General features: G+C 39.9%; 1 protein-coding gene and 1 pseudogene across 3 annotated transcripts; both read right to left on the reverse strand.

The window, feature by feature from the left end:
• Positions 1-12,490: 12,490 nt before the first annotated feature.
• On the reverse strand, positions 12,491-15,772 carry LOC114685667 (annotated as a pseudogene).
• Positions 15,773-15,905: 133 nt separating this feature from the next.
• LOC114685661 (zinc finger protein 431-like) lies at positions 15,906-58,248 on the reverse strand. Of its 3 annotated transcripts, XM_037209592.1 has the most exons (5): positions 56,926-58,248; positions 17,646-17,764; positions 16,491-16,542; positions 16,175-16,301; positions 15,906-15,970 (listed from the first exon to the last, which is right to left on the reverse strand). In XM_037209592.1, exons 3-5 carry the CDS (start codon positions 16,497-16,499, stop codon positions 15,906-15,908), a joined length of 201 nt encoding a protein of 66 aa, XP_037065487.1. In that variant the 5' UTR covers positions 16,500-16,542; positions 17,646-17,764; positions 56,926-58,248. The 3 variants fall into 3 exon arrangements, with proteins under 3 accessions (XP_037065487.1, XP_037065486.1, XP_037065485.1); XM_037209591.1 differs by lacking the exon at positions 15,906-15,970 and having other exon boundaries at positions 16,174-16,259; positions 16,491-16,527; XM_037209590.1 differs by lacking the exon at positions 15,906-15,970 and having other exon boundaries at positions 16,174-16,259.
• Positions 58,249-71,968: the final 13,720 nt, after the last annotated feature.

Raw genomic sequence — 71,968 nt, forward strand, 5'->3', positions numbered from 1 at the left:
AGGAGGGAGCACTCTTCAAGTCTTCAAAATCATTTCCCTCCTCGCCAGGTGGGATGGGCAGTCATTTGAGCATGTGACAGGTATCCAAACTCTGGGAAGGTCTTTCTCACACAGCCTGTGTGGGGCTCCACTGGAGAAGGGCATTATGTCAATAAAAACAGTAAAACCATGGTGTCCTGGGGCTTTGTTCAGCCTGGTCCCATGGAATACAGCCCTGCCTCGGCTATTTCCTTGTGCCAGGGCAGTCTCCTGGGACTCTGCACAAGCCGCACAGCTTTCTCTCTCAGAGGAGTGACAGATGGCTTCAGAGAATTCCCGCCCCCAGGGGACAGAGGAGAAGGAAGAGAAAATTCTGCTTAAACTGTGAAAGTGGAAGGTGGCTCTTGCTGGGATCAGGATTAAATTGAGATGTTGCTCTGGATGTTATTTTTGGGTGACTATGTGAGCTAGCATTAATTTTTAATAGCAAGAAAAATGTGCATGTTCTAACCATCTCTAAATAGAGCTAGGAAGAATAACCCGAGACACTGGAAAGTAGCATTTTAAAATGTATTTTTGATGGATGTGTATAAGTTTGCAGTGTTCATCTAATATCTTCATATGGGTAGAAGTGAGCAGCACACTCTGGTGATTCACACTAATTAAGTGGGAGCCTTAAGTAAGATGCCTGAATTACTATTTATTTAAAAAGGATGGTTTTTATTATTTTTTAAGAGCTTTGAGTAACAAAGCTAACAAGGCGTTACGTAGGAGACATATTTATGGATTTATTCTTGAGTTAGCAGAAATAGCTCCAATTTAGAATTCTGCTATTGGGAGGGCAAGATCTGCAAATTGAAGGTGTGTTCTTACTGCAGGTGTGGGCATGTTGCAGGGTTTTGATTCACAGAAAAGAGACAGCACTAACTTGTTTGGTGTTAATTGTCCTGAGCTTCTGTGTCGGGCATTCAGTTACCCCTTACACACACACACACACACACACACACACACACACACACAACACACACGAGAGAGAGAGAGAGAGAGAGAGAGAGAGAGAGAGAGAGAGAGAGAGCACGTTAGTCCACAGGATATACTTTTATACCACAGCAATCATGACATGTTGGAGTAGAACACCTCTGCGGCCATCTGGTCAACCGAGGAGAATCTTAAAGGCCAGAGTAGTGAGGTGACTTATGGAGGAGTTCAATGAAGAGTAGAACAAGGGGAACTGGGGTATGACACTCTGGCTCCAAGACTAGTTCTCTTTTCCTGATACCTGTTAGACATTCATAGCCACATTGGGGAAGGGGAAAAGAAACAGTTGAGCAAGACAGAGGGGGTAGAGCGAGATTTGGATTTGGAGCGAGACACCATTGGTCCCCAGCTAACACAGTAGTAACAGCAATTGTCACTTACCCGGTACTGCTCCATGCTGGTTTTTCTAAACACTTGACATGAGTTGACTCATCTGATCTTCAGGATGGTTCCTGAGGTAGGGACTGCGATTCAGCACCATTACTCCATGTGAGGAAACTGAGGCAAGGAGTAAGAGTGACTGTGACCAAACTCAAATCTACGTGTTTGGACTTCAGAGGCACTCCAGGAGGAGAAGGAGGAGGAGAAGGAGGAGGAGGAGGAGGAACCCTAACCCTAACCCAAACCCTAAACCCTAACCCTAACCCTAAACAATAACCCTAACCCTAACCCAACCCTAATGCTAACCCTAACACTAACCCTAACCCCTAACCCTAAAGCTAACCCTAACCCTAACCCTAACGCTCTTACCCTAACCCTAACCCTGAGAACCCTAACCCTAACCCTGAACCCTGAACATTGAACCATAAACCTAACCCTAACCCTAACCTTAACCCTAACCCTAACCCCTGAGGAGGAACCCTAAACCTAACACTAACACTAACACTAACCCCAACCACAACCACAACCCTAACCCCTAACCCTAACCCTGAGGAGGAGGAGCAACCCTAACCCTAACCCTAAACCCTAACCCTAAACCCTAACCCTAACCCCTAACCCTAACCCAAACCCTAACCCTAACAATATCAAGCAAAAAACACATACTAAAATCCAGAGAAGTCTAGAGCGTAGGTAAATGGTATGTTACAAAGATCCAAAGGGTGTCCTATCCTAAAGAACCTGAATCTAATACTTAATATGTTCTAAGATATTATATATATACTAAGTTGTAGCTATAACTGCTAATCTTCAATCCCATCAAAGACCTGAGAAGAAATATAATGGTACCTGAGAAATGGTATATGGATGCAAGCAACTTTCGGGAATCTTGCAAGAGTAGACCGAGAGAGCTGGCAGCCTGGACAGTCACTGGTGGTGGTAGTGCACACTGGTAGGATTTGCTGAAGGAGGTGGAGGCAGGAGGATCACGAGCTCGAGGCTAGCCCGGCTAGCTCAGTCAGTAGAGCATGAGACTCTTAATCTCAGGGTCATGGGTTTGTGCCCACGTTGGGCGCCAGATGTTGTTGAAATTATTAAGGCCACTCCATGTAGTTAAAAGGAGATTTATTTAATGGCGTAACTTACAAATGAAGTAATAGGTAGGTTGAGGGCTCTGGGAAAGACGCAGCAGTACTTCGGCGATGTTCTCTGGAGAACTCTCCTCCGTCCACCTCTAGTGTCCGGGCTCCCAGCAGCAAGAGAGCGCAGCATGTCCCAATCTCAGGTCTTCAGGCCCTCCCTTGGTCCCGCCTTGTGGGTGTGATAGTTACCAAAATCTCAATGGGGGTAGGAACTTCCAGACCAAAGCTGGAATGGCTACCCACTACACTTTTGGGTGAGCATGGCTGAAGTAAAGATGAAATCAGGATGATCCATTCACACCTTACTGCTATAATGACATGTTCATGGGGCTGAATAGATGGTTCAACACTTGAGAACACTGGCTGCTCATTTACAGGGCCTGACTTTGACTCCCAGCACACAAAGAACAGCTTACAACTGCCTGTATCTACAGGCACTGGGGATCACACTCTCTTAGGACCTTCACTGGTAGCTGACATGCACTTGATATACATACTGGCAAAACATATACCTAAATTAAATTTCATTCCTTTTGAAAACCCTTTTTAAAATATGGAATCACACACACACACACACACACACACACACCACACACATATATATACACATATATATATATATTTCACCATTTGTATATCTGATACTCTAGGAGGCCAGAAGAATGCATCATTCCTCCTGGACCTAGAAATACAAGTAGTTCTGAGTCATCTGATGTGGGTACTAGGAACCAAACTTGAGTATCCAAGAGGAGCATGAGTATTCAGTAAACTCTCCAGATCCAAAATATGACATTAAAATGTAGATGAAGATACCAGATTACTCCTTCTGTCTCCTATCACTTGAAGGTGATGAAAGTCCCCTCTAGATGGTTGTAAAAGGATTCAATGGCTTTCTATCCCTCTGTGAATGGACATTACTTTGTTTTTCAAAGTGACCCTTAAACTATTGTTTCTGACCCTCTAGCTACTGATATTTCTTCCAAACAGAGAGGCCCCATGCTCTAGAGCTCTTGTTGAAAATGGAGATGATCTCCTCCTATGGCTCTGCAAACTCATATCTGGTTGTAGTTGGAGGCAAACAGCCCCACTGATGCCCACAAATAAAACAATGTAGATGAATAACTTAACATTTATTTTCTACTACATGGTTTATGGGACAAGATGTAGAATCTGCCCTATCTACCTGCCAAACACCATACACACCTGAAATATCTCAGAAACTTCTTTTCTCCCCTGGAACTAAACTTCCCTGAATCAGGTCAACCTTATATCAGAAATTTAAAAACATTCTAATCACATATTTCTGAAAGATGATCCCATCACTTCCTTTCTACCAGTTTCTAAACTGTTTGTAACATTTATAAGACAAACATGAAGTGGAAAGAAATGTTCAGAACTTCTAGAAATGAGACCTTCAATTTTCCAATCTGTCTTCCCATTGCATACCAAAATAAATGCCTGTGTGTGCACACTGGACACATATATTACAAGCATTATGCTCTTCCATAGCCAGGATGACAAAGTCCCCTCCTCCCTAGGAAATTCACATCTGGGGAGGCTCAGGAGAAAAGGGTCACTGCCCAGGTCACTAAATGGACCAAGAGAACCACAGTATGGCTCATGGTACATCCCAGTCCCAGCAGAAATGACAGCTCAGCAAAAGTGCTCCTTCTGGTCTGGGGTCAGTGGTCCCCACATTCACCATGACATGGCTTTGTGGTCTCCTTCACAGCTCCCTACAGCAGAACCAGAGGAGATTCTAGAAAGAACCTGCAAGCTCCATCTTACTGCTAATCCTCATTGCTAAGCCTTTCCAGAATTCTACATTAGGTAACCTCACCTGGCTGGGCCTCAGAACATTAGCAGCTCCCCTACTGGATGATCAAATGACACAGCAAGCACAGGCCTTCCCAGCTCTGCCCTTCCATGCTAGGGGCAGACAAGGCCCTAATCTGGGTAATTTTTATTTTAGTAGAAATTATTCCAGTCTCCCAGAGCACTTTCTGTTCCTCTTCCAAGGAACAGGGTCTTTGGGTGAACATCCCATTACACACTTAATGTCCAGTGCAGCCAACCTGTTGCCTCACAGCTGGGAAGTCCTGCAGCCAAACATAGGTCACATCAAACAGTAACTGTTGTTAAAGCAAAAAGAGGCCATGGATTAGAAAACAATGAGGGATCAAGAAAGGGCTTGCAGGCAGGAAAGAGACTGTGGATACTACATAGCTATAATCTCAAAGAATTATTTTGAAAACTTGAAACAGGGTTTATGGCCATGTGCCCCAAAGACTAGAGATTTGTATGAGAGCACACCAAGGATTACTCAAACCTTTTCTCTCAGGCTGGACATCTTAAACCAGAAAAATCACTGTCTGGCTAGGCAGGACTACAATCTTCAATGTTGGTTGAACTAGCGTAACTGCAGTAATTTGGTTTCACAATAAGGTCAGTCCTTTATCCAGATTTTTTATTGTCCTGGTCTGTGGTTCCCAACACATGACCAGTCAGGACATTTATGGATCACCTAAAATTGATTACCTGACTCTACATTGCTAATCTCAATTGCTGTCAAATCAAGAAAGCCGTCACCTGTGGGGGACCTACTCCCACTTTTACCCCCAGGTTACTCTTGAGCAGAGAGAAGTGGGAAGTATTTAGATAGAAATATAGAAGGGAGAAAGACAGATAAAAACATAGAATAGCCTTGGGTGGGCCTGGGTCAAAACCCACCAGCCCCTTCTGTCTCTGCTAAAGGACTATTTATAGAAATGCAAAGGGGTAGAGCAAAAGACCTCCTCCTAGCACAGCCAAATGCAGACCCTTCCAAACACCTAGTAAAGCCATGCCCCTAATGCAGCCCTGCTGTGTAAAGCAAGCTCAGATCTTACTAGGAAACCTCTGGGGACTCCCACACTCACCTTCCTGCCTGCCTCTCCCTGTCTGCACTGTCACTGCACCAGCTTCAAAGTTGGTCAGTGAACTCAGTCCTTGCACAGGTCCCTCTTCATTTGTAAGTGCCCAATAAAAGCCAGAAATATTGGAGGACACTCATAAACTGATCTAATTTTCCTTCTCACTCACTAGTCAAGGACCAGCAGTAAAGCATTCTTTCATCCTCCTTTCTGCCCCTCCATTTCTGCACTGTCACACTACACCAAATTCAGAGTTGTTCAATGAACTCAATTTTTGCAAAGGTCCTTCTTATTTGTCCCCAATAAAAGCCAGAAAGGTTGGAGGACACTCATTAACTTGTCAAGGACCAGCCTGGAAGGAATTGCGGGACTGTCTTCCCAGCACTGGGCAGCAGAGGTAGGATTAGGCATTCAAAGCAATTCTCAATTACATATCACGAGGCAACCTAAGCTACAGGAAACACCACACAGATATAAATAATCAACAACATTTGAGAAAAAAAAGCAATGATAGTATCAATGACTGAGAAACATTAGAGAACAGAAACAGCTAGAAATGAATTTAAAGAAAACGAAATTTTAAAAAATGATACCCATAATTGACTTTATAAAATGATAAAAATAATTTATTCTTAAGATAAAAAACTTAACTATATGGACATTGGAAAAGACTAGGCCCTACCATAGTAGAGAGAATGCCATTAGTAAGAGACAGATTGACCTTTCCCATAAGCACATGTTGGCTGCTAAGATCAATAACCAGACACAGAGGAAAAGTAACAGTCAAATGTCCTGTTTCTTTCTCAATCCTCTGTGCTGACTTAACTGTGTCAAGCAGGATTGAACATATCTGCATTGGAGAGCTCCCTAATTGGAAATTCAATATTCTTTGACTCAAGTTGACAATCACAAACTATACCCCACCAATGTGGTTTGTGTTCATTCACATGCCATTGATTAAAAGATGCTGAGTAATTATAAAACCACTTCTTCTCCCACAATGAGGTCCACAATTTCATAATGGTGACTCAAGCAGCTGATAGCCTGCCCTGTTTCCTCCTGCAGTGTACAAAATAAACTATTCCTCCTATTCTGGTCTGAAGGCAGAAGCCATGCTCCACATGCAAAGCCTTTTTCTGTGACTGCAATGAATAGTCAGCTACAAGACTCAAATTGATAATTTTAAAACTCTGAGGTGGCACAGTAATTTAATTTAAGAATGTTGAAGGTGTAAGATTGAGGACAGCAAGGTCATTGCCCTGGAGAGCAACAGGCTGGAATCAAAGCCACCTGAGTCAACACAGGACTTATTTAACATATCTGCATTGGAGAATTCCCTAATTGGAAATTCAATATTCTTTGGCTCAAGTTAACAATCACAAACTATTGAGAGCTTATTTCAGAAACATTTTTCTAAAAGGCTGGAAATGCAGCTGTTCTAGAATTAATATGCCTTCCCAGGGAGAAATCACTCTTCACACTTACAAGATTAATATAAAATCACTTTAATGATACTATGCATGGCTAATACCCAAAGAGAAGACAACCTAGACAGATTTTTGCATTCCATATATGCTGCCATTCTTAACTTTCTTTTAGGTTCATGCTCAAGGTTATACTTTGAACAGTTTAAATAGAGACAGCTAACTTGTAGGTCTAGCCACTTAGGCAGATGGGTGAGTTACACAGCAAAGAAACTCCCAGAATTATTTCTTAAGTACACCAGTGACCTGATACAACAGGTCATTCTTCAGTGACAGTGTCCTGAGGTGGAAGTGCCAGGGGATGAGAAAGATGGGAAAAGTAGAAAGTAGAAAATACAAAAGCTCATTTGGAGAGGTCTTGCATAAGCATGTCTCATGCCAATTAAGCTTCTTAAGAAGAATAGCATCCTATATTCTACATTCAGGGGGGAAATGGAAGGGAATGGAAGACTTCAATGAAGTCAACAGAAACTGCCATACAAAGGGACAAAATCAGGAGGAGGCTAATCAAACAATGATGCACAAGAGGATCACTGGATATCTCAAGAACATTACTGACTAAACCCACAGTGGCCTTGGGACTCATAACCTTAGCTCCATATGGTGGAAGGAGATGGGTTTTCTGGATCTGAAGCAAATATTTTTCAAATATTTGTCACCTGGTGTCACATTGCCCATCTCTCTGAACTATTATTTTCTCAGGAAAAAAATTGGAACTTTATGACATGACATGCCTTAAGGTTGGGGCTCCATGAAATTAACTCTCAATGTATTATACACATAAAGGTTAAATGCAAAGTGCTACACATCTAGAAGATACTGGAGAAACTAGGTCTCTCTGAATTTGGCAACCTGCTTTCCATGGATGCACCAAAAGCATGTTGAAGTTGACTGCTAAGATGTTTCTACACACAGCTCCCTGCTCCTAAAGCTGTGCACAGATGCAGCCCACAGATCAAAGTTATTTAGAAACCTGCCCTTGAGTACAGGGAGTTGAAAAGACTACATGGGACCTCTCAGGATAGGGAATCTGGCTGCAGGTTCCCACCAAGATCTAGGAAGGACCCACAACACTGGCTCCCACAACTCACCATTTGCTCCTCACTATTTGGGAACAGCAGTTCCTCACTCACCATGTCCTGATTTCCCAGCTCACCCAAGGTCTCTGCTCAGCTCCCTACAGCAGCAATTGCAGCATAGCACACAAAATTACTGGCACCAGCTCCTCTTTAAAGCCACACCTTATGACTGGCATCCGGAAGGGCCCTGCAACACTTCTGACTGGCAGGTTGCCTGGAGGGCCTGATTGGCTAGTAAGGCCTGAGTGACAAGAGCACCTCCCATAGTGTTACAATGTGCTTAAGAACATACCACAATGATTCCTGACCCAACTTTGCACCCCAAACAAAGACCTTTTCTAGATCAACAGAGATTTGCATTTTAATAGCACTTGCCCCTGGCTCCAATAGCAGAACATGCTATCTTCCTGCCCCCCCATAGGCACTTCCCCTTCTTCCTCCCGGACACAATGTGGCTAGCTAGCTTGTACAGATCACTATTCAATGTGTGGAGTTATTGTGCCCAGATCGTAACCCCCAGAGAGACCACCAAGGACGAGCATACCAGAATGCAAAAGCAAGGTTTATCTGTTACAAGTCATGACAGGGAACTCAACTCAAGCCATCTCAAGTGAGGCAGGGAAGAGTTACTCTTTCTTGGGGAAGTTAGTTTTTATAAGCAAAACTCATAAAATTTCTTAGAGGGGAGGGGGTTAGTATGGGTCCATCCTTGATTGGTCCAGTTTTCCCCAGGCCTGGACTTTATCTTATTCTAGCTTAACTGTTTGCCCTGTCAGGAGTTTTACAACTCCTCTCCGGGGTCTGGTCATGTTATCTCCGGAGAGGGGCATTTTGTGGCTAATTGGTTACCATCAGACATTCTGACTTTGTTCTTTTGAGTTCCTGGGGCTGGTGCCATCATTTCTGGTGACTTGAAACTGGCCTGGGTCTATCTATATTGAGATATCTTTGTCTAAGGCCCCCTTTTTGAGACAATAGAGTGAGGGTCTTGTTGTGCCTAGATCACATCCCCAAAGCCGCCACTGGAGACTTTAGGTACAGAATGCAAAAGTAAGGTGTATTCTAAGTTTACAAGTCTCCAGGGAGGCTTTTCAAATCTCTCACTCACAGCAGGGAGGTTGGAAGGAGTGCTCCCCTTTCTTTGTGAGGCTAGTTCCTAAAGGCACAGACCTATAGTAGTGAGGTTAATATTCTGGGCACTCTTCCACCTGTGTGACAGAGAATCATAGAGCCTTTGTCCAGTGACTGATGGAGGCAGATGCAGAGATCCACAGCCAGGCACCAGGCTGAGCTCTGGGAATACAATCAATGAGAGAGGAGAAATTCTGCAGGTGGGGGGTGTCAAAATCATGATGGGAAGACATGCAGAGATGACTGGCCACACTAGTGGAAGCCCATGAACTGTAGGCTAGTGGCTGTGGAGGCCCCATGGGATTGGACTAGGCCCTCTGAATACAGATGACAGTTGTTTAGCTTGAACTGTTTGGGGGGCACCCAGGCAGGGGGATCAGGGTCCACCCCTGGTGCACAGGCAGGCTTTCGGGAGTCTGGTGCCTATGGTGTGATGCCTTGGTGCAGTGGGAAGGGGCTTGGACCTGCCTAGGCTCAGTGTGCCAGGCTCTGTTGACATGGAAGACCTTGATTTGGGGGATGTGGGGTGGCTTGGGGGGGCTGGGTGGTGGGAGGAAGTGGGATCTGTGGGTAGTGTGTAGAGTGAGTAGAAAATTTCTTAATAAAGAAAAATGAAAAAAGAAATATCTGTGTTGTGCAAGGCTGTAACCTCATCTTGATCACCATATGAAACTGGACAAAAGTAGACCTGACAGAGTTATCTTTTTATCTCCATATTATCTGTCATGGCCTAAAACCCATAGTCACATTATACAAACACACAACAGATTTTTAAAAAATAAATCTCATGGCATTATATTATATAGCATCTCTGGATAATTCCCTTAGAAGGTAATACTTCAAGATATGTGAAATGGATAACTGATGAGGACATGAAAATGCATGGAACTTCAAATAATATATACATATCCATAGTACATCAGTTATATTGTGAAATATACAATTGATTGCTGATTATGCTACTTCATTACATTTCTTCTAGGTAGATGAAAATGTTTCTTTGGATGCACACATGAGGTATTTAATGTTTCTTATATTCTCTTCTATTAAGCATTTTAACATTAACATTCTTAATATGTGTTGACAAAACACCAAACATTGGGAGCACATCATACACCCTTAGACTTGTACTCAGGAGACTGACACATGAGGATCAAGAGTTCAAATGTACTTTTGACTAATTACTAACAAACAAGCTGGATAACAAACAACATTTCAAGGAAATTTATGAAAAATAAAACCAGGAACCAAAACCCAGCACCCCTTTACAGACACACTAACTTGAAAAGTATGATCACACACTGCCTAATATTTAAATACAAATTTAGATGATGGCCATCCCATTCTATACATCGAAGCAAAAAAATACCTCTCACTAAGTGAAAGCAAAATAGAAGATGAACAAAAGCCACAGAAAGAATAAAAGGACCAAAAAATAAACTTCACTAAATGGGTTTGCCACACATACAGCATACTTTAATATCTACCTCAAATGTTGCAAATAGAAGCCACAATGTGATCTTCATAATAGTCTTTTTGTTTGTTTGTTTGTTTTTTGAGACAGGGTTTCTCCATGTAGTTTTGGTGCTTGTCCTGGAGCTCTCTCTGTAGACCAGGCTGGCCTCAAACTCACAGAGATCCGCCTGTCTCTGCCCCGAGTGCTGGGATTAAAGGCATGCGCCACCACTACTTGGCTTCATAATAGTCTTTAGTGAACTATGGGAGCCCACAGAGGTTTCCTAGTGAGATCTGAGCTTGCTTTACCCAGAAGGGCTGCAGAAGAGGATGATTGGACCACGGGCCTGGGGCCATGTGTCTGAAAGGGTCTGCACTTGGCTGTATTTAGCAAGGGGAAGGTCTTTTGCCTTGTCCCTTGGCATTGTTATAAAAATCCTTTTGAATAAAGTTCTGGGCTGGTGGATAGGGATCCTGGCCCTCCCGAGGCTGTCCTGTGTTTCTTTTTCTCTCCCCTCCATCCTTCTATCTAATCCCTTATCCCTCACTCCTCAAGAGTAGCCTGGGGTAAAAGGTTGAGGCAGGTACCCCACAATGAACTTGGTTAATAATTTACTTACTTCAAGGCTAAAATGAAAAGGAGATGAAACACATTTTTTTCTTGAAACTGAAGACAACTGTGATGTTTAAAGTCCTTACCAAATCATTTACCTGAATAGGGTTTTCTCTTGTATGAGTTCCTCCCTATTTCTTAATATCAATATATATATATATAGCTTTAGAATATTTACAGGACTAGAGACATGGCTGAGCCCTTAATATAAGTTTATTCCCAGGACCAAGGTCAGGTTTTTGATGACTTCTAGTAATTTTTGCTACAAAAATCTCCAAGGGTCTAACCTATTTGGCAACCAGAATGCACATGCACACACCCACACAAAGACACACTGACATTTCATAATTAAAATTAAAACAAATCTTTAAACTAATTTTCACTCATGAATGTTTTTCTCTTATAATTCCTGTAACACAGGTGTTGAGGCATCTAAAGGTTTACAGGGTTTTTCTCCATTATGAATTGTTTCATGTAATAGAAAGCAAGCATGTAGGCTTGAAGTCAGAGAATCAATCATTCCCAGTCTGTGATATCATGTTTGAAGATTTAGAAAATGCTGCCCTGCTGGAAGAAATACTTCACTGGTGGTTGGCCTGAGTTTATATCTGCACACCATTTCCAATTTACACTTTCTGCTTCATGCTGCAGGTTAAGGATATGAATTTTTAGCTTTCTACTTTAGCTGCCATGTCTGACACTTGTTTCCATGCCATTTTCATGCTGATCCTGTATTGGTCAGGAATCCAGGGACAACTTAAACACTTTTGTAAGCAAATATAGAAATAATGTTATATTACAGCAGCAGAAAAGGCACTAATACACATGCAGGAAGTTTTACACCTGGATTCATTATCTCATGTAATTGAGAAGTATGAAATCTAAAAGTTACTTTATCATTTAAATTCATAGGCCTTGTGTCCATGTGAGCTTGCAGATGTAAACAAAATAAAGAGGGGGCATCATATTGCTTGAACCAATTGTTAACACTTCTCAGATTGTTTTCTCCAGAATAATTTTGTGTAATGTAAGTGGGTTGGCTAAAAATATTACTAAATGCTTTATATTCAGATTCCCTTCAGCATGAGTTTTTTCAGATCCTCAAAATCTAATGCTATATTCAAAGGCTTTAACAGACTAATTACACACTAAAAGTTACTCATGTAGGGTTTCTCTCCAGTATGTGTTCTTTTATGCACTTGAAGATCACTTTGTTGTCCAAAGGCTTTACCACATTGATTACACTCATAGGGTTTCTCTCCAGTATGTGTTCTTTTATGTATTTTGAGATAACTGTGATATGCAAATGCTTTACCACATTGATTACACTCATAGGGTTTCTCTCCAGTATGTATTTTTTCATGCATTTGAAGATGACCTTGTTGTGCAAAGACTTTACCACATTGATTACATTCATAGGGTTTCTCTTCAGTATGTATTCTTTTATGCATTTGAAGATTACTTTGTTGCCCAAAGGCTTTACCACATTGATTACATTCATAGGGTTTCACTCCCGTATGTGTTCTTTTATGTAGTTGGAGACAACTGTGTTGTGCAAAGGCTTTACCACATTGATTACATTCATAAGGTTTCTCTCCAGTATGTGTTCTTTCATGCATTTGAAGAAGACTATGATATGCAAATGCTTTACCACATTGATTACATTCATAGGGTTTCACTCCCGTATGTGTTTTTTTATGTATTTGGAGACTACTGTGACATACAAAGGCTTTACCACATTTATTACATTCATAGGGTTTTTCTCCAGTATGTGTTCTTTTATGTATTTTGAGATAACTATGATATGCAAAGGCTTTACCACACTGATTACATTCGTAGGGTTTCTCTCCAGTATGTATTCTTTTATGTATTTTGAGATAACTGTGACATCCAAAGGCTTTACCACATTGATTACATTCATAGGGTTTCTCTCCAGTATGTGTTCTTTCATGCATTTGAAGATGACCTTGTTGTGCAAAGACTTTACCACATTGATTACATTCATAGGGTTTCTCTTCAGTATGTATTCTTTTATGCACTTGAAGATCACTTTGTTGTCCAAAGGATTTACCACATTGATTACATTCATAGGGTTTCTCTCCAGTATGTGTTCTTTTATGCCATTGAAGAGAATTGTGATGAGCAAAGGCTTTATCACACTGATTACATTGGTAGGGTTTCTCTCCAGTATGTGTTCTTTTATGTATTTTGAGATAACTGTGATGAGCAAAGCCTTTACCACATTGATTACATTCATAGGGTTTCTCTCCAGTATGTGTTCTTTTATGTATTTTGAGATAACTATGACATCCAAAGGCTTTATCACATTGATTACATCCATAGAGTTTCTCTCCAGTATGTATTCTTTCATGTCTTTGAAGATGACCTTGTTGTGCAAAGGCTTTACCACATTGATTACGTTCATAGGGTTTCTCTCCAGTATGTATTCTTTTATGCCATTTAAGAGAATTGTGATGAGCAAAGGCTTTATCACACTGATTACATTCATAGGGTTTCTCTCCAGTATGTGTTCTTTTATGTATTTGGAGACTACTATGATGTGCAAAGGCTTTACCACATTGATTACATTGATAGGGTTTCTCTCCAGTATGTGTTCTTTTATGTATTTTGAGATAACTGTAACATGCAAAGGCTTTATCACATTGATTACATTCATAGGGTTTCACTCCCATATGTGTTCTTTCATGCCTTTGAAGATGACTATAACGTGCAAAGGCTTTACCACATTGATTACATTCATAGGGTTTCTCTCCAGTATGTGTTCTTTCATGCATTTGAAGAAGACTATGATATGCAAATGCTTTACCACATTGAATACATTCATAGGGTTTCTCTCCAGTATGTGTATGTTTATGTATTCGGAGTCTATTATGACATGTTAAGGCTTCACCATATTGAATACCTGCATAGGGCTTCTTTCCAATATGAATTTCATGCCTTTGAAGAAGACTATGATATGAAAATGCTTTAACACATTCAGTATATTCAGAAGTTTGCTCTCCTGTATGACTTCTTTCATGCCTGCAAGGATAATTGGCACATTTAAAAGCTGTAACACATTTGTTACACTGTTGAATCTTTATATCTGTATGAGTTAACTTTACAATTTGGTCTAAATGTAAAGAGGAATCAGATCTTAAGGTTTTATCACTTTGCTTACACTCATGTTGTTTCCTTTCATTAAAGATTATTTTGCATATTTGAAAATGCCTATGATGGTAAGAGCTATAATGACCTGGCTCACATTTATGGCATTTTTAATGAGATTTTTCACATATTTGAAGACAACTGGTAGAATTCAGACCTTTACCCCACTTATTCCATTGACAAATTTCCTATACTGTGAGTCATACTACATTTGCAAAGTGAACCAGGACAAACAGAATTATTTATATAATACTAGTACTCATAGGGCTTTTCTTCAGTGTGTTTGTTGATGTATTTCCATTGAAGCTGGAAAAGCAATTACTTGTAAACATGAATTACATTCAACAAGTCTACTCAACATGAGTACTACTACATAATGTTCTGAGATGGAGAGAGGTACATAGCTTCTTTCTATATCACTATGTGTGGTGATATTTTATTTGTGCTGAAATGTGATGATATTTTATTTGTGTTTTAATAAATAAAGCTTGCCTGGAGATCAGAGGAATAGGAACAGCCATTATAAGTAAACAAAGGAGTCAGGCAATGGTAACACATGCTTTTAATCCTATTACTTGGCAGGCAGGGATCTGTCTGGATCTCTGTGAGTTCAAGGCCACACTGAAAACAGAGCCAGGTATGGTGGCAAACACCTTCAATTCCAACACTAGTTAACCATGGATGTCTGTACAGAAAAACAGGAAGTGACAGAGCTAGGCAGGAAGAGGAAGTAATGTAGCTGGACAGAGAAAGCAAATCAGATGGCAGAACAGCAAGGCATATAGGCATGGGTAGACAGGAAGTAACTTGCATTTGGAAGCTGCAGAGTTGGTGAGGTAAGGTTAGCTGTGGCTTTCCCTATTTCCCTGATCTCTCTCAGGCTTTCACCCCTGTATCTGGCTCCATGTTTTTTATTTAATAAGACCATTTAGAAATGTGTCTACACCTATGCTTATATGACTTGTATCCAGAGTAACATATGATGTACCTATTAAAGGAAGAATAACAAATAAAAGGTTTCTACATTGCATTCACACAGTTTGACTTTCTGTTTCTGGTATAGGGATTAAGGTTTCTTCACAACAACTCTCACTTAACTCTTGACTCTAACTGCCCATCTCACTAAACTTAGCAATGATAGAACCACTATGAATAACACTGGTTTTACTATGGACTATTTGTTTATTAGAAGGTTTTAGACATACACTTATCACATAGTCAACATGTATACCTTTTGTAATATGAGTGGTATGAAACTAAATGGATTGGCAGTTCTACAGCACAGCTAGCTCTGATGGAGCTATGATTCAAATGGTGATATATGTTAAGGCATTGATTCCTTGTCTTCCTTCTTAAAAGAATGACTTGCAAACACAATTCACTTACCTGTCATCGAGGTATATGGGTTTGTGAGCATTTAAGAATCATCAATGCAAATTTAAGCTGCTACTGGTACTTTTCTTTAAAACTTCTAGATACATTAAAATATCTCCAGAGGCGCATTTGTATCAGCTTGCACATGAAAATTACCTTCCATATCTTTGATAACTTTGACAGTGCTCTTCAACTTTATGATCTTCCCAATTGTAGCCTAAAATATAGCATGAGGAAATATATAAAGTAGTACTAGAACTTGTGCAAAATTTAAGTTACAATCTTCAGTGATCCTTAGAACCATGCATGATTTATTCACCCCATTCTTCCTCATTCTCAATCAACATTAGAGAAGCACACCAATAACCAAGAAACAGTTGTCCCCTTATTTTTAAATGTGACAAAAAATTTACAGCATTACCTATATCAGTGAGGTTCATATAGGTCTCCAGCATCACATCTCTGTAGAGATTCTTCTGAGAAGGATCCAGCAATGCCCACTCTTCCTGAGTGAAGTTGACATGCACATCATTATAGGTCACTGCATCCTAAAATATGCCAAACATAAATATGCCATATATATGTATACAACAAAACCATAATACTGATAATATTGTAAAAGTATACTTCTTTGACAAAATAGTCATAATTCCTCTGCTTCCCACCCTTATTTATGACATAGACATTATAATATAATCATCAAGTCATTTTAGAAGGAAACTGAATAGAATGTTTACCTCTATCATTTCTGAACACTTTGAGTGGGATATCACACTGCAAGAAAATTACCTATTAACAGACATAGAGAGACAAGCAAACATATCAACAGTATTGAGTACACATCAGAGAAATTGTATAAACAATTACTAACTACAAAAAAGATAAGCAAGCTTGGTATATTGGTTAATGTCTTTAATCTCAGCACTCAGAAGGCAGAGGCAGATATATCTGCTTCTGAGTTAAAAGCTAGCCAAGGCAATGCAATCAGTTCCTGGACATCAAGAAGTAAATATTAACAACTTATCCCCACTGCAAAAATCAACCAATCAATCAAACAAAAAAGAAGAAATACTGAAGTTCCTACAAAGAGTTATACATTCACTCCAGTTCTGTATTCATCTTCCAGGAATCGTAAGTGTTCCAGTTTAAACTGTAACTTTAATAAACCTTACTAAAAGGAATTGTGCATTAAAACACTTACAAATAGATAGATGAAAACATTAACAATATAAATTTTTATCACAAATAATCAACACAGGGGAGGAGAGATAGCTCAGAAGTTAGGAGTTCTTGCTGCTCTTGCATAAAGGTGGGCTAAATTGCCAGTACTTACATGGGGGGTCATAACTATTCCAAGCTCATGGGTTTCAAGACAATGTTTTGACTACTGTGAGGATCAGGCACATGGTTGGTACATATCCATGAATACAGGCAAAAGAATCATATTCATTAAAAAAATTAAAACAAACACAAGTAGGATGAATGTCACACACCTGTAATCTAATGACTCAGAAGGCCTAGGCAGTATTAATGTCATGAATACTACCATCATGGGAAAGAGAACAATACACTCTGCCAAATTTCAAAATTAAAGCTGAGAGTGAAGCTCAGAAAGCAGTTTATGATTGACATGTAAAAAAAAATATATACTCGGCCGGGCGGTGGTGGCGCACGCCTTTAATCCCAGCACTCGGAGGCAGAGCCAGGTGGATCTCTGCGAGTTCAAGGCCAGCCTGGGCTACCAAGTGAGTCCCAGGAAAGGCGCAAAGCTACACAGAGAAACCCTGTCTCGAAAAACCAAAATATATATATATATATATATATATATATATATATATATATATATATATATACTCTATGCCCATCACCAAATACCAGGAATGTTGGCCAACCTTTAATCCCAGCATGTAGGAGCAAGAATCAGGTGAATCTCTGATTTTGAAGCCAGCCTGGTCTTCAGTGCAACTTTCAGAACATCCAGGGCTACTCAGACAAACCTTATCTTCAGAAACTAGAATAAAAACAATAAAATTTAAAAATTCAAGCAAGCAAAATGGCTTAAGATTTAATAGCAATTTGCTTCAAGTGTATATTATGTGATATAGAGATACCATTTATGATAGTGGTGAACTCGTGATAGCACAAGAAGGGTGCTGGCTGATTTGTTTCAACCATACCATAGTAGAAACAAAGAACAGAAAATGGGTAGAGGCTATTGACATTCAAATCCTATCCCCAATGTAGAATTTCATCTAGAAAGATTTCTCCTACTAAAGGTTCTACAAACAACCCAAACAAAGCCACCAAGGAGAGACAAGTGTCCAGATACCTTATTTTATATGGTAGCTTTTTATTCAGTCAACTAGATTCACACCCAGGTCACTATAGGCTTAGGGTCATCCATGAAGAAAACAAATTTAGTCACTTCAATGATCCTCATACTCTGCCCCTACACTGTGCAAATGTCCAGTCTTTTTTGACACTCAAGACAATCTCTTGACTGTGTCATCTTGTAAAATCAGAAAACAAGTTAAATCTTTCCAACATCCAAATGGCACAGAATAGCCATTCCCATTCCAAAAGAGAGGAATTGAGACATAGTGGGGGAAGACTGGACCAAGGCAAGGCTGAAACCCAGCAGGGCAACCATCAAATCCCATAGCTCTGTGTCAGACAAATAGGGCTTCAGTTTCAAAGGGCTTAGATGTCCCTCTCTCCACAATTTTTCTTATATCTCTATCTTTGGTTACTTCCACTCCATATACGCAGCTCTCCATGGAAGATGTCTCATAGCTTAAATATCTCAGCATCTTAAGTTCTCAAAATACAACCCAGGCTTCATTCTCATAGCATCAAGCAATGAACTCTCACAGTCTCCTCACTGGAGCTCTTATCATACCAAATACAGATGCTTACAACAGTACTGAACTGAAAATACACACTAAGAATGTATGGCCTTAAATTTTGCATCTTTGTTGTTTTCAGAAACAGTTAAACATCAATGATTCCCCCAAAATTTGGTTTCTAAGTTGTGATGGACCCTGCCATGCTTGGACCAGAGTTGCAGCAGGCTTTGTATGAAGTTGCTTCCTGGAACTGGGACTCACTTTGCCTAATTCTTCCCTTAACTTAGGGCATAGAAGGATGAATTAGGTCAGTTCCGGCTGTCTATCAACCATTGCCAGCAGTCGATTATGGGGGTATCTTTGTGGATTTCTGTGGGCCTCTCTAGCACTTTGTTTCTTCCTTTTCTCATGTGCTCTTCATTTACCATGGTCTCCTATTCCTTGTTCTCCCTCTGTTCTTGATCCAGCTGGGATCTCTCGCTCCCACAGGCTCTCTTTCCCTCAACCCTTGCCCTTCATTACTCCCACTCATGTCCAGGTTGTTCATGTAGATCTCAGCCATTTCTCCGTCATTGGGTGACCCTTGTGTCTTTCTTGGAGTCCTGTTTTCCAGGTAGCCTCCCTGGTGATGTGAGTATCAGTCCAGTCATCCTTGTTCCACATCTAGTATCCTCCTATGAGTGAGTACATACCATATTTGTCTTTCTGAGTCTGAGTTACCTCACTCAGGATGATTTTTCTAGATCCATCCATTTGCCTGCAAACCTCATGATGTCATTGTTTTTCTCTGCTGAGTAGTATTCCATTGTGTATATGTACCACAATTTATTTATCCATTCTTCAGTTGAAGGGCATCTAAATTGCTTCCAGGTTTTGGCTATTACAAACAATGCTGATATGAACATAGCTGAGCAAGTGCTCTTGTGGTATGATTGAGCATACCTTGGGTATATGCCCAAGAGTGGTATAGCTGGATCTTGCGGGAGATTGATTCCCAATTTTCTAAGAAAGCACCATATTGCTTTCCAAAGTGGTTGTACAAGCTTGCATTCCCACCAGCAGTGGAGGAGAGCTCCCATAGTTCAACATCCTCTCCAGCATAAAGTGTCTTCAGTGTTTTTTATCTTAGCCATTCTGACAGGCATAAGGTGGTATCTCAGAGTTGTTTTGATTTGCATTTCCCTGATGATTAGGGATGTTGAGCAATTCCTTAAATGTCTTTCAGCCATTTGAGTTTCCTCTGTTGAGAATTCTCTGTTTAGTTCTATAGCCTATTTCTTAATTGGACTGTTAGTCATTTTGATGTCTAATTTCTTGAGTTCCTTATATATTCTGGATATCAGTCCTCTGTCAGATGTGGGGTTGGTGAAGATCTTTTCCCATTCTGTAGGCTGTCACTTTGCCTTGTTGACCATATCCTTTGCTCTACAAAAACTTCTCAGTTTCAGGAGGTCCCTTTGATGATTGATTGTTTCTCTCAGTGTCTATGCTACTGGTGTTATATTTAGGAAGTGATCTCCTATGCCAATGTGTTCAAGACTACTTCCTACTTTCTCTTCTAGCAGGTTCAGAGTAACTGGATTTATGTTGAGGTCCTTGATCCACTTGGACTTAAGTTTTGTGCATGGTGACAGATATGGATCTATTTGCAGCCTTCTACACATTGATATCCAGTTATGCCAGCACCATTTGTTGAAGATGCATTCTTTTTTCCATTGTAAAGTTTTGGCTTCTTTGTCAAAAATTATATGTTCATAGGTGTGCAGATTAATATTAGGGTCTTCAATTCGATTCCATTGGTCCACATGTCAGTTTTTATGCCAATACCAAGCTGTTTTTATTACTGTAGCTCTATAGTAGAGCTTGAAGTCAGGGATCGTGATGCCTCCAGAGGTTGTTTTATTGTACAGGATTCTTTTGGTTATCCTGGGTTTTTTGTTTTTCCATATGAAGTTGAGTATTATTCTTTCCAGGTCAGTGAAGAATTGTGTTGTTATTTTGATGGGGATTGCATTGAATCTGTAGATTGCTTTTGGTAAAATTGCCATTTTTACTATGTTGGTCCTGCCTATCCATGAGCATGGGAGATCTTTCCATTTTCTGACATCTTCAATTTCTTTTTTCAGGGACTTAAAGTTCTTGTCATATAGGTCCTTCACTTGCTTGGTTAGTGTTACCCCAAGGTATTTTATGTCATATGACCTACTCTGTTGATGGGATGGCCAAACACCCTAATAGTCGTGCCAGAAACCCCATCCAACGACTGAGGGATCTGGATGCAGAGATCCATGGCTAGGCCCCAGGTAGAGCTCCGGGAGTCTAATTAGCGAGAAAAAGGAGGGTTTATATGAGCGAGAATTGTTGAAACCAAGTTGGATAAAGCACAGGTACAAATAGCCAAACGAATGGGAACACACGAACTATGAGCCAATGGCTGAGGGGCCCCCAACTGGATCAGACCCTCTGAATAAGTGAAACAGTTGATTGTCTTGATCTGTTTGGGAGGCATCTAGGCAGTGGTACTGGGTCCTGTGCTCACTGCATGAGTTGGCTGTTTGAAACCTGGGGCTTATGCAGGGATGCTTGGCTCAGTCTGGGAGGAGGGGACTGGACTTGCCTGGACTGAGTCTACCAGGTTGATCTCAGTCCTTGGGGGAGACTTTGCCCAGGAGGAAGTAGGAATGGGGGGTGGGGTGGAGGAAGGGGAGGGGGCAGGAGGGGGAGAACAAGGGAATCCATGGCTGATATGTAGAGCTGAATGATATTGTAAAATAATTTTTTTTTTTGGTTTTTTGAGACAGGGTTTCTCTGTGTAGCTTTGTGCCTCTCCTGGGACTCACTTGGTAGTCCAGGCTGGCCTCAAACTCACAGAGTTCCACCTGGCTCTGCCTCCTCAGTGCTGGGATTAAAGGTGTGTGCCACCACTGCCCAGCTTGTAAAATAAAATTTAAAAAAAAGAAAAAAATAGGTGAGAAAGATGGATTAGTACCCTTATGGCACCTTGTTAGGCTCCCAGTGTAGAGTAAGGCCCTTCTATTTAATGGTAATAATCTCCCTTAAAATCCCTGCCTTTGTTCAGCACTTGAGGGTCAACTGGAACTACCTAGTGTTGTTTTTGTCTTCAACCCACAGACTTCCCATTTATTTATGGACCCATTTGTTCCTTTTTTCACTGTAGTCCTGAATGAATCATAATAGCCATCCAAGAGTTAGTATCCCATCTAAGAAATCAGCCCCATTATTTTTAAATTCTGCCTTATTCAAGTTCTTGGGGGCTTGGGCATAATAAGAAAGGTTCAGGTGGTGGCGGTGGTGGCGCATGCCTTTAATCCCAACACGCAGGAGGCAGAGCCAGGCGGATCTCTGTGAGTTCGAGGCCAGCCTGGGCTACCAAGTGAGTCCCAGGAAAGGTGCAAAGCTACACAGAAAAACCCTGTCTCGAAAAACCAAAAAAAAAAAAAAAAAAGATTCTCTTTAGCCAGGCAGTGGTGGCGCACGCCTTTAATCCCAGCACTCGGGAGGCAGAGGCAGGCGGATCTCTGTGAGTTTGAGGCCAGCCTGGGCTACCAAGTGAGCTCCAGGAAAGGCGCAAAGCTACACAGAGAAACCCTGTCTCGAAAAACCAAAAAAAAAAAAAAAAAAAGAAAGAAAGAAAGAAAGGTTAGGGGGCCAAAATATTCCCAAAATGACTTCTAGCTTAGTTTATCATGGAGTCTATTTCCCACTGAGATCCTGTGACCCTGACCTCCACTGTCTACATTACTCTCCACAGTCCTTTATCCCAAGTCTTCTAAGACTAGCTGATTAAGCTTTGTGTGCAGCTTTCTATGTCTTTTGCCATCTAAATCTGGATATCCTCAACATTCCTCCAATAGTCATCATTCTCAGGTCCTTTGCAGCAACAAAATCACTTTTGGTGTACCACATACTGCTATATTGATAGAAATTCAAGCTAGCACTGGAGGCAAAAACCATGAGGAATCTTTGTTTACTAGCCTTTTCTCTTACTTGGTAATTTTCTTATGCTCAGCTAGCTCTCTTATCCAGTCCAGGCCAACTTTCTTAGTCTATTGCACCCTCAGGGCCTTCACACCTCAATCATCAATCAACAAAATTTCTCTAAGACTTAGCAACCAGCCATTCTGATGGGGGCACATCCTCAACTGATGTTCTCACAGATGACTCCAGACTCTGATGTTGTCATCTGGAAGTAATTAAGACACAGAGACAATAATATATGAGCAAGTTTTGCAAGCCTAAAACCAATGCATCAACCTCATCAATAACTTAAATAGCAAAAATGAAAACATTGATGATAGTAACAACTGGAAAACACAGACATGCCAAGAAATGAGGAGAGATAAGCTCTAAGATCAAGAAGAGAAAATTAAGACTGTTTCTCCAGAGAAAGTCTCCAAACCAATAAACTTAAGGAACTCATGACATAATGTTGATTGGTGAGTCCCCACCATTTCCCAAGACTGCAGCCTGAGCTATATTCCTCATGCCAGACCCCCAGGGGGTCCTCGGGCTGGGCTGGCACTGACTCATTTTCTCCCTTGATGAAGGGGTCAATGCTGTCAGACCCCCTGGGGAGGTCCTTGGGCTGCTCCCAGCCCTTAATCCCCTCTTGACAAAGTGGGGAGTAACCTGTGCTGATTCATAGATCCTTCTACTTCAGGGATGCCTGTGACTGGAGTCTGATCCCAGTTTGTCATTTTAATTTTTTATTTTTCTCTCTTGGCACTGCAGCCATGGGACATAGGGGCAAATATCAGTAAATTTGGCTGTTTCAACCCCAATATTTCATGGGAATTATCTAACTTCTGCCAGTGAATGGGCAAATGAAAAGAGTTAACTTATCCCCAAGCTTTCTACTGAAGCTCTGAAACCTTCTCCTTCTCCATTTCTGATTCTTTCCCTGCCATGTGCAACCACTTCTATCTGACTTCCACTTTCTGCTCTCTGGCATTGGGCTTTAACTCACCTTAACTCCTCCCACTCATTCTCAAGTTGCCCTGAGAAGCACAGACGGGTCTGAAAGCAGGCTAGGATCCATGCAAATAAGTTTACAGTAATCAGGATGGCTCTTTAGCCAGAGATCAGTTTATAGCCTGCCTCTTGGAAGGCCTTCCTAAAGCTGCCCCCAAGCCAGCAAACATCAAAAAAAATTCAAGACATGGTGTAAAATCCGTCTCTTGTCCCCCAGACCTCCCTGACATAGGGTCAAAACTTAAGCATCTGGAGAGCAAGGCTCCTGACCCCACAGGCAGAAGTTTCAGCTGTGGCATTTAAGGTGTACCAGGGGAGAGATGAAAAAAGCCTGAGAACAGAACTGCCAAGTGCTGGCACATGTTGGCTCCCAAAAGCCATTGGGTCCCTGTTTTAAATGAGGGGGGGGGGAAAGGCCACACAGGGTAGTGCGTACCCTGCCAAGCCATCAATTGAGCCTCATTCAAAGTGCCACCTAGAAAGACAACTGGTCAGCTGACAGCACCAAGGGGCAGGGGGACAGACAAAGACCTCCAGCAGATCTCTAGGCTAGGCCACAGGCTCATTTGTAGGAAACCTAGAATGCAGTACGGAAGTGATCCATTTCTTTCCTTCTGGACACCAGAGCCACTAACCCAGTCCTGGGAGTTTTGGGGTCTCACCTCTCATTTCCCTATTGTCGGGGTAGGGAGGACAGCCTTACCCACCTACCAGATTTAATTGTACTTTCAGGGTTACTTAATGAGAAAGATTTTCCAGCTAGGATAGGAGCTTTCATTTCATTGCTCCCTCCATGTGCCTCATTCCAGACCTGTCACAGTGCTTCTCCTCCTCATGCACACAGGGCCCTGATCTCTGCCTTATCCCTAATTCCAAAGAAATAAGTTCTCATGCACCACAAGCTTTTGTCTTCCCAGTTCCCTCTTCTAATTAACTGCTCAGCTAATGGCAGCTTTGGACCACCACAGAACTGGAGTCCAGGGATCATCAAGTAAGAAACTATAACAGCTAAAAGATATTTACATCCCCAGACCCAAAAGTATCTGGGCTCTACAAAAACAGACTTTAATATAACCATCTATTACTGTTAAATGCTCTCAACAATTGATCACCTGTGTCTTCTGGATGCTAAACTAGTAAAGGAAACAGGTGCCTTAAAATAATCTGTCTCTGATAAAGCTTAAAAACATGTTCCAATCTCTCTGTCTCTCTCATTAACACAACCAATATAAACAGAGTACTAAACACTACAATGGTCACTAATTTTCTCATGGCTGCTTCTTAACATGTTCAAAATTTTTTCCCAAGCTCCAGAAACCAGTTTAAATCCATCTGGACAGGTGAGATCTACTTCAGGCTTTTTCTGTCTCATCAGCATCCTGTCAGACACAAAAGCATCTAGAGTGCCAAGCCAAGAGGAATGGATGACTCCAGGGCAGCAGGATAGCCCACCATCCCAGGATGACTGTCTACCTTGGAAGGCCCCCTTCCCTACCCCCTCCCAAGAGTCAACTGCCACCCACCAAGTCAGCTGGAAGCAGTTTTTCTGTGAGAAACGACACCCCTATTCCTAGTCACTTGCTTTTTTATAATAAACAAAAAGTCTAGAATGTTAGGATCCTGCCCTCCTGCACATGCGCAGATTGGGGTCTTGAGTCTTACGTCATCAGGGGGCACTGGCAACTACATATGCATGGCATGGTCATGCAATCTATGCCTTAAAAGTCAGATGCAGAACCCATGCTCTCTCTGCTCTCTGCTCCCTCCTCTGCTCCCCTCTTCCTCCACCCCATCATCTTTCTCTCTCACTAGGCCTGGTCCCCACTCCCCCCCATTCCTCCTAATAAAGCTCTGAATACTGATACTGGGTTCTGTCATGACTGTGACCTTTCCACGTGGTAACCAGCACTGCCACCAGTGCCAATTATCATCCTTTCAATATTAAACATAGAAGTCAGGCAATGGTAGCACATGCCTTTAATCCTAGAATTTGGGAGGCAGAGATCCATCTGGATCTCTGTAAGTTCAAGGCCACACTGGGACAGAGCTAGGCATGGTGGCACATGCCTTTAATTCTGAGCAATAATCATAGAGGTCTGGAGGTCTGTACAGACAGACAGGAAGTGATAGAGCTGGGCAGAAAGAATAAGTGATGTACCTGGGCAGAGAGAGGAAGTGAGATGGCAGGGCAGAGAAAGGATATAAGCATGAGTATAGAGAAAGTAGCTCTCTCTGGAGGCTAAGGAGTTGGTAAGGTGAGGTTGGCTGTGGCTTGTCCTATTCCTTTGATCTCTCAGTTTTCACCCCAATATCTGGCTCTGGTTTTTTTTTTTTAATTAATAAGACCATTTACCAATTCATCTTACATATTCCATGATAAAGTCAAATTTAAACAATAACTACGTACAAATCCAGCCCTACAGAAGGTACTAGAAAGAAAAAATCCAACCCAAGGACACTAACTACACACATGAAAACACAGTAAATAAATAATCTCACATCAGCAAAACCAGAAGGAGGAAAACACACACACACAAAACAAACATACTCTCATACACATACCACCACCACTACTACCACCACCACCACCCCCAACAACAACATAAATAACAGAAATTAATCATCATTATTCCTGACATCTCTCAATATCAATGGTCTCAATTACCCAATGAAGACACAAATTAACAGTATGAACTAAAAAACAATATCCAACATTTCACCAAATACAAGAAACACACTTTAACACCAAGAATAGAGATTACCAAAAGGTAAAGGCTAGGAAAAACATATTTAAAGCAATTGGGACTAAGAAGCAGGCTTGTGTAGTCATTTTATTATCTACCAAAATAGACTTCAAAAAAATTCATCAAGAGATGGGGAAGAACACTCCTTGTTCATCAAAGATAAACTCCATGAATATGACATTTTAATTATTAATATCTATGCCCCAAATACAAGGTCATCCATTTTTGTAAAAGAAACACTTCTACAGATTAAATGACACATTGACTTTCACACAAGGTTTGATATTGGTAGATTTCAATACCCCACCCTCATCAATGGGCAGGTCATCAAGACAGAAACCAAACAGAGAAATATTGGAGCTAATGGATTTTATAAACCATATGAACCTCACAAATATTCCATTCAAAGAAAAATACACTTTCTCAGCACTACATGGAATTTTCTCCAAAGTTGATGACACACTTGGATACAATTCAAGTCTCAACAGATACAACAAAACTGAAATAATTCCTTGCATCCTATCAGACCACCATGGGTTACAGCTGGTAAAAAATGGGGAAAAAGGGGGAAAAAAATGAGGAAATCTCATACTAGCAACTTAACAGCACACATAAAAGCACTAGAACAAAAAGAAGTAAACATACCAAAGAGTAGTAGACAGGAAGAAAGTATCAAATGAGTATAAAAATTAATAAAATAGAAACAAAAACACAAGGAATCAATAAAACAGATTGGTTCTTTGAGAAAAATCAACAAAAAACAGACAAACCCTTATCCAAACTAAGACACAGAAAAAATATTCTGATTAATAATATCAAAAATAAAAAGAGAGCCATAACAATAGACAAGGAAAGCCAAATAATCATAATGAAATACTGTAAGAAGCTGTTCTCCACCCAATTGGAAATTCTAAAAGAAATGGATAATGTTTTTGGTAGGTACCACTTACCAAAGTTCAATAAACATCATATAAACAATGTAAATAAACCTATAACTCTAGTAAAATAAAACAAATCATTACAACAACAACAACAAAAACCCCAAAAAAACAGAAACAAAAGAGCCCAGGGACAGGCAGTTTTAGCACAGAATTTTACCAGCTTTTCAAAGAAGAGTTGAAACCAATACTCCTCAGTTTTTCCATAAAATAGAACCAGAAGGAACTATTCCACATATTCATGAATTAAGGCTCTTGTTTTTAAATGATCATACATAATTTATATCAGATACTGCTACATCAGCTATGTTGAACTTGAGATGGGGTACAGTGGAAATTTGAATTTCTGAATTGGCCCTTAACAATCTGGAGACTGCAAAAATCTAGAGTTAGACAGACTCTGGGGATTCCAATATCAGGTATTCAGTAGATTATAAACAGAGGTGGAGCTTTCTGTCCTGTCTGACTGATTATACCCAGCAGTCACTTCACAGATTACCACATAGAAGCTTATATTAATTATAAATCACTGGTTGATGGCTCAGGCTTATTACTAACTAGCTCTTAAATTTTAATAAACCCATTTGTCTTGATCTATGTACCACCACATGCCCATGACTTACCCATTCTCTGGCATCTTGGGCCATGGGCAGCTGGCTGTCATCTCCAGACTCCACCCTTCCTTCTCCGTTATGTGTTTGGCTTTCCCACCCAGCCTTATTCTGCCTGGCTATAGGCCAATCCAGCCTCTATTATTAACCAATTAGAGCAACACACATTCACAGCATAGAGAAGGATCCTCCTACAGCATTTCCCACTTTCTGTCTAATAAGAAAAGGAAGGCTTTAACTTTAATATAGTAAAGTTACAGATAACAAAATAGTCATTGAGCAAGAATTACAGTTACAATATCTATCTTTGTATTTGACAAAAGCAGAGAAAACATTCAATTATCTATCCTATCTTGGTGAGCCTAAAGTTTTATATCTAATTTATTCTTTATCAAAATTAAGGAAACTATAACTATTTAGTCTTCAATTCCATCAAAGACCAGAGAAGAAAATAATAATATCTGAGTAAGCAGGAAGTACAAGCAAGCAACTTCCAAAAAAAATGTAAGAAATGACAAAAATATCTATCTGCTTGATCAGATATCCTGTCTTGCTCTCATTTTTTGTGTCTCTTGTCCCTCTCATTCAGGTCCCCATTGACCCCTCTGGCCAGGGCAAGTGTTATGGCAAAAATAAAGAGAACTATAGATCAATTTTCCTTATGAACATTGTTGCATAAACACTCAATAAAACACTTGCAAACAGATTCCAAGAACACATCAAAAGGATCATCTAAAGTGATAGAGTAGGCATCATCCCAGAGAGGCAGTAATGGTTCAACATATAAAAATCAGTAAATGTAATCCACCATAAATATAAACTAAACAACAACAACAAAACCCACAGTATAATACCATTAGATGCTGAAAAAAATCTCTGACAAAATCATACATCATAAAAGCCTTGGATTGGTTAGGGATACAAGGTACATATATAAACATAATAAAGAAAATTTAGAACAAGCCTATAGCTAACAACACATTAAATAGAGAGAAGCTCAAAGTAATTCCATTAAAATCTGGAACAAGACAAGGCTGTGAACTCTCTATATATCTACTCAATACAGTACTTGAAGTTCTAGATAGGCCAATAAAACAACTGAAGGACAACAATGAGATATAATTTGGAAAGGAAGAAGTCAAAGTATTATTGTTATTTGTAGATGATATGATAGTATACGTAAGTGACCCTAAAAATTAGACAAGGGAACTATAGCTGATAGAAAAATTTCAGCAAAGTGCCTGGATACAAGAGTAACTCAAAAGTATCAGTAGCCCTCCTATATAGAAATGATAAGCTGACTGAAAAAGAAATAAGGGAAACACACACCACAATACCCTCAAATAATACAAAATATGTTTGAGTAACTCTAACAAAGCAAGTGAAGTACTTGTATGATGAAAACTTCAAGTATTTGAGGAAAGAAACTGAAGAAGATATTAGGAAATAGAAAGAATTTCCAGGCTCAAGGATCAGTAGGATTAACACAGAAAAAGGCCATCCTACCAATAGCAATCTAAAGATTCAGCACAATCTCCATCAAAATTCCCACACATTCATTTGAAGATCTTGAAAGGACTGCTTGCAGCTTCATACGAATAACAATAAAAACAAGATAGCTAAAGCAATTCTGAACAATAAAATAACAGCTTGGCATTGGCAGTAAGACAGACACATTAAATGATGAAATTGAATTAAAGACCCAGACATAAATTCAACACCCGTGAATACCTGATTTCTGAGAAGGAAATTAAGAAATACAAAATGAAGCCGGACGGTGGTGGCGCACGCCTTTAATCCCAGCACTCGGGAGGCAGAGCCAGGCGGATCTCTGTGAGTTCGAGGCCAGCCTGGGCTACCAAGTGAGTTCCAGGAAAAGGCGCAAAGCTACACAGAGAAACCCTGTCTCAAAAAACCAAAAAAAAAAAAAAAAAGAAATACAAAATGAAAAAAAAGATAGCACCTTCAACAAATGGTGCCTGTTAAACTGAGTTTCTGTATGTAGAAGAATTCAAATAGATTCACCCTGTACAAAACTCAAGTCAAAGTAGGTCAAAGCCCCAACATAAAACCAGATACACTGAAAATGATTCAAGACAAAGTGGGGAAAAGCCTTGAATGCACTGGCACAGGAGACAACTTTCTGAACACCAAGAAGCGCAGGCACTAAGATCAACAATTAGTAAATGGGATCTTAAGAAATTGTAAAGCTTCTCTATGGCAAAGAACAGTCAATCAAAAAGACTGCTTAGGTAATGAGGAGAGATTTTTAACAATTCCACACCCAATAGATGCTAAATATCCAAAATATGTAAAGGACTCAAAAACTAGATGTTGAATGCTGTGGGATAATCCTTCTGTACACTGTGAATACCTATTACTCTCATTGACTAATAAAGAAGTGGCTGACCTACAGCTGGGCAGGAAGAGATTGGGTGGGAGAGCCAGACTAAGAGAATTCTGGAAAAAACAAGGGCAGTCATAGGACTCACCAGCTAGACAGGAAGACATGCCAGATAGGTAAATGCCACGAGAGTCAGGGCAGGGAGCACATAGGTTAATTGAAATGAGCTAATTTAAGTTGTAAGAGCTAGTTAATAGTAAGTCTAAGCTATTGGCTGGGAATTTGTAATTAATATAAGCCTCAGTGTTTATTTGGCAGCTGCAGGCAGGAAGGAAACATCTGCCTACAGTTGAAAATCTGAATAATCCAAATAAAAAATGCGGCACAGATCTATGTGGTGGTATTGTGTTCCCCAAAATATTGTGTACTCTAATAAATTTATCTGGGGTCAGAGAACAGACAGCCACTAAATACAAAGGCTAGAAAATGGTGGCACTCACACCTTTAATCCTAGCATTCCAGAGATAGAAATCCCTCTGGATCTCTGTGAGTTCAAGGCCACATTGGAAATAGCCAAGCATGGTGACACACGCCTTTAATCCCAGAAAGCCAGCCTTTAATCCCAGGGAGTGGTGGTAGAAAGCAAAAAGATATATAAGGCATGAGGACCAGAAACTAGAAGATTTTGGCTGGTTAAGCATTCAGGCTTTTGAGCAGTAATTCAGCTGAGACCCATTCTGGATGGGAACTCAGAGGCCTCCAGTCGGAGGAAACAAGACCAGCTGAGGATCTGGCGAGGTGAGATAGCTGTGGATTGTTCTGTCTCTCTGATCTACCAGCATGGACCCCAATAACTGGCCTCGGGTTTGATTTTATTAATAAGAACTTTGAAGATTCCTGCTACAGATCTAAGCAGAGAATTCTCAACAGAGGAATCTCAAATAGCTGAGAAATACTTCAAGAAATGTTCAACACATTTAGCCACCAGGGAAATCCAAATCAAAACTACTTTTAGATTCCATCTTACACCAGTCAAAAAGTCTAATATCAAAAACCCCAGTTACAACTAATGCTAGTGAAGATGTGGAGCAAGAGGAACACACCTCCACTGCTTGTAGAAGTGCAAACTCATACAGCCACTATAGAAATCAATATCATGGTTCCTCAGAAAACTGGGAATCTATCTACCTCAAGATCCAGCTATACCACTTTTGGGCATATACCCAAAGGATGTTCCATCCTACAACACAGATTCTTGCTTAGCTATATTCACTGAGGTTCTATTCATAATAGTCAGAACTGGAAATAGCCAATATGTCTCTGAACTGAAGAATGTATAAGGGAAATGTGGTACATTTACACAATATAATATTACTCAATTCTTAAAACAATGACATCATGAAAAAAATTGATTACCTCACTACTCAATGCTAATATCTGTTGCACAAATCCTAAATGGTCTTACAATGAAAATCCAGGGCCAGATTTTGGGGTAAATGCTGAAAGACCAGAGGAAACAAGCCACAGCCCCTTCTCACCTCACCAACTCCTCAGCCAATCCTGTTTCCACGAATCTTCAGACTGAATGTTCCTGAGTCCTCAGCCAAAAGGCTTTTTAGTTCCTGTCTCCTCACACCTTATATTCCTTTCTCTGCCCAGCAACTTCACTTCCTATCTCAACCTTCATAGTGCTGGGATTAATAGTGTGTGCTTCCCAAACACTGGGGTTAAAGGTATGTAGCACTACTGCCTGGCTCTGTTTCTCTCCTAGACTGGATTAATCTCATGTAGTCCAGTGTGGCCTTGAACTCAGAGATCTAGGCAGATCTCTGCCTCCTGAGTGCTAGGATTAAAGGTGTGCACCACCACTGTCTGACCTCTGTTTATTTAACTCTATCCTCTGATCTGCAGGTAAGCTTTATTTCTTAGATTACAAATATCACCACAAATATCAACTACTGTCAAAGCAGGAAAGTGAAACTCCTTCTTGCCCCTCCCTTTCTGTGCTGTGAATATATTTACTCTATAGTTTATCAGTGAACTCAATTCTTACACAGATCCCTCTTCATTTTAAGTTCCTAATAAAAGTCAGAAAGATTGGAGGACACTCATTCACTGTTTTATTCCTCATTCTCACAGACCAGTAGAGGCCCAGCCTGGAAGTAATTACAGGACTGTCTTCCCAGGACTAGGCAAGAGTCAGAATTAATTTTTTAAAGCAATTCTGTCAATTACATTGTGTGAGGCAAGCTTGAGCTACCAGAGACATTAACCTGAACCAGTAGTTCTCAAGCATCATAACATGGTGACCCTTTAATACAGTTCTTCACATTGTGGTGACCCCATTAATCATAGAATTATTTCACTACTACTTCATAACTATAATTTTGCTACTGTTATGAATCAATATAAATATCTGTGCTTTCTGATGGTCTTAGGCTATCCTGAGATTGGGTTGTTTGACACCCCTCCCAAGGAAGGCATGACCCCCCCAGGTAGAGGACTTTAAAATGGTAAAAAATATTAAAAGAACAATAGGCTATACTGATGTTTGTTGGACCCCAAAATCTGGGTGCCCCAAGAACCCAGACTCTAGTCCAGTTGATGCAAAAGCATGAGGTTTTTATTGACACATCTGTACAGACGGGCAAACCCTTGTCCTGAGAGCAAGAGTCGCATCTTATTGCAGCCCCATGGAGGCTTTTAAAGGAAAAACCCACAAAAGCCATAAGGTTACAATTCCCATACAATTTCGTTTCACAAGATCATGGTCTGATCAGAGAGTGGGTACAGTCATGTCTGCATGTACATTCTTCCTGAAACCTCAGGAGGGGTATCAGGTCAGGAGTGGAGTTTACACAAAGGTCTCAGTGGTCCATCCTGGAACACCTGCAACTATCCCAGTCACAGTTGAGCATATCTCTTAACAGAAATCTTTTTACATTGTTACATTGTTACAGGGGAGGTTGAGTAATGATTGAGTCAGGTGGCCCTTGGAACTAGTTTTCTTTTTAGTTCCTTATTCTCCTGGGGCCTGAAGGGTTAGGGTCTTTCAATGTTGAAAGACTAGTAGCTTCCCTGGTAGAGAGAATGCCTTTAATAAGACTTTGTATGACTTTGTCCCATGTAAAATGTTAGCTGCTGAATGCTCTAAAATGACCCAAATTTATAGCCAATGGTCTATGTCTCAAACCTCTAAGCTGATTTAACTGTGTCAACCAGAATTTCACATAGAATTCCCCTAGTTGGAATCTGAAAACCCAGTAGTTCAAGCTATCCCCCCTAAACTGTACACCCACCAATTCTGTCTTTCTTTATTCACATGAAGGAATTAATACATGCTGGGAAATTACACAGAAAGTCATTCACCCTGCCCCATCAGGTCCTTCTTTATGATGGAGACCTGGCAGCTTACTGCCTTAAACTTCAGTCCATGGTCTAGTTATTGTCTAGTCTGTTTCCTCCTGAAGTGTACACAGTACACTGTTCCTCTTCTTTGGTCTTAATGAAGAAGCCATGTTCCACATGCAAATCTGTAGCACAAATTGTTAGAAGGTCTTATCAAGAAAAACAAACCTGGAGTCAGGTAGTGGAGTGAAAGCTGGAAGATCAGAGAAGCAGAACAAGCCACAGCTTCTTCACCTCGCCAGTTCCTCAGCTGATCCTATTTCCTCAGACTGGAAGCTTCTGGGTCCTCACCCAGAATGAATCTCAGCTGAACTGCTACTCAAAAGCCTAAAAGCTTCACCAGGCTAGTTCCTGGTTTTCATGCCTTTTATACCTTTCTGCTTCCTGTCATCACTTCCTGGGATTAAAGGCTCTTGTTAACACACTGGCTGTTTCCAGTGTGGCCTTGATCACTCACAGAGATCCAGATGGATTTCTGCCTCTGGAATGCTCGGATTAAAGGCGTGTGTGCCACCATTTTCTGGCCTTTATATCTAGTGGCTGTTCTGTTCTCTGACCCCAGACAAGTTTTTTAGGGTGCACTATTTTGGGGAACACTATCACCACACAAATCCTTTTTTCTGTTGCTGCAATGGACAGTCCACTATGTGACTCAAACTGGTAATTGTAGAACTCTGTGGTGCTACAGATCTAAAATCCAAGAATTTAGGGTATTTAGTCAGGCAGATAACAGGGGCAATGCCTATGGGACTATGGACAGGGTTAAAGTCTACCTCAATCAACATAGGAAACACTGTCTCAAAACTACTTTTCAAAAAGGCTGAGAATGCACTGTTGTAGAATTAATATATCTTTATGGTACACCAGGACTTAATGTTGGTTGTGACCCTGTAATGGCCCCTTGAGCATCACCTTAGAGGCCTGTTCTTTGAGGGGGTGTGGGCATTTGGCTGGTAGTAAATCAGAGTTGTCTGCTTTGTTATGGGAACGTAGCTTAATTGCTGCTTAATCCCAGTGAACAAACATTTACATCTTATCACACTAATCTCTAACAGGCATGGTTAGCATACTACTCAAATCTCTGAGGTCTTTGGGAGGCTAAATTCTACTTTGTGTGACTTAATGTTTCCTAAGATATGATAAATCCTTATACCATCAATTCTACTCTTCTACATCACAGTTTAGCAGTGGAGTGCTACACTACATATGAGATACTGTTTACAAGCTCCAAAAAATTAACTCCAGAGGGATTCTAAACCTAAATGTTAAAAGTTGAGAACTTCTGGAAGATAATAGAGAGACCAAGGCTCTCTGAGTTTGGCAAATCTGTCTTCCATAATGACAATACAAGCACTACAGGCACCAGCATTTCACAATGATGTCAAAAACCAGGATATTTCTAAGCAAAGTCCTGCTTCCCATGCTTTGTGCAGATGCTCTGCACAGATGCAGCCCATAGAGTGAAGTTATTCAGAGGCTGCTGCCCTGTCCCAGGGAGTTGCTAGGACCACACAGGACATGCAGTACACACAGGACCAGGCAGAATACTCCAAACTCTGTTTTGCCTGGCTCCCACCTAGCTGGGAGAGGAACCACCACACTGGCTCCTGAAGCTAAACTGGCCACTACTCCCAGTCTGGGGACAGGGGAACCTCATTCACCATGGCTGGCCACTCCTTTTTATCTGTGGACAGCAGCCTCTCACTCACAATGGGCAGCTGTTGGGCTCACCCATACTCTACCCACAGCAGAGCCCAGGGCCAAGCACACACAAGCCAACTTTGACTTGCTCAGCAGAGGAGTTAAGCCAGAAGCCTGCCTCCTGGAAGAGTCCTCCCAATGGACTGGGGGATCTTCTTATTCTCAAGGCCTTGATTAGAAAATGATACCTGAGTGACATGACTGGGTGAGCTGAAGGACACAGCACAGTGTTTCCAATCCCTGGCCACAGACCTATCCCAGATTGGCTGGAGATTTGTGCCAAATTCAATAGCAATCTCTTGTGAATGTAAAACAGTGGATTTGGTTTTTAAAGGAAAAAAAAACAAATTCAGAAGGAGGCTAATCAGACAATGATGCACAACAGGAACACAGGGTAACTTAAGAACATTACAAAGTCCACAGAGGCCTTGGGACTGATAACCACTGTGTATTAGTATTCTAATTGTACTGAAATGTGATTTTGATTGTATGTTAATAAATAAAGTTGCCCGGGGGTCAGAGCTATTAGAGCCATAGCAAGAGTGTGGCAGTGGTGGCACACGCCTTTAATCCCAACACTTGGTAGAAGAGCTAGGTAGATCTCTGTGTGTTCAGGGATACAGCCAGCATTGGAGACATATGCCTTTAAGACCTGGGGGGCTGTACATACAGACAGTGATGAGGCAGTCACATGTTTGGGTTTACAACCAATGAGAAGGCAGAACAAAAGACTATGAAATGACTTACACACAGGAAATAGCTCTCTTTTGGGAAGCTAGGAGCTCGCAGGAGGAAGGGTAAGATTTTAGCTCTGACCTCTCGACTTTCTCTTTTACATTGGTTCTGTGTTTCTTATTTAATAAGATGGTTGGTTACATCTACATCTGGCGCCAAACGTGACAAGAATCCATTAAAAACCACTTGGCTTGGCAGCAGGTCCGCTTTCCCGCAAGGGCAGGAGGCTGGGCAGCCGGCTCACTAGTCCAGGCAGCCAGCTTCCTAGCCCAGGCCTAGGTCTGCTTGGCCTCAAGCCAGACTAACTGTGAGCTGCTTGCTTAAAGCCGATGCTACTCAGGCCTGCCCTGCCAAACAGGGCCCCTGCCTGTAAAGCCAATGCATGTGGTTGGAGCTTAAAGAAGCCAGAGCCAAGCCTTGACTCAGCTCAAGAGGGAACATGTGGCTGGATTTAAGCTTTAGCCTTTTACGCTTTCTTGCGTGCTTTCTCTCTCTCTCTCTCTCTCTCTCTCTGGATTTACACCTCGGACACTAGGTGACTGTTTTGAAATTTCCTCAGATTTCTACTGTTCTATGCAGATTTGGTAAGTCATAACATATCAGATAATTTAAAGAAAACTATTTAAAAGAGAAATTTTTTCCACATTAAAAAAATGGGTTTTAGCCGGGCGGTGGTGGTGCATGCCTTTAATCCGAGCATTCAGGAGGCAGAGGCAGGCGGATCTCTGTGAGTTCGAGGCCAGCCTGGGCTACCAAGTGAGTTCCAGGAAAAGGCGCAAAGCTACACAGAGAAACCCTATCTCGAAAAACCAAAAAAAAAAAAAAAAAAAAAAAAAAAAAATGGGTTTTATGTGTACATTGGAAGAAAATTGGGTTTTGTTTGAAATTTTAGGCAGTCTGACAATGGAACAACTATATGAGAAGATTGGTATTGTTGGAATTATGCAGTTTATCACTATGCTTATCCTCATTTTAATATTTAAAAAGATAGTCAATTTAAGTGCCAGGATAACAGCTTTAGAAAAACTTGTTAAACCTGTAAAAATTCAGACAGAAGAAATTAACAGTGAAGTTGTTTCAAGTTTGGATCATAAGATTACAGAAAAAAAAGCCTGTTTTCACACAGTCACTCTTAATTTATCCTGTAACCGTACAGCAGATGCCTGATCAAATGACTACACAAAATATTTGGGCTCCAATTGAAATGTTGAATTTAAAAAGGTTTAAGGAGGCAATAGTATCTTATGGCATGCATTCCCCATATGTAAAGCAAATGTTAAACTCTTGGTCAACATATAATAGGATTGTACCACAGGACTGGTGGGACCTTGCACAAGCTGTTCTGAAACCCAGCCGGAGACTTCAATTTCTGACGTGGTTCAAGGATAAGGCTAAAAACATAGAAAAACAATGGAGGGATAGAGGAATACAAGTTTGCCAGGATCAGCTTATTGGAGAAGGCCAATATGCTTCAGTACAAACACAATGTTGATATGATGTCCAAACCCTAATTTTATGTTGAACGGCAGCCTTGAATACATGGGACAGAGTTGAGGAACCAGGAAAAAAGTCTGAGTCATTTACAAAGGTTATGCAAGGCCCAAAAGAATCTTTTACAGATTTTTTACAAAGACTGGCTTCAGCAGTAAAGAGAATGGTCTCGGATTCAGAAGCTAGTAAGGCAATAATTGAATCTTTGGCCTTTGAGAATGCAAATGCAGCATGCAAAAGAATAATCAGGCTGTTAAAGGCAAGATCTGCACCTTTGGAAGATTGGATTAGAGACACGGTTAATGTTGAAGCTCATGGCCATGATGATATGTGGGTAGGAGAAGCAATTTCAAAAGGTTTGAGGAATGTTAGATGTTTTGGATGTGGAAAGCAAGGACATTTGAAAAGGGACTGTAAACAGGTCATTCCTAGAAACAATGTTTCTTCAAGGAACAATGGCAACAGAATGCCCCTTCCTTCTGGAGTATGCAGAAGGTGTGGTAAGGGAAAACACTGGACCAATGAATGTAGATCAACAAAGGACAGACAGGGTAATCCTTTGCCTCAGTCTTCGGGAAACTCCCAGAGGTGCCTCATGCAGGCGCCCATAGCAAATCCAGTTCAAACCTTTCCTGCAGCCATAGAGGAAATCCCTGCTCAGAGCGATTAAATAACCAAATGCCTATTGGAATAAATCATGCTGGTCAGGATGATGAAACAGAGAAAATAGAAAATTCAGGAGAAAACATAAAGAAAATTTTTTGACAAACTTCGATTAATGAACAAAGACCAAAATTAAGGATAAAAATAAATGGCGTTTTGTTGTCTGGTCTGGTAGACACAGGTGCGGACGTTACCATAATTGCACCAGAATTTTGGCATCCAACTTGGCCTCTTCAGGAGGTAAATGTTCAACTGTTAGGAATTGGGACATTATCTCAGGCGAAACAGAGTGCAAGATGGCTCGAATGTATAGGTCAAGAAGGACAAGGACAGAGAGGAAAATTAAAACCATATGTGGCTAACATAACCATGAGCCTGTGGGGTTGAGACTTGTTGCAACAATGGAATACTTAGATTAGCATCCCTCCAATCTCAGAAACAAATCATAAACTAGCACATGTTACTGAGAGAAATATTAGAAGATATTGTTCTAATGAGTGGTCACCAGTCATCCATATTATACAAGAACAGGGCACAACAACTGATGATCTTCCAAAGACACCAACAGCTCTACCTTTAAAATGGTTAAGAGACAAGCCTGTATGGGTCCAGCAATGGCCTTTAACAACAGAGAAACTCAAGGCTTTAGAAGATCTGGTAGAAGAACAGTTAAATGCTCAGCATATTGAAGAATCAACCAGCCCTTGGAATTCTCCTGTATTTGTTATTAAAAAGAAATCTGGTAAATGGAGAATGGTAACAGACCTTAGAGCAATTAACAAAGTAATTCAGCCAATGGGCTCTCTACAGTCTGGGATGCCTTTGCCTATTCTGTTACCAAAAGGATGGCTTCTCATAGTTATTGATTTAAAAGACTGCTTCTTTTCAATACCCTTACAAGAAAAAGACAGAGAAAGATTTGCTTTTATAGTGCCTACTTATAATAATTCTCAACCGGTTAAAAGATTTCAATGGAGGGTCCTCCCACAGGGAATGTTGAATAGCCCAACTCTGTGCCAATAATTTGTACAACAGCCATTGGAAGTGATATGTAAAAAATTTCCTAAATCTATAATTTATCATTATATGGATGATATTTTACTAGCTGACTCAAATGCAGATACTTTAGAAAGAATGTTTGAAGAAGTAAAGAAAATTTTGCCTTGCAGAGAATTATCACCTGAAGCTGAGAAAGAATTGGCCTTGGTAGAAAAGAAAGTACATGAAGGGCACGTGGATCATATTGATCCAAAGCTGGATTGCATTTTGGTTATTTTACTTTCTAGGCATTCTCCTACTGGAATATTAATGCAGAGGGAAGATATTATATTGGAATGGACATTTTTACCAAATAAACCAAATAAAAAATTAAAAACTTATGTGGAAAAAAATCTCTGACTTGATTTGGAAAGGAAAACTGAGACTTTGTCAATTAGCAGGAATAGACCCAGCAGAAATTGTGGTACCTTTAACTAAGGAGGACATTGAAAAATTATGGACAGAAAGTGAACCTTGGCAAAGAGCTTGCAGTAATTTTTTGGGAGAAATTAACAGCAAATATCCCAAAAGCGATAGAATTGATCTTATAAAGAGAGTTGATTGGATCTTGCCTCGAATTGTACGGCAAAAACCCATATCTGGAGTTTGTACATTTTATACAGATGCCAACAAAGAAGGAAAGGCAGGTTACAAATCAGAAAATTTAAGTAAAGTGGTTCAAAGTCCGTATAATTCAGTTCAAAAATCAGAATTGTATGCTATTCTGTTGGTATTAATGGATTTTTCAGAACCTCTCAACATAGTAACTGATTCTCAGTATGCTGAAAGAGTGGTATTACATATTGAGACTGCAGAATTTATCCCTGATGCTTCAGAATTAACTTCACTATTTATTCAATTACAAGATACAATCAGGAAAAGGAGTCATCCTTTATATATAACTCACATTCGATCCCATACTGGTCTGCCAGGCCCTCTAGCACAAGGCAATGATGAGATTGATAAATTATTGATAGGAAATGTGCTGGAGGCCACAGAATTTCATAAAAAACATCATGTCAATAGTAAAGGTTTAAAAAAGGATTTTTCCATAACCTGGCAACAAGCCAAAGAAATAGTAAACAAATGTACTACTTGTTCCTTCTACAATCAAACACCATTACCAGCAGGATGTAACCCAAAGGGTACTCAGAGAAATGAAACCTGGTAGATGGACGTATTTCATTTTGCAGAATTTGGAAAATTGAAATATGTACACCACACCATTGATACTTATTCAGGATTTCAATGGGCAACTCCTTTGAGTTCTGAAAAAGCTGATTCTGTAATCACTCATTTGCTAGAAGTTATGGCCATCATGGGTATACCTGCACAAATCAAAACTGACAATGCTCCATCATATGTCTCTGTTAAAATGAAACAGTTTTTTGCTTACTATAATATAAAGCATATTACAGGTATACCACATAATCCTACAAGTCAAGCAGTTATAGAAAGATCAAACAGGACTCTAAAGGATATGCTAAATAAACAGAAAGGGGTAACAAAAAACCCCAGAAATAGACTGCATAATGCTCTTCTAACTTTGAATTTTCTGAATGCCAATGAGAAAGGAACAACAGCTGCAGAGAGACACTGGATAATAGGAAAAACTACAGAATTAAATCAGCCTATATACTTTAAGGATGTGTTGACCTCAGAATGGAAACCAGGGTATGTATTACATTGGGGATGAGGTTTTGCTTTTGTTTCTACAGGAGAAGATAAGATGTGGGTACCATCAAAATTGATAAAGGTTCGATTTGAACAAAAGAGACCTCTTAATTAGAGGAGGTGATAGTTCATCAACCAGCATGAGCATCCAATTTAAACTAACTTGATTCAGTAACACATGTCTTTTCATTTAATCAGATAATAACTTGCCAAAAAGGAACAGCCCCAAAATTAGTCTTGGGGAAAGGTTTTTGTTTTTGTCTTTTAGGAGAATGAAGGTTAAGGAATCTGAAGAACACTGGACAAATGAGACAACTGAAGAAAAGGGACAAATCATCTATCCCAAGAAACAGAGTGAAACGGTGTATGGGTATATATTATCTAAAAAATTTTATGTCTTCCTAAATGTTTGTTTCTGCTTTTCTCTAAAGATTTAACACTATTGGTCTTCTAATAGTCCCAGTTCAATTAAAATTTAAAGCTGACTTTGGAGTTGGAGACTGGCTCTCTCCTTCTTTAAACTCAAGCATGTTGTTACAAGGAAAATGCAAACTCCCTGTATCATGCCAGAATAAAAGGCCATCTTCTGCTATGGGATAGGACAAAAGACAAATTAACTAAGGGACTATTCTATTACTAATCTCAACTCTTTGATTCTATTCTGATTCTTTAAACTTTTCTTAAAGTATGAATTTTATATCAAAATTTACAAGATTGACATATATAGATATATATACATTGTAAACTTTGTTAAGATATGAATGGTCATATAGAGTACTAATTCTAGAAAAAAAAGCTTCAATTAACTGCATATATATGTCTTTGTGTTCGAGTCTCTTATCAGTTTTCTGCAGGAAATCATGGCCAGGCCTAACATCAACTGAAGTCTCCAGAAAGAAGATGGGGCCCCACAACAACAATTCCACATGGACAATAATAATATCACTAAGCTGACAAACATCATCTACAGATCAACTTTGAACTACAAGGTGCTCAGAGCAATTTTGAGATGACTAGCTGAGATGATCCAGTCTCAAAGACTACTTGAATAAGGACTTGAGATAAACCCTGAACTTTGGCATTATACACAGACTAGATAATGAAGGATATAGTTACCTTTCCTAGAATTTGACAATTAACCTAAAATTTTTCTTTCAGGATAAAGATAACTTCGCCCATACCCAGCAGGAAGCAATTTTAAGAATACGACGCCCACATTCCCAAAGAGGTGGTATGGGGCGGGTGGTTTTTTGGTCTTTTTAATGGATTTTGGGTCTGGGATAATTTTCATTGTTTAGGGGGTTTGGTTACAAGTTGTTGTCAAGGGTTAGGAAAAAGGATAAGCAAAGATTAGATTTAAGGTTCTTGTTAAAGAAAGAAAGAAAGAAAGAAAGAGAGAGAGAGAGAGAGAGAAAGAAAGAAAGAAAGAAAGAAAGAAAGAAAGAAAGAAAGAAAGAAGAGAAACAGACAATTACTAGTTTTAAATACTTTACAATGGATTGGATTGTTTTATATTATATACAAATTTGAAACTGATATTGTTAGAAAATGCTATATGTATATTTCTAATTGTATTCATACCATTCATTTAACAATTTAATGCAATTTTCTGATCTTTAAATGTTATTATTACCAACTATTAGGATATAAAGAAATGAAAGTTAGTAATTAGACATTACAATAGAACTTGTAGTCATATTAGATATGTTTTAAAAATTGAGCAGAGATGTTTTAGACAGGTCATCTTCAAACCCTTCAGAGATCTACAGAATATGGCATTTAAAATGTTTTAATAACTTAGAAAATTTTTCTTTTTTGAGACATGTCGGCTCCTGGCAGTACCAATCTACTTCAGAGAAAATATGGGCATTGAAGAAACTGCATATGGAGTCAACTTTCATTGTGGCAAAAGTTAGCCACTGGACAACAAAGTATCCTCGAATCAACAGGACAAAATGGACAGACAGAACATGAAACAAAGGACTACTGATTCTTACCAAAACAAGTGTGGTTATGGCTTTATCAAAAGGCATCTTCTGAGGCCAGGACAATATGGCCCCATCCCTGAAGTGGCCTTCGCAATCCAGAAAAGGTACAGTGCCCTTTTCTTCGAAGGCAGCTTAACAGGCAGAGGGCCGATGGTTTCTTTTGTGCAATGGAACAGCAGCTGAAAGCTCACGCCTCACGATAGTAGACTGACATTTAATAGAGGGATGTGGAGAAAGGGATGCTGAGATGAAGCCATATATACACAGCCAAGAAGAATGGACAGGTGAATTCAAAAACTGTCAACAATTTCGAGAATTTAAAATCCTGAATCATGACAGGACACTAGTGGAATTCAGGTGTTTCTGGTACATGGACTGCTCACCCAATGTGAGGTTGAACTGTTGACCTTGTGTACATCCTACTTCACAAATGAGTCTGTCAGATACGCTAAGCCTATAGGCTGAAGATGATGCCCCAACACTGCGGAAACCTCAGGTGACTGTCCAGGCAGCTGGCTGTTTTGTCAACTCACAAATTTTTTGGAAGTTGCTTGCATGCACTTCCTGTTTTTATTTTTGTTAGCTAATATTATTTCCTTCTTTGGTCTCTGAGGGAGTTGAAGATTAGTTCGTTATGGTTGAAGATTAGTTAGTTATAGCAGAAAATTAATTGGGATAGAAAGTGTATTAGATACATCTTGGATTTACCAAAATAGGATAGATAATGGAATTATTTTCTCTGATTTGTCAAATACCTGTTTAGGTATTTATTATTTGTATATATTGTATATAGTTATTGTACTTTTGTATATAGTTTTTCTTATGTTAATTATAACCTTTTGCTTTTTTTTCTTTTTATTAAAATAGAAAAGGGGAAATGTGGTGGTATTCGAATTGTACTGAAATGTGATTTTGATTGTATGTTAATAAATAAAGTTGCCCGGGGGTCAGAGCTATTAGAGCCATAGCAAGAGTGTGGCGGTGGTGGCACACACCTTTAATCCCAACACTTGGTAGAAGAGCTAGGTAGATCTCTGTGTGTTCAGGGATACAGCCAGCATTGGAGACATATGCCTTTAAGATCTGGGGGGCTGTACATACAGACAGTGATGAGGCAGTCACATGTTTGGGTTTACAACCAATGAGAAGGCAGAACAAAAGACTATGAAATGACTTACACACAGGAAATAGCTCTCTTTCGGGAAGCTAGGAGCTCACAGGAGGAAGGGTAAGATTTTAGCTCTGAGCTCTGACCTCTCGGCTTTCTCTTTTACATTGGTTCTGTGTTTCTTATTTAATAAGACGGTTGGTTACATCTATAAACCACAGCTCCATGTGCAGAAAACATTAGGTTCTCAGGGTCTGAAATAACCACTCATCAAAGGCCTTGGCCCCAGACCTTTACCAGCCCTCCCAAGCATATTCCTGGATTTAGAAAAGGAGCTCTGCTGCTTCTCTCTATGAAAGCTTCTTCTCTATACATCAGGGCCTTAGAGAAAACTCACAAGGCCTAGGCACATTGAAAAATTCAGACTTAGTTTCTGAAGTATCTTCTAGAAGTTCTCCACTTCACATTTGACATTTTGCTGTAGGATCCATTTGGAGTTAATTTGTGGAGATTGTAAACAGCATTTCTTGTGTTGGGTAGTACTCCTCTACTAAGCTGTGATGTGGAAGAATTGAAAAGGTGATATAAAGGATTTTCCAATGTTTAAAAGATAGTAAGTCATAGAAAGTTTAACTAAATACTACGGAAATTGGTAACAACCCAAGGGATCACACTTCACAGACATTAGATATAAGTCTACTTGAGTTGCTATTTAGACAACCAATCTCACTGATATTTTCTTTTCATAAAATGATGTTGCATGGATGTGAGACATCAGACCTTGGCTCCAAATGATGCTAAATACCTGTTTTTTCCCTAAACAAAAGCAACATGGGAAGGGCATCATGGTGACTTTTGGCTAGTGAAACAACTATGAAAGCATGTGAAAGCTGATTGTGGCTTCATCACTCTGGAGAACAAGTCTAGAGGTCAAAGGGAAACATCTAATAGATGGGGACTATTGTGTGAACATCAAGAATGTCTTATGTTTTTGGACAGTTTAATTCTTTCCAGACACCAGTAAAGGAATTCCTTTCCTGTCTATATCTGAGAGTTTGGACTTCACAAGAGGACTGGTGGAAGGGTATTCCAATACTGCCACCCAAATACAGCTGGACAAAGTCAAATCAGTCATTGCTCCAACCCCATAACATCAGTTAGGGTTACCCCTGCAGAGGGAGGTGAGATAAGAACTGGAGGTAAAATTCAACTAGGCAGTTTAGGGTAAGACTCCAAAGAAAACCAGTTGCTTTCTTGAATAAAAGCCAGAAGTGTCACTGGGACTCTTACTAGTTTCAAGTGTTTGGGAGTCCTGATCTCTAATGTTAACTGATCCTAGGGGGCTAAGAATGAGGAAAGTTAAATGTAGTAAAGAAGACCTGTTAAGATAAAAAGGCCCTTTGTCAAGAGAATAGAATCTCTCTCCTAGGCACAGACCTAACATTTCAATGGGGACATGTCTAACTCCTGACCAATGAACCTGATCTGTGGAGCCCAAGAAACAGCCTTTTGGGACATTTATAGATCACCTATAACTGATTATATATTGGTAATCCCAAATGTAGACAAAACTGGAAAATATTAAGGTTCTTTCCCACCCCTCACTTTCTGTACTGTGATCAACTTGTAATGTGTAGACAATGAATTCACATTCTTACACAAGAGCTTCTGCATAGCCACTACCAAAAAGAAATAGAACATTCATTCCTTCGTCTCTTTTTCTTTCTCAATGACCAGTCAAGGTTGAGCCTGGAATGACTAACAGATTTGGACTTGGAAGCAGGAAAAAAGAGAGTGGAAATGATGTAATTATAATCCCCTCAAAATATGTTAAAGGTTGAAACAGCCTTCATGACCATGTGCTCAAGAGAGCAGTGACTTGTGTTGGAGAACATCAAGGAATACTCACACCATTTCTTTCAGGCTGTGCAAATCTTAAACATGGAAAATAACAATCCTGTTAGACAGGGCCACACAATTTATCCAGATCTTCTATTTTGGCTGAACTAGAGGAACTACAGTAATTTGGTTTCATGAAAATTCAATTCTTTATTCAGATTCTTGATTGCCTGGACTGTGACCAGTCAAGATACTTTTTGATCATCTAAGATTGATTAATTCAGTACTCATTGCTAATGTCAACTACTGTCACAGCAGGAAAGCTTTTACCTCTTTCTTACCCATCCCTTTCTTCGCTGTGACTACACTTGCTTTAAAGTTGTTCAGTAAATACAATTATTACACAGGTTCTTTATTTATGCATTCCCAACAAAAGCCAGACAGATTGGAGGACTCTCATCCACCGGTATATTTTTTCTTCTCACTGACTAGTCAAGGCCCAGACTAGAAGGAGTGGCAGGATTGTCTTTGAAGCCCTTGGCAGCAGAGGCAGGATTAAATGATCAAAGTGTGAAGCCAGCCTAAACTAATGGAGAATCTGCTCTAAACAGAAATCACCAACAGCACCTGAGAAAAAAGGAAAGAAATTCTTAATAACTGGGAAACATTGGAGAATAAAACAAATAAGAAATTACAGCAGTGATGCATTTGAAGAAAATTTTAAAAGTGAAATCAATAACTGACATACTCTAGTAGAGCAAATTGTATTAATAAAATACATTTTGGGGGCTGGAGAGATGGCTCAGTGGTTAAGAGCACCGACTGCTCTTCCAGAGGTCCTGAGTTCAATTCCCAGCAACCACATGATGGATCACAACCACCTGTAATGAGATCTGGTGCCTTCTTCTGGCCTGCAGGGACACGTGCAGGCAGAATACTGTATACAAAATAAATAAATAAATCTTTAAAAAAATAAACTTCTTTAAAAAAAAAAAGGTGGGGTGCTGGAGAGATGGCTCAGAGGTTAAGAGCACCGACTGCTCTTCCAGAGGTCCTGAGTTCAATTTCCAGCACCCACATGGTGGCTCACAATCATCTGTAATGAGATCTGGCACCCTCTCCTGTATACATAATAAATAAATAAATCTTTTAAAAAATACATTCTGACCTTGCTTCTGTGTGAAATGTTAGCTGTTGAGATCTATAACCTGACACCTATAGACAATGGCTTGTCTCAACCCTCTGACCTGACAAATCTGCAAAGAAGAGCCACCTGCTTGGAAAGTGGATGTTCATTAACCTCCCAAAATTTTATACTCATCAATCTGGTCTGCCTTCATTCACATGACATGAATTAATATATGATGAAAAATTACAAAATCACTAAACCTGCCACAATCAGGCCCTTTTCCATATCTGTAACCCCAGCAGCTTATTTCCTTATATTATTTACCCCATGCAGTATACACAATAAACTATTCATCCTATTCTGAAGGCAGAAGCCATGCTCCACACACAAATCCTTTTCCTGTGACTGCAATGGATAGTTGACTACAGGCCTCTAAGGAGTAAAGGATGTCAGTAGTAGGATAGCCTATTAAGAATTTAGTTGGTTTGCTCAAAAGCAAAGTAAGGTCATTGCCCTAGAGAGCAATAAGCTGGAACAAAGGCCACTTGAGTCAACATAGTAGAGCTTATGTCAGAAACATTTTCTAAAAGGCTGATGTACAGCTGTTCTAGAATTAATATGTCCTCCCAAGGAGAATTCACTCCACATACTTAAATGATTAATAAACAAAAATCTCTTTAATAACAGCAGGAATCAAGCTTTGAATAATGCTCAAAGAGAAGCCAGCCTAGAACACATTTTACATTCCATGTATGATATAATCACTATGTCTCTTTTAGTAGCAGGACTCAGGTTATACTTTGAACAATTTAAATAAAGACAGGAGAGTGCAAGTCTAGCCGCTTTGACAGATGAAGATTTACAGAGAAATGTATCTATGTTTTAGATCATACATTATGATCTACAGTTAAAAGATATATCAATACATTTAAAAGATGTATCATTGCCTTTAATTCTCACACATACAAAGGACAGAGAACACAAACACACAAAACATCAAAGAAAAGTCACATATTAGGACTGTGGATGCTGTTCTTAGGTGAGCTGTTTTAACTTCAGAATAAGGCTGCTTTTTGCCTCTGAACATGCTCCCTCAGAGGAAGTAGACAGTTGCTTCCATGCAGGACCCGTGAGAGTTCACTTTAACTAGCAATGCCTGCTGTCTGCCTAAGGACTGTGACATCACTGTAGGAAATTGTGGAGGACCAGCCCCCACACTTATTTACCCCAGGGACTGAATGAAGGAATGAAGGATAAGAGACTTAGAAATAGAAAGGAGAGAGAAAACACCGGCTAGATTTGGGTGGGCCTGGATTCTTATCCACTGGCCCAGAACTTTATTCCAAAGGTCTATTTATAACAATGCCAAGGGGTGAAGCAAAAGACCTCCCCTTTGCTAGTAACCTGGCACCCAGGCCCATGGTCCAATCAACATTTTATGCAGTTCTGCTAGGTACAGTCACTAGGAAACCTAGTAGGCTCCCACAGGAAATTCCATTTTTAAGCTTTATTTTATTTTAATTATATGGTTATTTGTCTCCAGGAATCTGTTCACAGTACCTGCAGAGGCCAAAAGAGGGTATCAGATCCCTTGGAACTGGAGTTACAGAAGATGGCTAGCTGCCGGGTGGTTTCTGGGAATGGAACCTGTGTTCTCTGTAGACTTCATTGCATGAGGCGATATATTGTATGGAGGAATAATAATTTTAAAAAATAAGAGAGGAATGTGAATACAGTGAGGAAAGATTGGACCAAGGCAAGAAAAAAACTTAGGAGAGGAAACAGAAAATCCTATAGCTCTGCCTCAGACATGTGGGGTTTCCTTCACAAAGAGATTAGATAGCTCTATCCCTGCAAACTTTCATACATGTTTTTCCTTGCTGCTTCCAATCCCTGTATGCAGTTCTCCATGGCAGATGTCTCACAGCTTGGGTATCTTAATATCAAACGGTCTCAAAGCACAACACAGGCTTCATCTTCACAACTTCATGCAATGGACTCTCAAGAGTCTCCTCACTGGGTTTCTGACCCATGCCAAACAACAGTGCTGAACTAGAACCACAGAGAATGAATCCATGGCCTTTATATTTTGCATCTTTCCTGTTTAGAGAACCATTACAACATGAGTGATTCCCCCCACACACACCAAAACACCCCAAATTTGTCTTCTAAGTTCTAAGTTGTGATAGACCTTATTATGCTTGGACCAGGGTTGGGGCAGGTTCTGTATGAAGTTCTTTCCTGGGACTAGGAATTACTTTGCTTACTCCTTCCATAAACTGAAGGAAATCTGGAAGGAGTCTTATTCTTACAGCACTTTCATAGGCTTCTACTCTAGAGCAAGTGCCTTCACTTTAATAGTGACAATCTCTTATTATGTGTTACTAGCTTCTCACTTTTCTTTTTTTTTTTTTCATTTTTCTTTATTAAGAAATTTTCTACTCACTCTACATACCACACACAGATCCCCCCTCCTCCCTCCTCCCACCCTCCAGGCCTCCCTCCCTAGCCATCCCACATCACCACATCCCCCAAGTTAAGGTCTCCCATGGGGAAACAGTGGAGCCCGGAATGCTCTATTTTTATCCAAGGATTGAGATGTCCTTTGATTCTGAAGGGTTTTTTGTTTTATTTATTTATTTTTTATTTATTTATTTATTTTTTGCTTTTTAATGCAGGGATAACCTCCAAGTTGAGTGGTACCATGCTCTGCATAAATGAGCTGCACCCAAAGGACTGGCCACTTCCAAGCCATGGAGTGTCACCTCCAGAAGCAAAGCCTCCCTCCAGATTCAACTGCCAAAGAGGTCAAAATTATAGTCCATGCCACCAATACACCTCCTTACACTGTCCCACAAAAAAGTGACAATCTCCTTAAAAGTTCCTGCCTATTTCAACATTGGACTGCCATCTGAAACTACCTATTGCTTTTCTCTATAAAACACAGATTTTTCCCCCCACTGGAGACCTAAATGAGTCATCAGTAATAACCATTCAACAAAATCAATATTTTGTCTAAGAAATCAGCCCATTCCTTTTAAATTCTGGCTTACTCAATTTCTCAGGGAATGGAGAAGGTAAGAATGATTTGGAGCCAAAATGTTATACAAATGCCATCAAGCTAAATTTTTCATGAATTCTGTTTCCCACTGAAATCCTGTGACTTTGAACTCCACTGTCTGCATTACTGTCAATACTCACATCTCAGTTCTACAAGAATCTCCGATTAAGCTCTATGTACAGTTTCTATGGCTTTTGCTATCTAAAGTCCTAATATCTTCAACATTCCTCTGAAAGTTATCAATCCCAGGTCCTATACAGCAAAAAAAAAAAAAAAAAAAAAAAAAAAAAAAAAAAAAAATCCCTTTCATTGTACCATGTTTTGTTCTAACTTGGTTGTTTCCTGGTGTGATTAAATTTTCCAACAAAAAGCATCTCAGGTAATGATCGAGCTGATTTGGCTGATACTGCCATATCACAACCCATTATTGTAAGAGCTTAGGATAGAAACTCAAGCGAGCAACTGAAGGCAAAACCCATGGGGAAACTTTTTTACTGCCTTTCTCTCTTGCTTAGTCACTGTCTTGTGTTCAGCTAGTTCTCTTATCCAGCCCAGGCCCACTTGCTTAGGAATATTGCATGCTTAGTGGAAAAGCCTTTCCACATTAATCATCAATCAACACACTCTCTCACAAAGTAACTAGCAATTCTGATCTGGGCACACCCTCAACTGATGTTCCCTCTGATGACTCTTGGCCTCATCATGTTGATAGTTGAAAGTAATTAAGACAGAGAGACAACAATGTATCAGAAGGTTTTAGAAACACAAAACAAAGTATTAACCAAATCAATCACGTAAGCAGAAGAAAAAACAAATATGAAGATATCAAGAACTGGAAAACACAGATATGCCTAGAATTAAGGATAGGCAAGCCTCTAAGATCAAGAAAAGAAATCTAAAACTGTCTCCCCACAGAAACTTCTAAAACAAACAAACAAAAAATCTCAAGGAACTCATAGCAAGGAATTTTCTGAATACAAAATTGGTGAAGGTCCATCATTTTCCAGAGAAGCAACAATATAAAGAGGTGTTAGTAAAACTAACAATGATGGAACCACTGGGGGGAAAAAGACACAAAGACATACCTACAAATATATATCATGGTCCTTTAACAATAACCACAAGATTATAATCTAAATCAAACTCTAAGAAATCAATGGCCATTACTCATCCTATGTACTCCAGTTCTCTCCTTTGTTAATCATAGAAAAATGGGTTGGGTGAGGAAGGCTGTTTCACCAAAATTGGAGAGATTCACTTGAAGCCTTCTGACATTTTAACTTTGTAGAAATAGTTTTGACTACTAAAAAGATCTGATTGTCTTATGATAAAGAAAAGGATGTTTGCTAGGAGACACCTATTTGTTTCCTATGATTGATGATTGAATGTAAGTCAGAATCAGTGAGGAAATGAAAACTATTCCAAACCAAATGCAAGATAAGTTTTTTAAATAAACAGTGTATGATTTCTATTATACACCTAAAGTAACTTGTTTTGCTCTAATTGCTTTATAAGTCACAAGAGCTTTTAAAAACAAGTTTATATCCATTTTTATGTATATGTTTATATGTGAAAGAAAGAATGTCTTCCATGTGTGTACAGGTAACACAACAGAGAAGAGTGTGTCAGATCCCTGGGATCTGGAGTAGCAGGTGTTTATGAAACTCCCAACTTTGGTGTTATGATATGAACTTACATCATTCCCAAGAAGAATATGTGCTGAGCCCCTGGCCAAGCCTTATAGTACTTTTTAAACAATAAACTAGAAGTCTTTCACATATTAACAAGAACAACAAAGAGTAAATAAATACAGAATAAATGATCCTTGGGAACATGATGCATCAACATTAAGATATTGTATATGGTAAATTTGCAACATGAATTGATTACAATCCAAAGAAAATTCCCAATAATTTATAATAGGATACCTGATTCCAAAGCTACATGCAAAGTGGTAACTCTCAGAAAGCTCAATAGTATTATGAAAAAAATAGTACACATATTGACAAATTGTGACTTCTGTATTTACCACAAAGTTTTAACCATCAAGAGAGTGTACAATATTTGTGAAAGAATAAAGAGGATGGAGGGAAACTGACAAGAACAAAAGCAGAAGAATAGTACCAAACTTTAATTAAAAGACCAAAGGAAATTCAGCCAGGAAAATTGTGATCATGACCAATGTTATCTAGCAACCTTTGATTCTATGTGTATAGAAGCTTAATGAACACAGATTTCCAAACTCCCACAAAATTACTCAAAGTGACCACTAATCTGTTAACTTTCTGATCTTCCAGCTACTAATATTTCTTACAGAGAGGCCCCATGCTCTACAGCCCTCCCTGCCAATGGAGGTGATCTCTTCCAGAGCCTACTATGGCTCTACAAACCCTTGTGTTTCCTTGTGGTTTCAGGCAAACCCAGCCCCAATGATGCCCAATTGCAAAACAATGTTGAAGAATAATTTAATTCTACTTCTTGACACATGGATTATGTCACAAGATGTGGCATCTGCCCTATTTATCTGCCCAACACCAAGCAACCCTGAGATACCTCTAGAGCTCAGACACTTATTTGTGCCCTGGAACTGAACTTCACAGAATCATACCATGGTGGCTGGCAGTAGCTGAAATTTGAAAACATTCTAATCATGTATTGCTGAAGTATTATGCCCATCACCTCCTGTCTACCAGTTTCTAAACTATCTGCAACATTTATAAGACAAACCTGAAAGTGGAGTGTAACATTTAGAACTTCCAGAAATCTTCAGTTTTCCGATCTGTCTTACCACTGCACAACAAAAGCAATGCCTGTGTATGCACACTGGACAGTAATATTAGAAGCTCATAGTCCTCCATGTCAGGATGGCAAAGCCTCCCCTGCCCCAGGGAATTGACACTGAACAAACTCAGAGCCAAGGGCCACTGCCCAGGTCACCACAGGTACCAAAAGAACCTCAGTGTGGCTCACTGTCCATCCCAGATCAAACAGCTCTGACAGCTCAGTCAACCTGCTCTTCCTGGTCTAGGAACAGTGGCCCCCACACTCACCATGACATGGCTTCTGGCTATCCTTACAGATCCCCACAGCAGAATAAGAGGAGAATCCTGGAAATAACATGTAAGCTACCTCCTGCTGGTGCTCCTGATTGCTAAGCCTTCCCAGAGTCTCTTATTAGCTAGGACCACCCAGCTGGGCTTCAGAACATTAGATTAGCAGTTACCCTTCTGGTGAGCAGAAATCAAATGACTGAGGCAGGACACACTCTCCCAGGTTTGCCCTTCCACACTAAGGTCAGACAGGACCCTACTCTGGGAAATTTGTAGTTTAGTAAAATCTTCCATTCCACCAGAGCACTTCCTGTTCCTCTTCTAAGGCACAGGGTCCTATGTGTGTACATTCCATTATACATTCAGTGTCCAGTGCAGCTAACCCTTTACTTCATAGCTGGGAGATCCTGCAGCCAAACACGTCACATTCAAACAGTAACTTTCGTTAAACAAAAAGAGGCCATGAATTAGAAAACAATGAAGGGTCTATGGGAAGGCTTAGAGGCAGGAAGGAGATGGTGGAAATAATGTAAATATAATCCAAAAAAAATTCTGTTAAAAACTTGAAACAGGATTTATGGCCATGTGCTCCAGAGACCAGAGATTTGTATTAGTGCATACCAAGTACTACTCACATCATTTCTCTCAGGGTATACATCTTAAACACAGTCATAATAGACAGGGCCACACTATTTCATCCAGTTCTTCTATTTAGGTGCAGCTGGTGCAACTAAAGTAATTTGGTTTCATAATAAGCTCAGTTTTTATCCAGATTCTTGATTGTATGGTTTGTGGACCCAGAAAAATGGCCAGTCAGAATCTTTATTGATCATCTAAAACTGATTACCTCACTACTCAATGCTAATGTCAACTACTGTCACAGCAGGAAAGCTTTCATCCTCTTTCTTGCCCATCTGTCTCTGTGCTGTGACTATGCCTGCTTTACAGTTGGTCAGTGAATTCAATTATTACACAGGTCCCACTTCATTCATAAGTGCACAATAAAATCTAGGGAAGTTGAGAGATACTCATTTACTAGTCTATCTTTCCTTCTAACAGACCAGTCAAGACCCAGTCTGGAAGGAGCTGCAGGACCATCTCTCCAGCACAGGGCAGCAGTGGCAGGATTAGGTATTCAAAGCAATTCTCAATTATATAGTATGAAACATGTCTAAGCTACAGGAGTCATTGATTTAACCAGTGGTTCCCAACCTTCCTAATGCTGTGATCCTTTAATACAGTTCCTCATGATGTTGTGTCCCCCATTTATAAAATTACTTTTACTGCTACTTCATAACTATAGTGTTGTTACTGTTATGAATTGTAATATAAATATCTATGCTTTATGCTGGTCTTAGTCCAGTCCTGTGATAGTGTCATTTGAATCCCCAAAGGGAGTCGTGACCCTAAAGGTTGAGAAGCACTGCTCTAAACTGATATAAATAAATAAATAAGCAGCACTTAAGAAAAACATGGAATGAAATTCTTTAACTGGGAAACATTGAAAAACAGAAAAAAAATAGTAATGCATGTGAAGAAAATGAATTTTAAAAAATGTACCAATAATTGACATTTTAAAATGATAAGCATAATTGGAATAACATTTAGTTTTATACTGACTTTAAAACAGAGTAGATCCTTCCTTGTAGAGAGAATTAATATGAGACTGTATGCCTTTGTCCCATGTAAAATCTTAGCCATTGAGTGCTGTGTCTCAAATCTCTCAGCTGATTTAACTGTGTCAACCATGACTGCAAATATTTGCATAGGAGAGTTCTCTAATTGGAAAGTGAATATTTAGTAGTTCAAGCTATCCTCCTTAAACTGTACACCCACCAATTCTGCCTGTCTTCATTCACCTAGAAGGAATTAATACATGCAGGGAAATCAGAGAGAAAGTCACTCACCATGCCCCATCAGTCCTTTTTTGTAAAGGAGACCCCTGCAGTTCACTGCCTCCAAATTCACTCTCTGAGCTAGCTACTGTCTAGTCTGTTTCCCCCGATAGTGTACACAGTATACTGTTCCTCCTCTTCTGGTCTGAAGGGAGAAGCCACGCTGCACATGCAAATCCTTTTTCTGTTACTACAATGGACGCCCACTATATGACTCAAACTGATCATTTTAGAACTCTAGTGTTTCAGGCCTGTAATCCAAGAATTTAGGGTGCTTAGTTAGGAGGATAGCAAGAGCAATGCCCTGTGGGACTACAAACAGGGTTCAAGTCCACATCAATTGTTGCATTAATGGTCTTATAATAAAAACCCAGAGCCAAATATTGGGGTAAATGCTGAAAGATCAGAGGAAACAAGCCACAGCCACTTCTTACCTTGCCAACTCATCAGCCAATCCTGTCTCCAAGAATCCTCAGACCGAATGCTCCTGAGTCCTCAGCTGAAAGGCCTCCAGTCTCTGTCTCTGCCTTATTCCACCAGCCATATCACTTCCTGTCTCAGCCTTCCTAATACTGGGATTAATGTCATGTGTGCTTCCCAAATACTGGTAGCAAAGGCATGAGATCTCAAGTGCTGGGTTTAAAGACATGTGACTCCCTAGTACTGGGGTTAAAGGTGTATGCTACCACTGCCTGGCTATTTCTCTCCTAGACTGGATCAATCTCATGTAGCCCAGTGTGGCCTTGAACTCACAGAAATCCACACAAATATCTGCCTTTGCTTCTCGAGTGCTAGGATTAAAGGTGTGTGCCACCACTGCCTGACCTTTTTGGCTAACTCTGTGGCTATCTCTGTCCTCTGATCTACAGGTGAATTTTATTTGTTCAAAATATCATCACACCCAATCATTATAGGAGACCTTGACTCAAAACTGCTTTTCAAAAAGGCTGGAGATACAGCTGTTGTAGAATTACTAATACCTTCCTGGCATACCAGAAACTAATGTTGGTTGTGACCCTGTAATGGTCCCTTGAGCAGCATGTTAGAGACCTTTGATGGGGAGGTGGGCCTTTTTGCTGGTTGTAAATCAGGATTGTCTCACTTCTTATCAGAATATACCTTAACAGCTGATTAATCTTGGTGAACAAACATTTATATCCTATCACACTAATTCCTAACAGGCGTGGTTAGCAAACTACTTATCTTTGGAGTATTTAGGATGCAGCTCTCCCTTACCTAAATTCTACTTTGTGTGACTTAATGTCTCCTAAGAACTGGTAAATCCTTATACCATCAATTCCACTACCATCAATTCTACTCTCCTACATCACAGTTTAGCAGTGGAATGCTTCTCTACACAGGAGATAGTGTTTACAAGCTCCACAGCATTAATTCCAGATGAATTATAAGCCTAATTGTTAAATATTAAAAGTGTAGAACTTCTGGAAGATATTAGAGAGATCATTACTCTCCGAGTTTGGTAAATCTGGTGATGTTTCTCCACACATGACAATATAAGCATTACAGGCACCAGAATTTCACAGTGTTATTAACAACAAGGATAGTTCTAAGCACAGATCTGCTCCCAATGCTCTGTGCAGATACAGCCATGAGTATGAAGTTATTCAGAGGCTACCAGCCCAGCCCAGAGACTGGCAAGGATCACACAGGACCACGCTGGACCAGGTAGGACCAGGTGGGAACATGCTGAACTCTGTCTGGAAGCTGGCTCCCACCCAGTCAGAGAAGAACCCATCAAACCAGCTACCGAGCCTCAGCCGGCTGCTCCACCTAGTCTGAGGACAGCAGCACCTCACTTACCATGTCTGGCCACTCCTCCCGACCTCGGGATAGCGGTCCCTCACTCATCTTGGCCCATCGCCCCTCTCCATCTGTGGAAAGCAACCCCTCGCTCACCATGGTGCTGCTGCTGAGCTGACTCCCTCTCCACAATGGATTTCAAGGCGCAGCACATGTGTCAACTTGTGACTTCCTCAGGAGAAGAGCTAAGCCAGAAGCCTGGCTCCCGGAAGAACCCACCCATCTGACTGGCGGGTCTGCCGAAGGCTCTGATTGGCTAGTGAGGCCTGAGTGACAGGACCAGGTGAGCAGAAGGGACACAGCACAGTGGTTCCCAGCCCTGGCTTCTAATCTCAGGACAGACATATCCCTGATTGGCTGGAGATTTGTCCCAAATTCAAAAGCAAGCCTCTTGTTAATGTAAATCAATGAGTTCAGTTTTAAAATAAACTGTACAAATTCAGAAGGAGACTAATCAGACAATGTTGCAAAAGAGGAACAAGGAGTAACTCAAGAACATTATAAACGAAGTCCACAGTAGTGCTGGGACTGAAAACCACAGCCCCTTGTGTGAAAGTATTGGGTTCTTAGGATCTGAAGAAACCCTTCCAAAAGGCCCTGGTCTCAGATTATCATCAGCTCTCCCAAGCATATTCCTGGTATTAGAGATGGAGCTCTGATTGTGCTCTATACATCAGTGTCTTAGAGAAACCTCCCAAAGCCTAGGCAGGTTGGCAAACTTTGAGAGGCCTAGTTTTAAGTATCTTCTAGAAGTTCTGCATTTTACATTTGACATTTAAGTGTAAGATCCATTTGGAGTTAATTTGTGGAGGTTGTAAATGGCATCTCATGTACTCCACTATTAAACTGCAATGTAGAAGAGTAGAATTAATGATATAAAGGATTTACCAGTGCTTAGGAAATAGTAATTCACACAAGGAAGAATTTAGCTAAGGGAGGGCTGCCTCTAAAATTTACCCCAAAGATAAATAGTAAGTTAACCAGGGCTGCTAGAGATTTGGATGCTAGGATGTAAATGTTTATTCGCCTTTTATGTGTACTGTTATTTGTCACATGACTGTAGTAAAAACAGTGAATGGGATGCTCATCCATGGAGAGCATCCTCTGTATGAAGATCTCTCTATAGTAAGCTGGGGCGTCATAGTTTTAAGAGGGATTTCTTAGTTATGTTATACTGGATGCTGCAAACATCAATTTCATGATGCTTTGCTATGTATCTGCTGTGTCTTGATATTAACTACATACTCACATTAAAATCCAAAAGCATGGTTATAGTATTGATGCCATGTATTATATGAAAACTGTCTTGTGTTTTCTCTAAGGTTTACTTTAACAGATTGTGCCTAGGAAATATTAATTTATTACATAATCTTTTGTTTTGTTTTGTTTGTTTTTGAGACAGGGTTTCTCTGTGTAGCTTTGTGCCTTTCCTGGAACTCACTCTGTAGCCCCAGGCTGGCCTTGAACTCACAGAGATCTGCCTGGCTCTGCGTTCCGAGTGCTGGGATTAAAGGTGTGTGCCACCACTGCCCAGCTATTACATAATCTTATACACAGTTTCTATTCAACATTCTTTTAATTGTTGTTGCTCAGCACCATCTTAAGACAAACAATTGGCACTTTCCTATTATCAGCTGTGCCTGCTTACAAAGGATGACCACCACCAGATTTTGTTGACTGTTGATGTTCCATCATGGAAGGAGGTAGCACCTCCTTCTGAGTATACAGCCTGTTTTCCAGGCAACTGTGTGCAATTCAGCCCTAATGACATGTGACCTTGTGGTTTTAGGGAGGAGTTAGAGTACACAACCTGGGAAAGACTTGGGAGGAGGTAGATTGTGTGTATGCACCTATGAGAAAGCCAAATTTAAAAGTGGGAATTTACTTTGAGTGCTATCAGGCTTACTTTCTATATCCACTAAGAAATAAAGGGTAATGGAGTGTATATGGGCAGTGGAAGAGTAGAGAGAAGGTGAGCTCCACATTTGCAACTATGGAAGAGCCACTGTACATACTGGATGGAGACATTCCTATGTGGCTGTGGTGATATTTTGTTGTACTCTAATAAAATTTGCCTGAAGATCAGAGGACAGAGCTAGCCACAGAGTTAGCTACAGAGGTCAGGCAGTAGTGGCACATACCTTTAATCCTAGCACTCAGGAGGTAGAGATCCATCTGGATTTTTGTGAGTTCAAAGCCTGGACTACACAAAATTAATCCAGTTTAAAAGAGAAACAACACAGACAATGGTGGCACGCACCTTTAATTTCAGCACTTGGGATCACACACCTTTAATCTCAGTACTTGGGAGTCACATGCCTTTAACTCAGCACTAGGAAGGATGAGACAGGAAGTGATATGGCAGGGAAGGGAAAGAAATATAAGGCAGGAGACAGAGGTCAGGCCTTTTGGCTGTGGAGTCAGGAGCATTTAGAGAGTATTCATGGAGTTGGCGAGGTGAGAAGTGGCTGTGGCTTGTTCCTTTGTCTCTCTGATCTTTCAGCATTTACCCCAATATCTGGTTCTGTGTTTTTATTATAATGTCAGGGACAAGGACAGAATCTCTAGTTAGTGGAAAAATACAGACCCCCATAAGACAAGGAACTAGATCATCTTACAGTCAGGTTGCCTAGCAACAGGACATTGAGTCAGAGCCCTTGACCCTTTCACCTTGTAAACATCCTATACAAACATCCTGTTAGCTTACCCCACCTTATGCAGATGACAGCTTCTTGCTCCCCCCACCCTGCAGGAACTATATAAACCCTTCTGGAGAAAATAAAGTTGCACCTTGGTCAGAATCTAGATTTGGTGTATTTTCCTCTGTATCTCCTGTCCCTACATTCCCTCCTTAGGGTGGTCGAGAACCCATTGTAGCCCTATAAGACCATTTAGGATTCATGCAATATGTGACAGCTTTTGGGTATCTTTTTTCTATTGCTGTGAAGACACCATGACTACAGCAACACTTTTTTGGTGGGGGCGTTTTGAGACAGGGTTTCTCTGTAGCTTGGGGCCTGTCCTGGACTAGCTCTGTAGACCAGGCAGGCCTCGAACTCACAGAGATCCACCTGCCTCTGCCTCCCAAGTGCTGGGATTACAGGCATGCACCACCACTGCCCAGCTACAGCAACACTTTTAAAGGAAAACATTTACTGGAGCTGGCTTACAGTTTCAGGGGGTTTAGTCCATTATCATCATGGCATATAACATGGTGCCATGCAGGCAGACATGGTGCTGGAGAAAAAGCTGAGAGTTCTACATCCAGATCAGCAGGCAGCAGAAAGTGATTGTGGCATACTTCCTCCAACAAGGCCACAACTACAACAAGGCCCCATCTCCTTTAGTGCCACTCCCTATGGGACTTTGGGGCCATTTTGATTCAAACCACTACAGTATCAGAACCTTGGTAAGTATCTTTTCAACCATGTTCAGTAAGTAAGCTCAATAAACTCATTGGTTCCCCAAGATGGACTTTGGTGAAATTGTAGGCCCCTGGAATCATTTTGAGATTTGCATTACCATTGGGACTTATGGGAATGGGATAAACAATGCTTCTTCCCCTTCTTCCACCAGGGAGAAAATGCATTCAACAGATTATAAACATATTTGTTAATATTCCTACGTCTCATGGTATTAGAAAAAGAAGCGATACATAAAAGAACATGTTAGAAGAATATAAATGTGGAAATGACCTTACGCTTAGTTATATAAGGATGATGATACCTGGATGGCTCCAGAATATGGAAGATTGGAAAGGTTTTGCAAGTTATAAAGGTCTGAGTAAGTTGTTTAAGGTAAATAAAGGATAAGATTTAGAGATGATGTATTTACTAAAGTTGGCAAGATCAGATATCAACTACTTCAAGAACTGGCTAAAATGTATGTCAAACAAATTTTATTGTGTTATGTCTGGCTATTGAAATATTATACAGTAATTAAAAGTAACAAACTGGTGTAATACTGATCTTCTGGGTGTTTACTAATCATTCTTGGAGGTTATTCTAATATGGTTAGATGGATTAAAAGGGAGAATATTTCTCCTCTTTCCATAAAAAGTCAATGAGATCCCCTGGGAACAAAAGCCATTGATCATTAGTTGTCTTGTTCATGGAGGCAATGGAGACCCCACTCAATGAATTGGAAACATTAAGTCTACACAAGGAGGGTCAATGTGGGAAGGATTTCCTCAAGGCTTCCAAGGAAGCCACAGTATGTAAAAGAAAGCCTTTGACTTATACTCACATTGATGGACAACTGGTAAAATTAAGACTAGAAGATAGTCTGAGGTTCCTTTCAAGCACAAGTGATGATTGAGGACTAGTTGCTCAACTGGCCTTGACAATACAGAAAGAAAGATTAATTTTGGCCACCTGCATGGTTTTCAGCACTAGGAAGACTAAGAGAATTGGTTTAACCAAAGACTAAGAGATTTAGCAACAACTCAAGGGATCACATTCCACAGACATTGAATGTTAAGTCAACATGAGATGTTATTTAGACAACCAACCTCAATGACATTTTCTTCTTGATAAAAAGATGTTCCCCAGATGTAAGACATCAAACTGTGGGTCCCTGAGCACTGGCCCAGTCAAGGAAGATAGGTTCATGATTGTTGTAACCCCAAAATTAAATGATGCTAAATACCTCTTCTCTCCCTATCTAGAAGTCACATGATAAGAGCATTATGCTGAATTTTGGCTGATGAAACAGCTATGAAAGGGCATGAAAACTGGTTGTGGTTTCATCACTCTGGAGGCCAACTGTAGAGTATAAAGAGAAGCATCTAATAGATGGGGACTATTGTGAGATCATCAAGAATGTCTTATGGGCTTTGGATATTTTAGTCCTTCCCAGACACTAGTAAAGGAATTCCTTTCCTATCTACATTTGAGAGTTTGGTTTTTATGAGAAGCCCTCTGGAAGGGTATCCCAATACTGCCACCTGATAACACAAATTCAGCTTGAAGAAACCAGATCAGTCACTGCCCCAATCTGATAATGGTAGTTAGGATTACCCCTCCAGAGGGAGGTGGGATAAAACCTGGAGGTAGAAATCAATTAGACAATTTAGGGTAAAAAGAAACCTCAAAGAAAAGTAACTAGTTGCTTTCTTGACTAATAGGCAGAAGTGTCACTTGGACTCTGAGCAGTTTCATCCTTGCCAGAGCCAAAGATACCAAAAGTATTTTGGAAGTTCTGATCCCTGATGCTAAGTGATTCTAGGGGCCTTAGGAAGAAGGAAAGTTAAAAGTTGTAATGAAAGCCTGTTAAAAGGGGCCCTTGGTCAGGAGAATAGAATCTGTCCTGGGTGCAAACCTAAGACTTAAGTGGGGACAGGTCAATCACTTGGCCAAGGAACCTGGTCTGGGGATCCCCAAAAATGGCCACTCAGGACAATTATAGATCACCTATAATTGATTAACTGATTACCCATTAGTAATCCCAACTGCAAACAAAACTGGAAAACTTTAAGGCACCTTCCCTCCCATACCTTTCTATACTATGACCTTAATAGCTTATAATGTGTGGACAATGAATTTCCATTCTTATACAAGCAACTCTGCATTGCCACTCCCCAATAAAAACATAGGCTGCATTACGGCACTCATTCCAATCTCTTTTTCCTTCTCACTGACCAGTCAAGGCCCAGCCTGGAATGGCTGACATACTTGGACTTGGAGATAGGAAAGAGACTGTGGAAATGACATAATCATAATCCCAAAAATTATTTGTAAAAGTTGAAACAGGTTTTATGACAATGTGCTCCAGAGAATAGAGATTTGTATGAGAGTACACAAAAGATTATTCACACATTTTCTCTCAAGCTGTACATCTTAAACCTGGTAAATAGTAGTCCTCTTAGGTAGAACCATATCATTTGCCCATATATTCTATTATGGTTGAATTAGAAGCAACTACAGTAATTTGACTTCATGAAAGTTTCTTTTTCCAGATTCTTGATTTTCTGGTCTGTGGCCAGTCAGGAAACTTATTGCTCATTTAAGATTGATTACTTCAGTACTCACTGCTACTGTCAACTACTATCACAGAAGGAAAGCTTTCATCCTCTTTCTTCCCCATTCCTTTCTGTGCTATAACTATACATGATTAAAGTTGGTCAGTGAACTCAACTATTGCACAGGTCTGTATTCATTTGTATATTCCCAATAAAAGTCAGAGAGATTGGAGAACATTCATAAACTGGTCTATTTTTCCTTCTCACTGACCAGTCAAGGCCCAACCTGGAAGGAGTTGCATGACTGTCTTCTCAGCACTGGGCAACAGAGCAGGAATGGGTGTTCAAAGCAATTCTCAATTACATAGCATGAAGCAAGCCTGGGCTATAAGGGACATTGGTCTAAACAGAAATAAATAACCAACAGCATTTGAGAAAAAAGGAGAGAATCTATTAATGACCTAGAATCATTGGAGAACAGACACAAATAGAGATAATAGCAGTAATACATTAAAACAAAATGAAATTTAAAAAGTAATATCAAAATAGACTTTTTAAAAAGATAAATATAATTGAAAAAACATCTAACTATCCTGACCTTGAAAAAGAGCAGGCCATCCTCTGGTAGAGAGAATGACATTAGTAAGGTACTGTTCAACTGTGTCCATATGTGTAATTTTAGCTGCTGAGATCTGTAACCCAACACACACATCTACAGTCAATGGCCTGTGTCTCAACCCTCTGAGCTGACTTAACTGTGCCAACCAGGATTGAACATATCTGCTAAGTGGTGCCCCAGTATAGAAATTCAATATTCATTGGCTCAAGTTAACCTCCCCAAATTGTACACCAATCAATCTGGCCAGCTTACATTCACATGACATGAATTAATATATGTTGGTAAATTACAAAATCACTATCCCTGCCACAATCAGATGCTGACTCCAGCAGCTGAATGCCTATCCTGTTTCCTCCTGCAGTGTACACAAGAAATTATTCCTCTTATTCTGGTCTGATGGCAGAAGCTATGCTTCACACACAAATCTTAAACCCATGACTGCAATGGATAGTTGACTACATGACTCAAATGGGTAATTTTAAAACTGAGTCATGGTACAGACCTTTAATTTAAGAATTTAGTTGGTTTGGCTGGGCAGTGGTGGCACACGCCTTTAATCCCAGCACTTGGGAGGCAGAAGCAGGTGAATCTCTGTGAGTTCAAGGCCAGCCTGCTCTGCAAAGTGAGTTCCAGGATAGGTTCCAAAAGGTACACAGAAAAACCCTGTCTCAACCCACCCACACACACACACACACACACACAAAAAAAACCTTAGTTGTTTTAATCAAGAAGACAGTAAGTTCATTGCCCTGGGGAACAACAGATTGGGATCAAGGCCACCTGAGTCAGCATAAGAGTGATTGTTCCAGAAACATTTTCCAAAAAGCAGGAAGTACACCTGTTCTAGAAGTAATATGCCTTTATAGGGAGAAATCACTCTACATGGTTGAGATTAATAAACAAAAATCTGTTTAATAACAGCATGCATCCAACATTACATATATGATGTCATTCTTAAGTTTCTTTTAGGATCAGGTCCAAGGGATATTCTTTGAACAATTTAAATAGGGACAGGAGACCGCAAGTATAGCCACTTAGATAAGATTTACAGAGAAAAATCCATCTTTTAGATGATACACTAGGTTCTACATTTAAAAGTTGTATCAATACTTTTAGGAGATATATCATTGTCTTTCATTCTCATACATACAAAAGGCTAAGAACACAAATACAGAAAATATCAGGGAAAAGTCACTGTGGATGCTGTTCTTAGATGAACAGTCCTGCTGAGATATTCAAACCTGAGACAGAATAAGGCTATTTTTGCCCCTGAGCATGCTGTCTCAGAGAAAGCAGACAGTTGGTTCCATGAAGGATCAGAAGGAGTTCATTTTATCTACCCTGCTGTCTCTCAGGGCTGTGACATCACGATGGAGTTTTTTTTTTAAGCTTTATTTTTGTTTTATGTATATGAGTATTTGCCTTCAAGCATCTGTGCACAGTACCTGTAGAGGCCAGAAGAGGGCACCAGATCCCTGGGGACTGGAGTTAATGGCGATAGCTACCAGGTGGTTTCTGGGAATGGAACGTGTCCTCTATAACTACACCCAGTGCTGTTGACTGCTAAGCTATCTCTCTAGCCACATTTTCATTTAAAATTTATTTGATACATTTTACTTAAAATATATTACATTACTTTCTACCATCTTTGTCCTCTCTCAATCCCTTTTCAAATTCTTCCCTTCCAATTTCTTTCTTGTTAAGTATATGTGAATATATACGCACAAATATATGAATAAAAACTACTGAGTCCATTTCTGTTGGGTGTGTGTATATGGTTTCAGAGCTGGCAATATTGCATTGGATATGCAACTAGGGAGTTCATTCCTGCTTGAGGCTAGTTTTCTTATGTGTAGGAGAATTCCACTCTTTAATGAGCAAAAGGAGTATGACCCCAAAGTTGCCTTGGACAGGAAACATTATCAAGAACAGAAAACTTGAGGTGGTAAATACCTCAGGTAATAATTGCTGGTGCTATGGTTCTGAAATTCTGGAGCTGCAGGGAAGACTATGGGCACCTTCCTGAGCCAATCACAGTCTTCCTTAGTTCCATAGTCCTCCCAACATATCCCATTGGCCATTCTCATCTTGGATGACTTTGAAATCCTGAAACTGCTGCCTACAGATTCTAAGTATCATGGTTACAGACCTGTGCCACCATATCTGGCTTAGTTGGCTTCAACTTAATTAGTGAAGCATTAGAAAGACAGAATGAGTAAGATAAGCGGTTATACTTAACTATATTCAAAAACTACTTATCTAGGTGGGCCTGGGTTTCAACAACTGTAAAATAAGGACAAAACTATGCTCAGGTCCTTTGATGAGTTATAACAGACTCACTGATAATGAAAAATAATATTGTTCATAGTTGGAAGACAGTGGACTTTTATGCAGGAGGCCTGCATTTTATGGAATCTTCTGTTACTGGAGTTAGACAAGAGTCTGCGTCCTTGCTACCCTAACCAGCCAGGATCACCCACACATCCTCAGTAAGTCAATTAAAAGAACTGAGTTATACAGTTATGATCTGGCTACCTATAGTGTGGGACCTCTGGAGGCATGGTAGGCAGACGTCTCTGATGTCCTAGGACAGCCTAGTCTATAGAGTGAGTTCCAGGCTAGCAACAGATTCATAGTAAGGTTATTCTTTTTAAAAAAGAAAGAAAACAATAGAAAAGGGGGGAAATTGTTAATGAAAACACGATATTTATTTAGTTTGACTAATTTGGAACAGTGATGAAGATATAAGGTAACTAATCAATCTTGGGGTCCTAACAGGTTTTGATAGAAGTCAAGAGATATACAAAACTAAGTAATCTAATAAATCCATATAATGAATTTTTCCCATCTGTAAAACCCTCTCCCATTCTCAGTTCCTGTCTCTCCAGAATGGTGGTCAGATAAGGAGAAAATGTTTATTCAGTAGAGACATTCTCAATCTGAGGACTAAGTCTTTTCCCATGAGGTTCCTGGGGAAATTAGAATTCCATGGGGTCTACTGTTTCACAAGTTGCTAGCAAAAGGGAGAGATATAAATGTCTCTTTAGAAATTATTCCTACCAGGCAGGCAGGTTCCAGGGATTGACAGGGTGGGGACTGAGGAGCTTTTAGGCCCAAGTGGGGACTGCAAAGTAGAGGCCTGCTATCACTGTCAGCTACATGTAATGCCAAGAAAAGGAAACCATGGAAGACCTGGAGGGCCTGATCCACCACAGCTGAGTGGATACAAAGAGCACAGTAGGAACCAGCTTATCCTCAGGTACACCCCAAGCATTGCTCTCTGGCCATTTGATCCTTTGGCTTTTACACCCAAAGCTCCCTCCCTAACAGCTCTTTCATATTCCATGGCTCTTTCTTTGTAAATGCCTGATGGCCCCAGCCTTAGAGTGACTTCTGTTTAAGTCTCAGGATCTCCTGACAACCTGGATGTCATCTGGATTCACCATCACACCAGGCTTCTAACTGAGGCTTTTGCAGGTATCAGGGAAAGCAGAATAGCATCCTGTACAGACAAGTCAGTCTTCGTGCCTGCAAGTTCCTTTTTTTCCTTACAGGAGGCATAAACTCTTCATCATATTGAATACCTTTATAGAATTTCTCCAGTGTGACTTCTTTTTGCTGCAAGGATAATTGGCACATGTAAAAGCTTTACCACATTCATTAGACTGTTGAATCTTTGTATCTGTATGAATTAATTTATAATTTGATCTAATTGTAAAGAGAAATCAGATCTTAAGGTTTTATCACTGTGTTTACACTCATGTGTTCCTTCATTAGGTTGTTTTGCATCTTTGAAGATATCTGTGATGGTAAGAGCTTTTATTACATGGCTCACATTTGTAGCATCTTTTTCCTATGACATTTTTCACATATTTGAAGAGAACTGGAAGAACTCAGAGCTTTACCACAAATACTGCATTCTTAAATTTTCCTATACTGTGAGTCATACTACATTTGAAAAGTAAACCAGGACAAACAGAATTTTGTATTTATACAAAATTTATACATTCCTATTCTCATAGGTTTTTCTGCAGTGTGAATTTGTTGACATATTTTTAATGAAGTCAGAAAACCAAATAATTATAATTTTTATCACATTGAATAAATTCTAGTCAAAGTGGAACTGCTAAATATCTCTTAATTGTTCTGGGAGAGACAATATCCATATCCCATGTTCATATGGCTTATACCTAGAATGACATATGATATATCAATTAAAGGAAAAATAAAAATAATAGTTTTTCATATTGTATTCACACAATTTGTCTTTTGGTTCCTGATGGACTTGTGTTATAGGGATTAAGGTTTCTCCACAACAACATTCCTAACTAGTATAAACTGCCCCTCTCACTAAAATTAACAAAGTCACAAGTATATGAGTAACACCAGTTTTGCTATGGACTATTTGCTTATTAGAAGGTTTTGGACATAAACTTATCACATATTCAACATGTATTCTTTTGGCAATATTTGAGTGGTATGAAACTAAACAGATTGTCAGTTCTACAGCATAGCTCTCATGTAGCTGTGATTCAAATGATGATATCTGTAAAGGCATTGTTTTCTTGTTTTCTTTCTTAGAGGAATGCCTTGTAAACACATATCAGCCACCTGACATTAAGGCACATGATTTTGGGGGAATTTAATAGTCATCAATACACATTAAGTTGTGATTATTTACACTGTTGCTTTTCTTTAACTTTTCCAGGACACATTAAAATTTCTTCAGAGGCACATTTGTATCCATGTACACATGAAAATTACCTTTCAAGTCTTCTAGAAATTTGACAATGTTCTTCAATATTATAGTCTTCCACTGTAGCCAGAAATATAGAACCAGAAAATGCATGATTTAATATTGGACATGTTGTGCGATATTTAAGTTACTATCTTCAGTGAATCTTAGATTCATGACTGATTTATTCACATCATTCTTCCTCTTCCTCAATTGAAGTTACAGAAGAGCATCAATAACCAAGGAACAGTTGTCCTCCTCTTTTAAATTATGAGGGAAATTTCAGTCTTACCTATAGCATGAGGTTCCTGTAGGTGTCCAGCATCACATCTTTGTAGAGACTCTTCATGGGAAGGATCAAGCAAAGCCTACTCTTCCTGAGTGAAGTCAACATGCACATCTTCATAGGTCAATGCATTCTAAAATATCCCATACATGTGTACAGTAGAAAGTGTGATGCTAACAGCATGTAGGTGTATACTTCTTTGACAATATATTCATATAATTCTGGTGCTAGACACACTTATTCCATGACACAGAAGTTCTAATGTAATCACCAAGTAATTTTAGAAGTAAACTGAATAGGAGGTTCCCATGTGTCATTTCTTGGCCCTTTGAATATATGTAACCTTGAAAGAGAAACATCAATTAACAAACATAAAGAAAGAAAAGCAAGATCAATGGTACTGAGAATAAATCAGAGAAGTTGTATGAACAATTACTAACTAGAAAAGAGATGGGTAAGCTGGGTGTACTGGCTCATGACTTTAATCCCAGCACTCAGGAGGCAGAGGCAGATGAATTTAATTGAGTTGGATGCCAGCCTGGTCTATGTAGTGAGCTTCAGGAAGCATAGTTATGTATTAATAGGACCCTGTCTCCCCCACAAAAATCAATCAAACAAACAAAAAAGGTAGAAAGAAATAAAAGATTTTTTTTTTACTGAAGTTCCTACAAAGACTTATGCCTTTACTCCAGTTCTATATTCATCTTCTAGAAACTTGAAATGTCCTAAAACTGTAACATGAAAAAGATCTCAATAAAGGCAATGTGTGTTTAAATAGTAACAAATTGACAGAGGAAAACATTAGCAATGTAAATGTTAATCATAGAAATTACATAGAACAGGAGACATGGCTCAGCAGTTAAGAGCTCTTGCTGGTCTTGCAGATAGGTAGATTCAATTGCTAGTAATTACATGGGGGATCACAACTGTCAATTACTCCAAGTCCATGGGATCTGAGGCCATCTTCTAACTACTGTGAGGACTAGGCACACATGTGGGGAATATTCATGTATAGAGGCAAATGAATCATATTCATTCAAAAGAATTAAAAACAAACACAATAGGTAGGAAGAATGTCACACACCTGCAATCCAATGACTCAAAGGCTCAAACAGTATTAATGTCATGAATGCTGCCATCCTGGGAAAGAGAATGCTACCCTTTGCCAAATTTCAAAATTCAAGATATGGGTGAAGCTCAGCATAATGGCATATGGTTGACATATATAAAAAACTCCATTCTAGGTCTATCAGCCAATAATAAACCAACAAACAAACAATAAAAACCAAACAAACAGACAAATAAAAAAAAACAGCCAAGCATGTGTGGCCCACCTTCAATCCTAGTACTCAGAACACAGAATCATTTGGACTTCTGATTTTGATGCCAGCCTGGTATACAGAGGTACTTTCTGGACAGCCAGAGCTATGAAGACAAACCTTGTCTTCAAAAAAGAAAATAGCTGGGCATTGGTGGCACATACCTTTAATCCTAGCACTCAGGAGGCAAAGGCAAGTGGATCTCTGTGAGTTTGAGGTTAGCCTGGTCTATAGAGTGAGTTTCAGGACAGGCTCCAAAGCTACACAGAAAAACCCTGTTAAAAGAAAGAAAGAAAGAAAGGAAGGAAGGAAGGAAGGAAGGAAGGAAGGAAGAAAAAAAAAAGGAAGGAAGAAAGAAAGAAAAACAATAAAATTTAAAAAGGAAAATACAGGCTAGCAAAATGTCTTAGAATTGAATAGCAATTGCTTCAATTTTATATTATGTAATGTAAAATTGTAATGGTGGAGAGGGCATAACAGAATGAGACGGAAGCTGGTTAATCAGTTTCGACAACAACAAAAAAAAAAGTAGATACAATTAACAGAAAATGGGTAGAGGCTATATACAAGCATATCTTATCCCTAGTGAGGAATTTCATCAAGAAAGGCTCCTCCTACAAAAGGTTTCCCAAAGCACCACAAGAAAACTGCCAAGGAGAGACAAGTGTTCAAATACATCATCCCATCTGGAAGCTTTTCATCTAATCAACTTCATTCTGACCCAGATCACTATAGGTTCAGGGTCATCCCATGATGAAAATGCATTAAGCCTAATTTTAATGATCCTCATAGTCTGCAACAACCCCTACACAGTTCAAATTTCCAAAGTCTCTTCTGACGCTCAAGACAATTGCTTGACTGTGATATCTTGTAAAACCAGAAAACAAGTTACATCTTTCCAACACACAATGGCACAGAATACAAATTGACATTCCAAAAGAGAGGAATGGGATATAATGAGGGAAGATTGGACCAAGGCAAGATTGAAACCCAGCAGGGCAACCATCAAATCCAGTAGAAGTTCTGTGTCAGACACATGGGGCTTCAGTTTCAAAGAGTTTAGATGGCCCTATCCCTGCAACTTTTCATACATCTTTCTCTAGGTTATGTCCACTCCCTATATGCAGCTCTCTGTGGCAGATTTCACATAGTTTAGGTATCTCAACCTTGAGGTCTCTAAATACAACTTAGAATTTATCTTCGCAGCTTCTTGCAATAAACTCTGTCTCCTCACTGGGACTCTGACTCTGCCAAACATAGATGGGTGCAACAGTGATGAACTGAAATCACAGAGGAGGGATGCAATGACTTTAAAATTTGTATTTTTCTTGTTTCCAGAACCACTACATCATGAATTATCCCCTTGAATTAGGCTTCTAAATTGTGATGGATCCTGCCACACATGGACCATATTTTTAGCAGGCTTTATATGAAGCCTCCTGGGACTAGGAACCACTTTGCCTACTCCTTCCATAAATTGAAGGCTCAGCTGGATGGATTCTTATCCTTGGGGAATCTTTCTCAGCTTCCAATACAGAGCAAGAGCCTTCCCTTTAATGATTAAACTCCCTGAAAATTCCTGCCTCTGTTTCAGCACTGGACTGCCATCTGAAACCATCTACTTCTGTTTTTCTCTATGAAACTGACTTTTCATTTCTTTCTATCCCATTTGTTTCTTTTACACTGTAGACCTGAATGACATCAATAACAGCCATCCAACAAAATTAATACTTTGTCTAAGAAATCAGCAAACACTTACAAGCAGTAAGTCTTTTCCCATGCACAATCCAGCTTCCAGGAGTCAAAAGAGGAGGTGAATGGATTCACCCAAAGAACAGTGATTGACAGTTTCATTTACAACACAAAGGAGAGTGATTAAAGGAGGTGGGGTCAACTGAAGGCTGAAATCAGTTGAGAGATACTGAAAAGGGAATTTATGTCTTCAAACTATAATCTTACAAGTGGCTAGGAAAAAATGTTAGGAGTTTACAATGTTAGTATAAATCATAAGTAAGATAAAACTGCCTGTATTTCTTTAGGGCTCTGTCTGTCTCAGTATAACTCAGCTGTACCATTTGCTGGCAGGGCAGGGGCATCTAGGCAGCTGTGTCACAGCTTGATGTACCTGGTGTGCAAAAAGCCCTTTTCTTCTAAATTAAATGTCAAAAGGGAAGTCTAGAGATACCACTAAGGCTGTGTAGGAAAGGAGGATCTGAGCTTA

This window comes from Peromyscus leucopus, chromosome 12 (genome assembly GCF_004664715.2).
Source record: "Peromyscus leucopus breed LL Stock chromosome 12, UCI_PerLeu_2.1, whole genome shotgun sequence".
NCBI classification, from domain to species: Eukaryota; Metazoa; Chordata; class Mammalia; order Rodentia; family Cricetidae; genus Peromyscus; species Peromyscus leucopus.

What these genes read in the sequence shown, in the direction of transcription:
- LOC114685661 (XM_037209590.1), bottom strand. Translation starts at nt 56,983, where the DNA reads ATGTGCTGCGCCTTGAAATCCATTGTGGAGAGGGAGTCAGCTCAGCAG. An exon ending in CCTACATGCTGGGATTAAAG is followed by an intron (nt 16,543 to 17,645) that starts GTTGGCCAACAT and finishes GTCTGTTAATAG; the next exon opens with GTAATTTTCTTGCAGTGTGA. An exon ending in AGTGTTCAGAAATGATAGAG is followed by an intron (nt 16,260 to 16,490) that starts GTAAACATTCTA and finishes AACTTCACTCAG; the next exon opens with GAAGAGTGGGCATTGCTGGA.